The 60,948-nt window shown below is 44.0% G+C and overlaps 3 protein-coding genes across 8 annotated transcripts; all 3 read right to left on the bottom strand.

The window, feature by feature from the left end:
• Positions 1–527: 527 nt before the first annotated feature.
• LOC110485979 (ras-related protein Rab-3B-like) lies at positions 528–13,266 on the bottom strand. The gene is made up of 5 exons (XM_021557288.2): positions 11,936–13,266; positions 10,946–11,170; positions 2,735–2,853; positions 2,462–2,586; positions 528–1,058 (listed from the first exon to the last, which is right to left on the bottom strand). Exons 2-5 carry the CDS (start codon positions 11,168–11,170, stop codon positions 868–870), a joined length of 660 nt encoding a protein of 219 aa, XP_021412963.1. The 5' UTR covers positions 11,936–13,266; the 3' UTR covers positions 528–867.
• Positions 13,267–14,184: 918 nt separating this feature from the next.
• Positions 14,185–23,400, bottom strand: LOC110485648 (ATP synthase mitochondrial F1 complex assembly factor 1). 6 transcript variants are annotated; one of them, XM_021556786.2, is made up of 9 exons: positions 23,151–23,400; positions 19,825–19,933; positions 17,483–17,536; positions 17,270–17,344; positions 17,101–17,151; positions 16,966–17,013; positions 16,459–16,554; positions 15,296–15,403; positions 14,185–14,927 (listed from the first exon to the last, which is right to left on the bottom strand). In XM_021556786.2, the coding sequence occupies exons 1-9, from the start codon at positions 23,381–23,383 to the stop codon at positions 14,748–14,750; spliced, it is 954 nt and encodes a 317-aa protein (XP_021412461.1). In that variant the 5' UTR covers positions 23,384–23,400; the 3' UTR covers positions 14,185–14,747. The 6 variants fall into 6 exon arrangements, with proteins under 6 accessions (XP_021412461.1, XP_021412540.1, XP_021412763.1 ...); XM_021556865.2 differs by having other exon boundaries at positions 17,270–17,332; XM_021557088.2 differs by lacking the exon at positions 16,459–16,554.
• Positions 23,401–40,838: 17,438 nt separating this feature from the next.
• LOC110508285 (FRAS1-related extracellular matrix protein 1-like) lies at positions 40,839–45,289 on the bottom strand. Its single transcript, XM_021589094.2, has 3 exons — positions 45,231–45,289; positions 42,618–42,762; positions 40,839–41,742 (listed from the first exon to the last, which is right to left on the bottom strand). Exons 2-3 carry the CDS (start codon positions 42,758–42,760, stop codon positions 41,574–41,576), a joined length of 312 nt encoding a protein of 103 aa, XP_021444769.2. The 5' UTR covers positions 42,761–42,762; positions 45,231–45,289; the 3' UTR covers positions 40,839–41,573.
• Between the last annotated feature and the right edge of the window lie 15,659 nt (positions 45,290–60,948).

Raw genomic sequence — 60,948 nt, 5'->3', positions numbered from 1 at the left:
GGAGGTCAAGGCTACAGGGGGGAAACATATGTAAATAGTAGTAGTGGTAGTAGTAGTTATTGATGGTAGTAGTTTTTGGTGGTAGTGGTAGTAGTAGTGGTTATTGGTAGCTTGATAAATTACATTGTATAGTTGGCTACTTTTTTGGAAAGAGGTTTGTGGAACTTGTAATACCTTTACAGGGAGTTGGGAAAGAACAGTAGTGGAATGCTACCTGTCCCAGACCTGCTGTTTTCAACTCTCTTAGAGACAGCAGGAGTGGTAGAGATATTCGTAATGATCGGCTATGAAAAGCCAACTGACATTTACTCCTGAGGTGCTGACTTGCTGCACCCTCGACAACCACTGTGATTATTATTATTTGACCATGCTGGTCATTTATGAACATTTGAACATCTTGGCCATGTTCTGTTATAATCTCCACCCGGCACAGCCAGAAGAGGACTGGCCACCCCTCATAGCGTGGTTCCTCTCTAGGTTTCTTCCTAGGTTTTGGCCTTTCTAGGAGTTTTTCCTAGCCACCGTGCTTCTACACCTGTATTGCTTGCTGTTTGGGGTTTTAGGCTGGGTTTCTGTACAGCACTTTGAGATATCAGCTGATGTACAAAGGGCTATATAAATACATTTGATTTGATTTTGATTTGAATGGCAAGTATCGTAGTGGAGAACTGAGGGGCCAAATCAGTAGTACCTCACTCATACTATAGGGCCAACCCCAACTGCACGGTGCTGGCTAGGATAGTTTCTATTCAAATGGTATTTTCCAGTATGGTTCCAGCAACTATGGTAGAAGCGTAACCAGGCCAGCCAAGTATGGCTCGGCATGGCTTGGCTCGGCATGGCTTGGCTCAGCCCTATAAGTGTGAGTCAGGCACAGGTGCACTTCTGAGGTAACTGGGGGGGCTTGTCGGTGAGTCTGGTAGTCTTGACGCCGGGGACCATGGGCGGCTCCACGTCCACTCGCTCGGACATCTTGACGCAGATGATGTCGACCAGCCGCTCAAACACCTGGCGGACATTAATGTTCTCCTTGGCGCTGGCCTCGTAGTACTCGAACCCTGCACACAGACAGAAGGAGTACATACAGTATGGTGAGTACATAGCTCTGGTCCAGGGCGTTAGTGTGCGTTCCTCTAATAAGTTAGTAGTGGAATGCACACTAACACCTAGGACCAGAGCTAGGTGAGGACACGGGATACTAAATATTACACAGGTTATACCATGCTGTGTACCAAGTACGAACACGCTCCAGGATTCGATAAGATACCCTCAGTGGTCACACTTCAGCCAACCGTTCAACATTTGAGAGCAAGAGGCTAACACAAAGCTCCAGGAGTGACAGGTCGTCTCAGAAAGGTGACATCAGAGCAGAGAGCATGAAACAACTAGCACTGATTAGCTTGCCTCCACAACATGGGGCGCAAAGCACAGACATGACACGTTATGCCGCACAGCTATAGAAATGACGCACAGCTATAGAGATGACGCACAGCTATAGAGATGACGTGTGTAGACTCTTGACAAGACTAGAGTAATGCTAATAACACGTATAGAGAAGAACTGATGTGGATTTGCTTATACAGTGCCCTCCGTAACTACTGGGACAGTGAATAATGTTGGATGCATTTGCTGTATGTGTTGGTTGTGTTTCAGATTATTTTGTGCCTAGTAGAAATGAAATGTAAATAACTAACTTTCTCACTCATCATATTTCACAATTCATTCAGGACTATCCATTATCATGGAAGCATCCACATTAATGTAGATGTGTTTAGAAACATATTATATTCTTATTTACAATAAAAGTGACTCCAAGATGACACAATACATTATTGGGCACAAAATAATCTGAAACACAACCAAAACAAACAGCAAATGCACACAATGAGGTCATTGTGTGCTAGGAATATGGGACCAAATACTAAACTACTAAACTAAATACTAAAATACTTTACTACTTTAATACACATAAGTGATTTTGTCCCAATACTTTTGGTCCCCTACAATGGGGGGGGGGGGGGGGGGGTCTATGTAAAAAAAAAAAGTGTTGTAATTTCTAAAGGTTTCACGCGATATGAATAAAAATGCCCTCAAATGAAAACGGACAGTCTGCACTTTAACCTCATAGTCATTGTTTGATTTCAAATCCAAACCTTTCGAGTATAAAGCCAAAAGACAAATGGCTTCACTGTCCCAATAAGGGCACTGTATAGCCCCAGGGGATAAATCTTTCTTGTGTATTACCAATTTATTCTTCATTCATACTAAAATAGAGTAGAGTAGACGCCATTTTGTTCACCACCACAATTCCTCAGTGTGGTTTCAATTAAAATCTCACAAACATGGAATCTTGTCCTGGCCAGAAATACCATTGCAGGTCAGCACTGCTATAAGGCGAAATAACATGAATTTCAGCAGAAGGACAGTCTTGACAATATGGTAATCCAGGCAATTAACTCACCTAATTGGTCAGCCAAGTGCTTCCCCTTCTCTGTGGGCACCACCCTCTCCTCGCCCACATCACACTTGTTGCCCACCAGGATGACCTGAGCGTTATCCCACGAATAGGTTTTTATCTGGGTAGCCCTGAAACACACACACACACACACACACACACACACACACACACACACACACAATCAGTGTCTTCTCCAGTGGTGAGTAATGAAAGCAGCAAAGGAAGCCATTTGAGAGTATTGAGAGACAGCCCTGGTGTCTCAGTCAGCAGACCCACCAGTCCTGCACAGCGTTGAAGGACTCTTCATTGCAGATATCGTACATGAGGATGAAGCCCATAGCTCCTCTGTAGTAAGCGGTGGTGATAGTCCTATACCTCTCCTGCCCTGCTGTATCCTAGGAGAGACAAAGGCATATTAATATTGTTCAATGTTCATATAGCATCCTATGATAATAAAGAATCTTTCAGTGCTGTGTGAAAGAACCACTGTATTAGAGTAAAAAAAACATGTTAGAAAACTGCAATGGTACAGGACAATATTATACAAGTTGGCATTTATTGAGAAGACTCATGTACTGGAGGCAGCTCTGCAAAGATGGCTAGATAGCACAGCCACAAAGTCATCACGTCTGATTTTAAACCTAACCACACTGCTAACCCTAATGCCTAATCCTAAACTTAAATTAAGAATTTTGGTTTTCATACATTTTGACTTTGCATCTTGCCCATCTAGCAGAAACTCCAATGCAGTCAACCTTCCAATGACACAGGAACTGCCATCGACAGAATGGTTTGCTATGGGAGACAGATCTTTGTCAAAGGGACTGACTGTGACTGGGGGACATTAAGACATGTTAGCAGGAGTTGTGGGGTTAAAGGAGGCTTGGATGGAAAGTGACGCCAATACCCTTATCTGGAATCTTCCAAATCTAGGTTTATAACCACACAGGAGCTGTTGCCTGGGAAAATCCCAAGACACATACGCTACATCTGTGAAATGCCAGAATAACCACCGGGATTGTCAAACTCAAGCTTTTCTCACCTCAACTCATGGCACGTGATACGTGTGGAAGTTGCAATGTCACATTGGCAATCAGAACAGTAGCAGTTGCATGGCCAAGCTCTCGGCTTGCCACTTATCATTTAAGATCACAGTATACTTGGTCGCGCTGCTAACGGCGATCTGTAGTGATGGGCTGTGAACCCAAGGCAGGTAGTGTTTCTGGGGCCATCGTATGTATCAAGCATCTTAGCATTTAGATCAGCCCCACCTGGATATGTAATCTAATTAAAACCTGTTATGGCTAGACGTCCCGCTAGCGGCACACCTCGACCACATCCAGTGAAATTGCAGTGTGAAATTCAAATTACAGAAATATAAATATTTAACACTCATGAAAATACAAGTGTTATACATCAAAATAAAGCTTAACGTCTTGTTAATCCAGCCGCTGTGTCAGATTTCAAAAAGGCTTTACGGCGAAAGCACACCATGCGATTATCTGAGGACAGCGCCCCGCATACAAAAGCATGAAAAACATATTTCAACCAGGCAGGTGCGCCACGAAAGTCAGAAATAGCGATATAATAAATGCTGTTGGCACTCCAAAAGGTCCCAGAATCATCACAAATGGTCCTTTCGTTCGATAATGTCCTTCTCTATATCCCCAAAAACTCAGTTTAGTTGGCACGCTTCAGTCAATAATCCACCGGTTTCCCGCCATCAAAATGCATACAAAATGAATCCCAAACGTTACTAATAAACTTCTGCAAACAAGTCAAACAACGTTTATAATCAAACCGCAGGTACCCTAATACGTAAATAAACGATAAAGATGGAGAATCGTTATTGTCTTTACTGGAGAAAAACAACAAAGAACGTGCTCTCATCCACGCACATGAAAACACTACAGACAAAATGGGAGCCACCTTGAAAAACTACAAATTCTAGCTCATTTGTCCATAAACAAGCCTGAAACTCTTTCTGAAGACTGTTGAGTGGAACTGTCTAGTGGAAGACCTAGGAACTACAATCTGGGAGGATTTTGCCTCATAATAAAAATGACAGCCATAGGAAACAGTGGTAGGGTGAAAACATTTTTTGGGGGGGGATGGTTTGTCCTCTGGGTTTCGCCTGCCATATCAGTTCTGTTATACTCACAGACATACTTTTAACAGTTTTAGAAACTTTAGAGTGTTGTCTATCCATATCTAACAATTATATGCATATCATAGCTTCTGGGCGTGAGTAACAGGCAGTTTACTTTGGGCTGCTTTTCATCGGAACGTCAAAATACTGCCCCCTAGCCCAAAGAGGTTTTAACGGGAGCTAAAAGGCAGCATTTATCCTAAATAAGCAGTCCTACTCTGAAACGCTTGATACGGCCTCTGAGGTTTCTGATCACTTGACATCATCTGTGCCCCAGATTTTTTTTATTGTAAGGAAAGGACAGTGGGTGCCATCCATATCAATGACCTGTTCCCATATCTGTTAGTGCTGTATATAGTCAACTCCTATGGTCATACAAACAAAATACAGGGACCAGGCTACCACACCAACCTCTCCCTAATCGTAATAAGACTCTAAACCTAATCTGATAAAAGACTCAATGACTCACCCATCTATTGATACCAATGACGGATCCACTGATCTCTCCCCAGGTCTCCCCATCTGTGCTTGTCATGATTGCCATCAATGTGACTTTCAGAAGTGTCAATATCTTATCTGTCAGTCCTTATGGCAGCTCACTCTTCCTAATGTAACTGTTTAATCTTGATTGCAGAATGTAAAAATGGCTGTTTTTCCCCGTCTAAATATAGAAAGCAAATATTCCAGTAATGCTGATTTGTTGCTGCTTTGCTGCCTCTGTGTCCATTCGTTTGATTAATGCACATAAGCAAGCATATGTGTAGGACAAAGCCTAGCACTTTGTCCTGATCTAATTAATGGAGAATTCATATTCATAGACATAGGCTCCACCTTCGTGACAAAACACAATGGTTTAACACGAACAACGATGCATTGTGTTTTTACTAGGAATTATGTAATTCTCGTTCAGATCTGAAAATGGATGGCTTTGAGGTTTCATGGGTAGATATACTTCTTCCCAAATGTCGTACTATACTTGTTGGTGTATCAGCCTCCTAAGCAGAATGATTTCTAGGATGTCAATATAAATTAATATATTATGGGTGTTTGTAATTTTGTCTTGCCTTTTAATAATTATATGTGCTTGTTTTTACCAGAGGACCACTTTGGAGACAAGTTGTCACGGATTCCCCCAGTACTGCTGCTCATTCCGTTCACCAGCTCCGGAGGTCTACGTCACCGGCCTTCTAGGTGTCACTGAACTGGATTCATTACCACCAACCCCGACATACATACACACACACACACCCTCTGTTCCCCATTGTCCTTGTCGGTTATTGTTACTATACCCATTGGTCTTGTGAGTACCTGTGCTGTTGTATTGGCTTCCATGCTATGCGTTATTGTGCACTTGTTTACGGGTCAAATCAAATCAAATTGTATTAGTCACATGCACCAAATACAACAAGTGTAGACCGTACAGTCAAATGCTTACTCACGAGCCCCTAACCAACAATGCAGTTTAAAAAAATACAGATAAGAATAAGAGATAAAAGTAACAAGAAATTAAAGAGCAGCAGTGAAATAACAATAGCGAGACTATACAGGGGTGTACCGATACAGAGTCAATGTGCGAGGGCACTGGTTATTTGAGGTAGTAGGTACATGTAGGTAGACTTCTAAAAGTGACTATGCATAGATGACAACAGAGAGTAGCAGTTGTGTAAAGAGGGGGTGGGGGGGGGGGGGGGGGGGGCACTGCAAATAGTCTGGGTAGCCATTTGACTAGATGTTCAGGAGTCTTATGGCTTGGGGGTAGAAGCTGTTTAGAAGCCTCTTGGACCTAGACTTGGAGCTCCGGTACCGCTTGCCGTGCTGTAGCAGAGAGAACAGTCTATGACTAGGGTGGCTGGAGTCTGACAATTTTTAGGGCCTTCCTCTGACACTGCCTGGTACAGAGGTCCTGGATGGCAGGAAGCTTGGCCCCAGTGATGTACTGGGCTTTGCACACTACCCTCTGTAGCGCCTTGCGGTCGGAGGCCGAGCAGTTGCCATACCAGGCGGTGAGGATGCTCTCGATGGTGCAGCTGTAGAACCTTTTGAGGATCTGAGGACCCATGCCAAATCTTTTCAGTCTCCTGAGGGGGAATAGGTTTTGTCGTTTCCTCTTCAGGACTGTCTTGGTGTGCTTGGACCATATTAGTTTGTTGGTGATGTGGACACCAAGGATCTTGACGCTCTCAACCTGCTCCACTGCAGCCCCGTCGATGAGAATGGGGGCGTGCTCGGTTCTCTTTTTCCTGTAGTCCACAATCATCTCCTTTGTCTTGTGTGCCTGGCCATTAACATGGGTCTTACCCCGTGTATTGTTTAAAGGTTTACACATCGCTCTTTTGTTTGGGTGGAGAAATATCCATCCTGGCCCTGGGGGTCTAGTGTCCTGTGGAATGTCACTCTGGCCCTGGGGGTCTAGCGTCCTGTGGAATGTCACTCTGGCCCTGGGGGTCTAGCGTCCTGTGGAATGTCACTCTGGCCCTGGGGGTCTAGCGTCCTGTGGAATGTCACTCTGGCCCTGGGGGTCTAGCGTCCTGTGGAATGTCACTCTGGCCCTGGGGGTCTAGCGTCCTGTGGAATGTCACTCTGGCCCTGGCATAGTCCACACAAAGCCAATAATAAATGTTTCACTACGATTCTGCAGCTGAGTGGGGTGTGTCATGTCGGAACTCTGCGGGTCGGTGGACCCCTGGGGTCGGAGCGGGACGACCAAGTTAAATTATGTGCAGAACAGGGTTCAAATACATATGTATTTCAGTATCTGGTATTTGAAATGCTTTTCTGTGTATTTGACTAATATCAAATACACAGCCCAAAACAGGTGCTTTTGTTTGCGTATTTGAGTGTAAATGCCAGGTGGTCTGCCAAGTGGTATTTGACAGGATTTTCCGCTGCTTGTTTCAAGTACCATTGTCGGATGCTTGGGTTGAATGCATGGGAGTGCATTCAGAAAGTATTCAGACCACTTGACTTTTTCCACATTTTGTTACATTACAGCCTTACTCTAAAATGGATGAAAAAAAAACATCTCATTAAATCTACACACAATACCCCATAATGACAATGCAAAAACTGTTTTTTTATTTTTTTATTTGATCAAATTCATTAAAAAAATATAAAAATGAAATATCCCATATGAAATATGAAGAGTATATGAAATATACTCAGTACTTTACAGCCTCAAGTCTTCTTGGGTATGACTACAAGCTTGGCACACCTGTATTTTGCGAGTTTCTCCCATTTTTCTCTGCAGATCCTCTCAAGCTCTGTCAGGTTATTTGGGGAGCGTCGTTGCACAGCTATTTTCAGGTCTCTCCAGATATGTTAGATGGGTTCGGGCTCTGGCTGGGCCACTCAAGGACATTCAGAGACTTGTCCTGAAGCCGTCATCAAGGCAAAGGGCGTCTACTTTGAAGAGTCTCAAATATATTTTTGATTTGTTTAACACTGTTTTGGTTACTACATGATTCCATAAGTGTTATTTCATAGTTTTGATGTTTTCACTATTATTGTACAATGTAGAAAATAGTAAAAATTAAGAAAAACCCTGGAATGAGTAGGTATGTCCAAAATTTTTGCTGGTACCGTGATAGTGGTTGGACTATTTGGAATACTATTTGAACCCAGGACTGATTGTGTTCAAGTAAAGAACATTACATGATTATTATTATGAAATGAGTTATATAGAGGCAAGAGGTGTGAACGTTTAAAATAAATTGTGATTGTTAACGTTTAGAAGAAAAACAAAACTAACTGAAAAACGTTTCTTCATTTATTTAAAAAAAAATAACAGTGCCGTTATCACAAAGCTATCCCTAACAGGTCCCTTTCATCATCATGAATGTAAACATTTTAATTCAACAAATACCCAACGCAACAATGCTGTAACGTTATTTGCCATGGATATAAAGCGCTCCGCACGTCATTGTCGTTAACAGTTGGACAAATGGCAGAGTGAGACAGCAACGAAGTCCTGTTTGGCAACACTTTGAGAAGTTAAATGAAAAGGTGGTGAAATGCAAACTTTGCGAGGTGGAAGTAAGCTACAGTGGCAGTACAGGTGCAATGTTTAACCATCTGAAAGGGAGGCACCATGAGTCAAACCGTTGCTAGCAGCAGCGTATGCCCCGAACAGACGAAAGCAGTGCGATAAAGGGACGGAGTGAGAAAATCACAGCGCTGAATACAGAAATGATTGCAGTTGATATGCAGCCATTGTCGATGGTAGTGGATGTCGGCTTCAATGCCCTGATGGCATATCTACACGATGCCATGTCGGAAAACCGTGATGGCCCGGATGGACATATTGTACAATGATCGCTCTATATGATGTACAAAGCGAAAGCTCTCACACACCCCATATGTGGCGTTAAACACAGATTAATTTCGCGCAATTTCTATGGTTCCCGTTCTTTCGTATTAGCATCTTTTACTTTCAGTTTTGTACATCAGCTTCAAATATTTTTGGTTATGTACAATATATTTCACAGCGGTTTATATGGTACATTGATTCTATACACTCTTGAGTACTTGTTTCGTCACATAAATTATGTGAACTATTACAATTTTAGCTACCATGAAATCGTGGAGTGATTTCTGCATATTTCACCTTTAAACATTTCTTTTTTAAGCAGTTTAAACTTTAAAGGCCCAATTGCAGCCGTTTTTATCTCAATATCAAATCATTTTTGGATAAGAATGAAGTACCTTACTGTGATTTTTGACCATTTAATTGAAAACAATAAACAAAAATAGCTTCTTAGCAAAAGCAATTTCTCAAGCAAGAATTTTGCTAGTGTACCCGGTGTGAAATGGCTAGCTAGAAAGAATTAGGTGGTCTTTTCAAACAGCTCCTACACTAAAAGGGCATCATCATCATTTTCACAGTGTTGTTTTAACCTCATAGTTTGGAAATATATTTAAAAAACACGTTTTTGACTGCACTGAGCCTTTAAGAATTGTTTTACAATGAAGGCTGTGCTGTTGCTGTGTGTATATGTACAGTACCAGTCAAAAGTTTGGACACACCTACTCATTCAAGGGTTTTTCTTTATTTGTACTATTTTCTACATTGTAGAATAATAGTGAAGACATAAAAACGATTAAATAACACATATGGAATCATGTAGTAACCAAAAAAGTGTTAAACAAAGCTTTGCACACTCTTGGCATTCTCTCAACCAACTTTGATCATTTGCCTGCCTGGAGTGCCAGATGGGCGGGGCTTGCATTTTTTTTTTTTACTATTCTATTGGTCCAACCAGGCATGCTCAATCCCGCACAGATGAACTATTTGAAATGATTTGAACCCAGATCTGCATTCTACACCACTGGTTCTAGAGAAGCACTGGGTAAATAGGCTAGGCGGCAACCCTAACTGTGCTTAGAGTTTGCTGTAGTGGAGCTTGCTGTCTGCTCTCACGGAGCCAGTGATGGCATTGCTGTATGTTTTTGCAAGATTGTCGCTGCTGCTGCCAACATCAATCGCGCCGCAGCTGTTTTGAGTGTGACCACACCACATTCTATTTTTACACCTCCAGCCTGGCATTGAAGACGGGCTCAATCTGCACTGATTACCACTCTCGGTTTATCACAAATTGCAATTTACTCTAGCAGTTGAGTCTGCATAGCTCCTCCCCCACCCCCCCCTGTATACCCTCTGTGGGTTCTTACCCCTTACCCCTCACTCAATTACCTCACAGAATCTCGCTGTTGGGGAGTAATGTGAAGAGCTGCTGCCATGACAACAATCATTACTCAATGATGCAAGCTCACCAGAAGCTTCTGTCTCCCTAGGCCTGCAGGAGAAATACTGTGTGTGTGTGTGTGTGTATGTGTAATTTATCTACAATACAGTCATGACATCGTCCTGGCTGTAGTTACAAGGATTGGGTGCAATTGTGAATGTGGAGCTCAAGCCAGAAACAAATACTAAATGGATCAACAAAGCATAACCCAGAAGAGACTGAACATCATAATCATTATGCACATAATAACATGATTATCTATCCTGTATTTAGCCTACTTGTGCGTAATTATTATAATCCTTATGCACAGTGCACTCAAGCCCTGTATCTTGAGCAGTGGACTTTTAGCATGTATGACTAACTGTAGAATGACCATATAGGCCTAATTGAATGAAATATGATCCTCATCTTATGTTCGGTCTGATCAAGCTCAGACGGACTGAAAACAGGTGACAAAAACGTCAGCTGCATCACATGGCACATTTATGGTGACATAGATATAGAATAGAACACAATAGAAACATAATAGCTTCAAAATCGACAAGGTGATAATAGATTCAGTTTGAATTGACTGGAGAAAACTGTCTTACAACTCACCCATATCTGGAGCTTAACCCGCTTGTCATTCCTGTAGACAGTCTTGACTTTGAAGTCGATGCCCACTGTGCTGACGAAAGAGTTGCTGAACGAGTCGTCTGCGTAGCGGAACAGAAAGCTAGTTTTTCCCACGCTGCTGTTTCCAATGATGAGGAGCTTGAACATGTAGTCAAAGTTCTGGTCGGAGCCATCTCTCTGCCCAAAGCGCTGGTCTGCCTTCGCCATCTGTGGAGCATTCATCATGTGAGCAGCAGGCAGACGGGTGGATGAGTCAATAAAAGGTAGAAGGAGGAAGTGGAGGACGCTATCAAGTGTTTCAGTCATTTGCAAGAAACCATGGTTACTGGACAAGTATAGTAGGGCTATAACGTGATGTTGTGGAATGTCGAATCCATTATCAACACATTTGAGTTATACGTTGAACATATTCTAGATCAGATTCTCAGCAATGTCATGACACTTGGAGAAACGCATGTGGCCTATTAGCCTATAATATATCATTAATAAAAAAGGGATTTTTAATACACAATGGTGTTAACTGGATATATTAGCCTAGTTGAATTTATTTCAGTCATGTGCTAGTTTATTTTTAATGTGTTTTGTCGGCTATGTAGGCTAAATGGTTTGTCAGTGCAAATATTCTGCATTAAAACAGGTTTAAGCCTAGGTGTGCTCCATTATTCAAAACAGAAGAATAAAGCTCTAACTCAAAGTGCAACGTTTATAAGATAACATCTTCATTCAGATAAGCCAGAGACATCCATGTCTGTATACAGCAGGCTTGTGAAACCATCAATGGACGAATTGATGCCATCGTTATGCTTGAGGCACAGGTGTAGCTACTGTGCAAATATATCATTTGACACAAGGGAAATTGTCTTAGGCCACATTATGGTACTGCTGTCAGAGACAACGACCGATACAGTTACTTCTGTAATTATAAATGTATAGGGATAACAGGTAAAATGCCAATACATAATGTTTTATTACCTCTATAAATCTTCTGTGGGTGGTTCTGTTTTCTCGCAGTTCTTTTTTTCGTTGGCTCGCCTACTGAACTGAGCTGTAGGCTATGCACCTGACGAAGTCAATTCGTTGGCGAAGCGACCTCTTGATTATCGATATGAATCGGCTTCTGACTTAATCTGTAAAGAGATTTGATAACCTATAAGGTGATGGGAGTCGAATTGCGAGTGTTGGGTGAAAAAATGTCAGTAGCGAAATAATGAATTTTTATCATGCGTTCCTATACTGCTCTACGCGGCCATAAACATTGTCGACAGACATCCTGCAATTTACAAAGGTGCTGAAAAGAAAAAGGTCTTAAAAACATGAACTCCGCTGTGAATGAATGTACCAAATTTCCAGACAGACACACCTCTGTAGGAACAGTAGCCTATCAGATCCCCTGACGGCATTAGAGGAATTTACACGGGTGAGACATGACTCATTCATGAAATACCAATAAAAATGTAGTTATACATTTATTTATAGCCAGTGATACCAGAGGGAGGTCGAAAGCACCGCGTCATGTTTACATTGATTGAGCAAAGTACACATGCAACCGGAAAAGCATCTATGCATTGTTCATAACCGTACAAACCAGGGTAGCTATTTTGCATGTTATGAACGTTCCTTTTGAATTTATTGTAACAATATATCAGGACACTAAATAAATGGGTGCAACAGGTGAATGATACTGTATGTGGCCAGTCATACCGCTCAAGTTGCAACTATGTAAAATAAATGAACACAGAAATTGTCTAACCATTCTTTCAGTATTACACAGTTACTCTACAATATAAACTCAGGGAAAAAAAGCGTCCCTTTTTCAGGACACTCTCTTTCAAAGATAATTAGTTAAAATCCAAATAACTTCACAGATCATTGTAAAGGGTTTAAACACCGTTTCCCATGCTAGTCCAATGAACCACAAACAATTAATGAACATGCAGCTGTGGAACAGTTGTTAAGACACTAACAACTTACAGACGGTGGGCAATTAAGGTCACAGTCATGAAAACGTAGGACACTAAAGAGGCCTATCTACTGACTCTGAAAAACACCAAAAGAAAGATGCTCGGCATCCCAGCTCATCTGCTTGAACATGCCTTAGGCATGCTGCAAGGAGGCATGAGAACTGCAGATGTGGCCAGGGAAATAAATTGCAACGACGGGGGACGCCTAAAACAGCACGACAGGGAGACAGGATGGACAGCTGCCTGCCCTCGCAGTGGCAGACCACGTGTAACAACACCTGCACAGGATCGGTACATCCGAACATCACACCTGCGGGACAGGTACAGGATGGCAACAACTGCCCAAGTTACACTAGGAACGCACAATCCCTCCATCAGTGCGCAGACTGTCCGCAATAGGCTGAGAGAGGCTGGACTCTCTCAGCCTATTGTACGGCAGGTCCTCACCAGACATCACCGGCAAAAACATTGCCTATGGGCACAAACCCACCGCCACTGGACCAGGCAGGACTGGCAAAAAAAAAAAGTGCTCTTCACTGACGAGTTGCGGTTTCATCTCACCAGAGGTGATGGTCGGATTCGCATTTATCGTCGAAGGAATGAGCATTACACCGAGACCTTTACTCTGGAGCGGGATCGATTTGGAGGGTCTGTCATGGTCTGGGGCGGTGTGTCACAGCATCATCGGACTGAGCTTGTGGTCATTGCAGGCAATCTCAACGCTGTGCATTACAGGGAAGACATCCTCCTCCCTCATGTGGTACCCTTCCTGCAGGCTCATCCTGACATGACCCTCCAGCATGACAATGCCACCAGACATACTGCTTGTTCTGTGCGCGATTTCCTGCAAGACAGGAATGTCAGTGTTCTGCCATGGCCAGTGAAGAGCCCGGATCTCCATCCAATTGAGCACATCTGGGACGTGTTGGATCGGCGGGTGAGGACTAGGGCCATTAACCCCAGAAATGTCCGGGAACTTGCAGGTGCCTTGGTGGAATAGTGGGGTAACATCTCATAGCAAGAACTGGCAAATCTGGTACAGTCCATGAGGAGGAGATGCACTGCTGTACTTAATGCAGCTGGTGGCCACACCAGATACAGACTGTTACTTTTGATTTTGACCCCCCCTTATGTTCAGGGACACATTATTCAATTTCTGTTAGTCACATGTCTGTAGAACTTGTTCAGTTTGTCTCAGTTGTTGAATCTTATGTTAATACAAATATTTACACATGTTAAGTTTGCTGAAAATAAACGCAGTTGACAGTGAGAGGACGTTTATTTTTTTGCTGAGTTTACTTATATGTACAAATATACTTATGTACGAAACCTCATTGTACACTCCATTGTTTTGAAAACCAAATTCCTGCAGTTATCCTATCTAAAAATAACAAGAATATTTGGAAGGGGAACACCATACATGAAATGGCACTCTATTCTGTGTATAGAGCACTACCTTCCACAAGGGGTCATAGTGCATTACATTTGGCCAGAGGCCTATGTACAGTATAGAGTGCCTTATGGGTTGTAGGCTGGGTTCTGACAGGAATACGAGACTACTGTCAAGTACAACAGTAAGATGGACAGGGGAGAGGTGAAAAATAACATTTAAGGCTTTGATAAGATTAAATAACATTGATTCATTACATCGTCTATGCCCGGGAATTTAGCATACATTTTGACTGATGCATCTGGTCAACCAGGTGATTAGTGCCAAGCAAAAGACGTCATTCTCGCAAACGCAAGATTGGCGCCAAATGAATGACCATGTGCCAATCCCTTGGTAAATTGGAGCAAAATTTCACCGTCTGACAACTCTTGATCTAGTTTCCAGAGGTGAGAGCAGGATTGACGCCACTCTGTTCCAACTCAGCAATCACTGCCATGTGTTTAAAGTCAGCTGGTTTGTGGTTGAAGGTCTCCACCAATCTAAAAATCTCCTGCCGCTGGGTTCCGTAGAACAGCTGCACCTGATTGGCCAAGCACTGAGCCAGATGTACTGTCTGCAAAACAGGAGTATTAGGTTAAAAGCCTTCCCCTACTTGGAAAAAACCAAATAAAACAAGCTATAAATTAGAAAAAGTTCTCTGCTAATTACAATGCAAAAAATACCAGAGGTGAATGACATTGCTGTAATCTACAGAACACCTACTTGACTAATTACCATTTCACATTGCACAGTTGTTGATATAATTGATTAAAATGTGCCGTGTGTATACAGTAGTGATTAGCCTGTATGAGTAAAGCTTATGTTGAATGTGGAGTATAACTGGGCTGCTGCCTTCTAACATTGACCTCAACATCATTATTTTTTTATGGATTTTTAAAGTGGTATTGCATCATGTACAATGGCTTATTAGAAACAGCTTACCATGAACTTAGGGTCCATCTCGGCAGTCATGAGCACTACACCCTTGTCTTTCTGCAGGTCAGAATAGTGGTAGAGGATCAACTGACTGGGGGCGTGCTCTCCCATGGTCTGTGGAGGGGGTCAGGGAAACAGAGTCGATATAGTATAGAATCTACACCACAGATAATACAAATTATCTAGGACTATAATCGTATTTCTATACATCATATACTGAACAAAAATATAAAACGCAACATGTAAAGTGTTGGTCTCATGTTTCATGAGCTAAAATAAAACGATCACAGACATTTTCCACACGCACAAAAAGCTTATTTCTCTCAAATGTTGTGCACAAATTTGTTTACATCCCTGTTAGTGAGCATTTCTCCTTTGCCAAGATAATCCATCCACCTGACAGGTGTGGCATATCAAGAAGCTGGCTAAACAGCATGATCATTAGACAAGTCAAAAAAGGCCACTCTAAAATGTGCAGTTCTGTCATACAAAACAATGCCATAGATGTCTCAAGTTGAGGGATGTGAAATTGGCATGTTGCTGCAGGAATGTCCACCAGGGCTGTTGCCAGAGAATTGAATGTTGATTTCTCTACCATAAGCGGCTTCCAACGTCATTTTAGAGAATTTGGCAGTACGTCCAACCGGCCTCACAACCACACACCACGTGTAACTAAGCCAGCTCAGGACCTCCACATCCGGCTTCGTCACCTGCGGGATCATCTGAGACCAGCCACCTAGACAGTTGATGAAACTATGTAGTATTTCTGTCTGTAATAAAGCCCTGTTGTGGGGAAAAATTAATTCTGATTGGCTGAAATCTATAGATTGGGCCTAATTTATTTATTTCAATTTACTGATTTCCTTATATATGAAATTGTTGCATGTTGTTTTTGTATTTTTGTTCAGTGTTGAAACCCATGGTGTTGCTTGGGTGAGCTAGGAAGAGGGGCTCCCGAGTGGTGCAGCGGTCTAAGGCACTGCATGTCCGGCCGTGATCGGGAGTCCCATAGGGCGGCGCACATTTGGCCCAGCATCGTCCGGGTTTGGCCGGTGTAGGCCGTCGTTGTAAATAAGAATTTGTTCTTAACTGACTTGCCTAGTTAAATAAAGGTTCAATTAAATAAAACATTAAAAGAGGAGCTATAAGATAAATTATATAGGAGTTACCTGGACATTGATCAGGGACGTGAAATGCAGTTCGTGGTCCGACCACTGCCCCAGGAAAAATTCATAGCCCTCCTTTTGGGGTAACGCATACAGGAACTGGATGTCGGGGAGTAACACATTGTTATATCGGTGAGTGATACCTTTAAATGTTTTTGTATTCAACTATCAGATAGATTAAAACCATTCAACATGTGTTCCAATAGTGGACTCATGAGTATAACATTTCACAAAAAAATAAATAATGAAATGCTGGGTATTAAATCATCTCAATTCACTGTTGTGGTCAACATGTTATGGAAGCGCTGAATATTAAAGCTTCTCTTTCTTTACTTGTACAATACTGCCATCCAGTGTCCTTTGATGCATGATACTCCTCAAACAACCACATTTGCTCTGTCACCATGCCACACAATGTGTGCAATGTCACTGTAAACACACTGCTTTATCATCAACCTTTGAACAAACTACAGTACAGTTCTACTAGGCACAAAGCTTATACATGCTTATCACAGGGTTGCACTTAGCTCTGTTGAAAATCACTTCAAAAACGTGGGCCTAAAATAGAGCAAGAATTATGTAATTGTAATTATGCATTTGTTAAACTGCTGTCAAAAGTGTTATCCGACAAAATGGCAAACTTACTGGTATGATGGCGCTTATGGTGTCTTTTGTGGCATAATACTGCCTCCAAAGCTGAAAACAAAATGAAAGTTACATAAATGGGTTTTATTCCTCGTATGAAAACATGAAAAATAACGTTCTTCACATAGATATGCTAGGTTTGAATTACTCTAAACATTTAAACACGTACCTCTGCAATTTCTTCTCCTGACTTATCCTGGATCAAGTCCAAGTTCAGGATAGATCCTAGGGTCTGTGCAAGAAACTTTAAATGGTATTATCCAGGTGGACAGGGTGATTTACCCTCATACAAATCCATGGGCTTTAAAACCTAGTGTAAAGCACTACACAAACTTCAACCGAATTATGCAAATTGTATTAATACACTGATTTGACTTCTCACCTTGTCTTTGGTGAATCTGCCTGAACCATCAGCCTGGTTGTCACGCTTCTCTAACTGCAAATAAGATAAGATTTGTTGCATATAAATGGATGTCAATCAAACATATTGGCACAAAGGCTGTCAGAGCATCTAGGGGTTGGCAAAAACATTGTTTCAGTGTAAAGAATTGTACAACCGTGGGACACACTCCTAAGCAGCAGAGGGTAATCCATTACACCCAACAGAAGGTGTTACATAGGCAAGTCAGTTGAGAACAAGTTCTTCTTTACAATGACGGCCTACCCCGGCAAAACCCGGACCACGCTGGGACAATTGTGCGTCGCCCTATGGGACTACCAATCACGGCCGGATGTAATACAGCCTGGAATCGAACCAGGGACTGTAGTGACACCTCTTGCACTGTGATGTAGTGCCTTAGACCACTAGGGTCAATATACAGAGTATTCAGAAAGTATTCATACCCCTTGACCTTTCCACATTTTGTTATGTTAGAAATTGGGATTAAAATTGATTTAATTCTCTTCTTTTTTTAAATGTTTTAATTTTTTTTTTACAATCTACACAAAATATTTGAATATCAAAGTGGAAGAAAAATTATATTTACTAATACATCTAGATTAGATAAGTATTCAACCCCCTGAGTTAATACATGTTAGAATCAACGTTGGCAGCGATTTACAGCTGCGAGTCTTTTTGAGTAAGCCTCTACGAGCTTTGCACACCTGCATTGTACAATATTTGCTCATTATAATTTTAAAACTCATTTACATTTAAGTAATTTAGCGGAAACTCGTATCCAGAGCGTATGCCAGACATCCATTTTCAAGTCTTGCCATAAATGTTCAAGCCAATTTAAGCCAAAACTAATTAGGCCACTCAGAAACATTCAATGTTATCATAGTAAGTAACTCCAGTGTATGTTTGGCCCTGTGTTTTAGGTTATTGTGCTGCTGAAAGGTGCATTTTTCCCCAGTGTCTGTTGGAAAGCAGACAACCAGATTTACCTCTAGGATTTTGTCTGTGCTCAGCTCTATTCCGTTTCTTTTTATCCTAAACAACTCCCTAGTCCTTGCTGATGACAAGCATTCCCGTAACATGATGCTGCCATCACCATGCTTGGAAATATTAAGATTGGTACTCAGTGATGTGTTGGATTTTCCACAAACATAATGTTTTGTATTCTGGGCAAAAAGTACATTACTTTGGTGCATTATTGCAAACAGGATTCATGTTTTGGAATATGTGTATTCTGTACAGGCTTCCTTCTTTTCACTTTGTCCATTAGGTTAGTATTGTGGAGTAACTACACTGTTGTTGATACATCCTCAGTCACCATTGGCCTCATGGTGAAATTACTGAGCAGTTTTTTTCCTCTTCGGCAACTGAGTTCAGAAGGAAGCCTGTATCTTTGTAGTGATTGGGTGTTTTGCTACACCAGCCAAAGCGTTATTAATAACATCACCATGCTCAAAGGGATATTCAATGTCTGCTTAATTTTTTGTACCATTCTACCAATAGGTTCCCTTCTCTGTGAGGCATTGATAAACCTCATTGGTCTTTGTGGTTGAAATTCACTACTCGACCGAGGGACCTTACAGACAATTGTATGTCGGGTATAGAGATGGGGTAATCGTTCAAAAACCATGTTAACCACTATTATTGCACTCAGAGTGAGTCCATGCAACTTATTGATTCAAGACTTTTCAGCAAATTTCTAAAAACAAAATTCCACATTGTAAGGTATTGTGTGTTGATCAGTGGCACAAAACCTCAATGAATATCCATTTTAAATTCAGGCTGAAGTGTGGAAAAAGTCAAGGGGTGTGAACACTTTCTTTAGACACTGTAGCTTAATACGTCGGCCGGTGATAGCTAGCTAATGCTAACCCTAGCTAGGTACCCTCTGATTACATTGCTGTGTCCGGTCCTTTCACAACCCCTCCAATTACATTGGGACTTTCTCTACTGTTTATCTGGGTGGTTGGTCCAAATAACGCTAGGAATGATTATTAAACTTCTCAAAACGCTGGTATTGGGTTCAGATTCCTATAACCTGAAGCATAACCACACAATCTAAATACACGCCATTAACACATACCAGCCCAGCTCGTGCTTACATGGTTGTGCGCATGAGTCAGGTGAAATCACGAACCCAGAATATTTAAAAAAAAGTTTCCTAGCATCATAAGGACAAACCACCCAGACAACCAGCTTATAGAGGGCCTGCGAGGTCAATTTCCAAAATCAAAACACTGGGTTCTATTAGATTGTAGACTTGCTTGCCATCACCCATCTGGTCCAAGGGACTAAGGTCAATATAACCTCCAATCTTAGTAACCTACCTCCTGCTCCATGAGGTTGACGAACTCTGATTGTTTAGAGTGTCCGAGTGGCTCCCGTTTAATTTCATTTCGCTTCTCGAGCCGAGCATTGAACTCCTGCGGTTTGGCACTGAAAAAAATAAAATAAAGGCTGGTTAGGAAATCCCTAAGTTCAAAACTAAGCTACAGTTCAGCCTAGATATGAAAGACAAAATGGTAAAAAGAACAGTGTATTTTGTAGCAGGAAACATCTCAGAGGAGAGTGACTGTCATGACTTCTGTTAGGCCTTTAATTATCCAGACCAGGACAAAAGACTTACAAGCTCTACAATATCAAGGTTAGCTCTGGCTAGTAGTTATTAGTACTGTCACTCAATCCTTGTCCTGGTATGTGCAGGCTTTTGTTCCTGCCCAGTACTTAAAAAAACAGTGAATTCTCTTGATTAAGTTAGTTGAATCAGGAGGGTAAGTACCGAGTAGTAGAAAGTTCAGATTAGAAGTATTCTTGGGTCTCAGAAATGAGACCCGCAGAATCCCCACCCAACCTAGAAATAATTTAAAAAATATATATATATAAAATATACTACCAGATCCGACCCAAACATGTCATAGATTAGAGAGACCGGGTCGGGTCTGTATTGGATCCAAATGGGGAGGCAGGTAGCCTAGTGGTTAGAGAGTTGGACTAGTAACCGGAAGGTTGCAAGATCGAATCCCTGAGCTGACAAGGTAAAAATCTGTTGTTCTGCCCCTGAACAAGATGGGCAAAAGAACACACTGGACAGAGGAAGATTGGAAAAAAGTGTTATGGACAGACAAATATAAGTTGGAGGTGTTCGGATCACAAAGAAGAACATTGGTGAGACGCAGAAGAAAAGAAAAGATGCTGGAGGAGTGGTTCAGGCCAACAGCTCCGCCCCCCCCGCAGCTACTCGCCCAAGCCTCTCCAGGTTCTCCTTTACCCAAATCCAGATAGCAGATGTTCTGAAAGAGCTGCAAAACCTGGACCCGTACAAATCAGCTGGGCTTGACAATCTGGACCCTCTATTTCTGAAACTATCCGCCTCCATTGTCGCAACCCCTATTACCAGCCTGTTCAACCTCTCTTTCATATCGTCTGAGATCCCCAAGGATTGGAAAGCTGCCGCAGTCACCTCCCTCTTCAAAGGGGGAGACACCCTGGACCCAAACTGTTACAGACCTATATCCATCCTGCCCTGCCTATCTAAGGTCTTCGAAAGCCAAGTCAACAAACAGGTCACTGACCATCTCGAATACCACCTTCTCCGCTGTGCAATCTGGTTTCCGAGCCGGTCACGGGTGCACCTCAGCCACGCTCAAGGTACTAAACAATATCATAACCGCCATCGATAAAAGACAGTACTGTGCAGCCGTCTTCATCGACCTTGCCAAGTCTTTCGACTCTGTCAATCACCATATTCTTATCGGCAGACTCAGTAGCCTCGGTTTATCGGATGACTGCCTTGCCTGGTTCACCAATTACTTTGCAGACAGAGTTCAGTGTGTCAAATCGGAGGGCATGCTGTCCGGTCCTCTGGCAGTCTCTATGGGGGTGCCACAGGGTTCAATCCTCGGGCCGACTCTTTTCTCTGTATATATCAATGATGTTGCTCTTGCTGCGGGCGATTCCCTGATCCACCTCTACGCAGACGACACCATTCTATATACTTCCGGCCCGTCCTTGGACACTGTGCTATCTAACCTCCAAACGAGCTTCAATGCCATACAACACTCCTTCCGTGGCCTCCAACTGCTCTTAAACGCTAGTAAAACCAAATGCATGCTTTTCAACCGTTCGCTGCCTGCACCCGCACGCCTGACCAGCATCACCACCCTGGATGGTTCCGACCTTGAATATGTGGACATCTATAAGTACCTAGGTGTCTGGCTAGACTGTAAACTCTCCTTCCAGACTCATATCAAACATCTCCAATCGAAAATCAAATCAAGAATCGTCTTTCTATTCCGCAACAAAGCCTTCTTCACTCACGCCGCCAAACTTAACCCTAGTAAAACTGACTATCCTACCGATCCTCGACTTCGGCGATGTCATCTACAAAATTGCTTCCAACACTCTACTCAGCAAACTGGATGCAGTTTATCACAGTGCCATCCGTTTTGTCACTAAAGCACCTTATACCACCCACCACTGCGACTTGTATGCTCTAGTCGGCTGGCCCTCGCTACATATTCGTCACCAGACCCACTGGCTCCAGGTCATCTACAAGTCCATGCTAGGTAAAGCTCCGCCTTATCTCAGTTCACTGGTCACGATGGCAACACCCATCCGTAGCACGCGCTCCAGCAGGTGTATCTCACTGATCATCCCTAAAGCCAACACCTCATTCGGCCGCCTTTCGTTCCAGTTCTCTGCTGCCTGTGACTGGAACGAATTGCAAAAATCGCTGAAGTTGGAGACTTTTATCTCCCTCACCATCTTCAAACATCTGCTATCTGAGCAGTTAACCTCGCTGCAGCTGTACATAGTCTATCGGTAAATAGCCCACCCATTTTTACCTACCTCATCCCCATACTGTTTTTATTTATTTACTTTTCTGCTCTTTTGCACACCAATATCTCTACCTGTACATGACCATCTGATCATGTATCACTCCAGTGTTATTAATCTGCAAAATTGTAACTATTCGCCTACCCCCTCATGCCTTTTGCACACAATGTATATAGACTCCCCTTTTTTTTCTTTTTCTACTGTGTTATTGACTTGTTAATTGTTTACTCCATGTGTAACTTTGTGTTGTCTGTTCACACTGCTATGCTTTATCTTGGCCAGGTCGCAGTTGCAAATGAGAACTTATTCTCAACTAGCCTACCTGGTTAAATAAAGGTGAAATAAAAAATACAAAATAAAAATTCTGTTCCAAAACGTTGTCGGTTGCAAAACGCCAACAAACCGTTTACTCCAAACGGACAAAGTTTTGGAAAAGTAGTTATTTGACAAAATCAGGTAGGTTCCTCCCCGTTACGTTTGGTTGTCAAACGGTAAACTTGTTTCGAAGACGTAATGAATACAACCTTGAGACCAGGGGTGTATTCACTAGGAACCAAACGAAACTAACCTGAATTTGTCCAATAACTCGTTTTCGTAGGAAAAAGTTCTGGACTAATGATTACACCCCTGCTAGCTAACGGTTGGCAAGATTTGGCTAGCTGACTACACATGGGACATTAATTTGACAAACAGTGACAGTTGCGCACCAAGATTAGCTAGCACCCAGTGTTATTGCCATGTAATGTGGGTAAGTTAGCAAGCGAACGTTAAATTAATATTTGCTAGCGTGTGACTTTTTTTTCGCTTATAACGTTACCTCCTTAGCTTTCTGATCTTTTCCTGATATTTATTATAATATGGATTGTCCTCCAGTTCCGGCTCTTTCTCCTTCTTCACAGAAAATGCTCTAAACTGCGACGGCACCAGGCCAGGGATGAGCGGTCGGATTCCAGTTGCCCTGACCGCTAGCATCCCACGGTACAAACAAGACATTTGCACCATGGCGGCCGCCATCTTTCCCCCTTCGCTGTCGTCGCACATAAATGACATGACGTAAGGAAACAATGTCAACATACAATTCGTTCCGAGGACATGTAATGTGTCGGTTACAATTATGAGAAAGGCCTATATAATAATTTAAATTCAATCCACAAATGTCCCAAAATCACTACAGAAGGAACAGTCTTCTATAAAATGTGCATTAATTTCCAAATTAGTTTGGAATGCATCAAAACAAGCTTGGAATGCAACAGCAATGGCACAGACAAGAGTATATGAGAATTCTCCAATTCATCTGCGCGTGTAACCCAAGTAAAAGTAATACATGAGACAAATATACAGAGCAAAGTTTTGTCCTATATTTATATTTTATTTGTATTACTTTTTCAAATCCCAGCCAGAATCCTCGCAGGAGGCCTTTTGCCTTTTGGTAGTCCGTCATTGTAAATAAGAATGTGTTCGTAACTGACTTGCCTGGTTAAATAAAGGTTAAATAAATAAATAAAATACAACTTCAAGGTAATAACTGTAAATACGAACAAAACAAGCTCAACCTTTTCAAGCACTGAAATCTAATTTGTAGTTTTTAATTTCACAATCCCCACCTACCACAAAATGGCACATTTACTGCACATTGCCTATCTTTTTTTCTGAGAGGTATCCCAGCTAGCACACAACGTTCTGAGAACCATATGTTTCTTCGAGCTTGGTGAGAGCGTGGTTGTCCTATGGTGATTTTGCATACAACCTTCCCACAACTTTCTGGGAATGGTGCAGAATAGTTGTTTGGCTTGTGAACATTCTCAGCACATTTAAGGAACTTGACAAAAAAAATGAATAGTTTCTTGGTATTTTGTAAAATTTCAAGATGGCTACATTTAATGTATGTTGTAGGAATGTTTAACAACTGGTTTGACATAGGAAATGTTCTCATAGTTCATCGAACGTTAAGATTTGTATTTCATTTAATTTTAAATTTATTTAACTAGGCAAGTCAGGTTGGTAAGAAATAACATTCTTATGAGGGAAATACATTACTTCAGCATCAATTGTTATTGGTCACATTCGCATATTTAACAGATGAAATAGTTTTTAATGTTTTGTACAGTCAGTGTATGTCGGTTGTGTTCTGTAGTCAGGTAGTGAGAGTGGCCTCTTCTGGTGAGATTGTGTAAGTGCACTATGTTCAATGAACAGTGACAGTAGGCTACAGTTATGTATTGTGGTTATTAACATTGGTCCTGGACACCCACATGGTGTGCAGGCTTTTTGTTCCTGCCCAGCACTAACACACATAATTCAACCAATGAATGTATCGGTGATTAGATTAACCAAGTATGTTAGTGATGTGCTAGAACAAAAGCCTGCATGGCCTGTGGTTCTCCAGAATCAGTGTTAGTGACCACAGTAAATATAGAGGCATGTGCACTTCTACCAAAACGCCACAAGAGGGCACTCTGATTATGTCTCATGAGAGGAGAACCGTTGGTCGTTTGTATGTTAACTTCTAGAGTAGAATTATCAAAGATGCATATTTTAAAATATATTTATTATGTTGTATTACATTCTGGTACATTATTTTAGGAAAATATCAGACTCAATAAATTATGTTTGGCCCAAATATAGTCTTCTCTGATTTCACACAACGCAATAGAGCGACCAATAAGAGCTTAAACATATTTAAAGGATTAAAGTGATTTGTACTGCTTGTTGTCATTCACTGAGTGTACCTGTACTATACCTTCTGAGGTCTGCAATAGATATTATTCATGGTGCGACAGTACCTTATGCAGAATACAGTCTTAAGGGGTTGAGCATAGGGTTGAGCATTGAGAGGAGCTGCGTTGTTTGGCTCACGGTAGCAGAGCATAACTCTAGCCAAGTGTCAGAGAGGGGAGTTCCACTAGGCCGAGGCCAGGGAACTCTGGCTGGGCTGCTTCACCTGCATGCACGCCCCACACATGCACAAACACACACAAGCACAAACACTTATACACCCACCCACCCACCCACACTCTCAGAGGCCCAGGGTGTGCCGGCCAGCAGGTTTTCCGCCTGGCTGACCGCTCTAGAATATGTGAGTGCATGGCTGGCCACAGGAGAGGTGAGGGACGAGGTACACAGTGTCACAGCAGCAGCCCATCCACCTGGCCACAACAGCCTGACAGGTTAACATGCAATACTGTAGGGAGGCCTGGGTTATAACGCTCTCTCTCTGTCTCTCTTTGTCTCTCTCTGTGTCTGTCTCTCTCTCTCTCTCTCTGTGTGTCTGTCTGTCTCTCTTTGTCTCTGTCTGTCTGTCTGTCTGTCTGTCTGTCTGTCTGTCTGTCTGTCTGTCTGTCTGTCTGTCTGTCTGTCTGTCTGTCTGTCTCTCTCTCTCTCTCTGTGTCTGTCTCTCTGTCTCTGTCTCTCTCTGTGTCTCTCTCTCTCTCTGTGTCTGTCTTTCTCTCTCTCTCTCTCTGTGACTACAATTACAAAGATGTCTCATGTTAAAATGATTACTTATGAATTATAGGTTATTATTTGTAGAAATAATTGTTAGAATTTTTTTTTTACTGTTTGCGAAGAGTGGGTTAGAGAGCTGAGATTAGAGGGGTGAAAGTGGCAGCCATTGTTTTGTACATTAGATACTTTTTTGTGTCACATGAAAATTAAGGATATACCCTAATGTTCCCTCAGTCTATTTGGTTCTTGACGCTACAGAAAAAAAGGCTTCAGGGTTGTGGTCAATTCCATTTAAATTCAGTCAATTCAGGACGTAAACTGAAATTCAAATGTTCCTTAATGCTTCTTAATGAGGATGTACTCTATGTATTCTCTATTAGTACCATCTGATGGCAGCCGACTGACCCTGTAAATCTGGTCCAGACTGCCCTGGCATTGCTGGTAAGCCAGTTCCAGGTTGTTATCAGTCTAGGTGAAACAGGGTACCGTTAGTGCTGCTCCCCTTGAGGAGCAGTTTGCCGTACTAGGAGGACTAGGTGATTAATTAGGCTTTGGATGGTGTAGCAAAACACCCAGTCACTACAAAGACACCCTTCCTTCTGAACTCAGTTGCCGGAGAGGGAAAAAACTGCTCAGTGATTTCACCATGAGGTCAATGGTGACTGTAAAACAGTTACAGAGTTTAATGGATGTGATAGAAAACTGAGGATGTATCAACAACAGTGTAGTTACTCCATAATACTAACCTAATGGACAAAGTGAAAAGTAGGAAGCCTGTACAGAATACACATATTCCAAAACATGAATCCTGTTTGCAATATGGAACCTAAGTAATACCAAAGACAGTACAGTATGAAGATTTGCTAAACCTGCTTCCCCAAAAGAAATCCCTGATCACACTTGTAGGCGATGTCATGGCGACGTTGGCTAGTTAAGCTCATGTGTTGAAACAGTCATCGGGTCTAACGGTCGTCTAGCGTCGAACTGCTCTCCCTTGATATAAAGTTATTTTTGACAAAAATGAAAACGTGTAAGTTTGTCCTTTCACAAGGTTGGAGTAATAACATGTTCAAATACTAAAGACATTGGCTTGAATACAGGCTGTGCCTTTTATATTTCAAGAAAATGTAACAACTAAGGAAGAATTGTTCACTTCTCTCATTGACTTCTCAAACCCCGGCCTGGTCTGTTTGGTCTGTTTCACAAGCGTTCCAGGAAGTCTTGCGAGGTTGTGCCTCTGGGTTTAGAAAGTCTCTGGTAATACTGCATAAAGTGTGGCAAAGAAATCAACTTTTTGTCCATAATACAAGCATTATGTTTGGGGCAAATCCAACACAATACATCACTGAGTACCATATTTTCAAGCATGGTGGTGGCTGCATCATGTAATGGGTATGTTTGTCATCAGCAAGGGCAGGCATCTCCAACATGTCGATCATGAGCTACCAGTATCTCGCTGCCCACCTATGAGTAGCTCACCAAACAAGTTTCACATGTTCCACCGCAAACTGTCAAACAAATATCACAAGTATGAAACACCACAAGATCCCAGTCTTTATCTAACCAATGCAACATTGACATTATCCCACCCCTGGTTAGCCACTATTGACCTCAAGCCAAACCTGACACAGTATCTGCCAATTCATTTCCAGCAATATTACCTCTTTCTGTCTGTGGTGCGGGCATATGTCTCACTCTGTGTGCTGCCAGTTGATGTGGGTTGACAGAAATACTTTCTTCAAACCATTCTCATTTAAATGTTAAATACAAAGTAGGCTTACCTGGCAGAAGTATGTCAGGAGTAAGTATATTATTTGTATAAATTTGTTATTTGCAAACTTTGCCATGAAATGAGCACCAACAGTACTGAACCATTGCTAGACGGCACATAGAAGGCACACTAGATGTGCAATTAAAGGGGAATTACACTCAAATGTTTCGTTTTCTTTCAGACCTAAACAAACATTGTCTTCTGATGTGATTGAAGCATTGACATCAACTCAGAATATCACATTTTATCACAAATTTGGGAAATCATTTTGAGGGGGAAATCACAGATTTTATAGGGACCTCCTTAGTTGTTTATGAACCATTATTTGACCAGGTATATTGACAGAGAACAATGCACTACTTTCTCTTGTACACTAAGGACCCGGGGAAGAGTTGCAGGGGAAATAAAATAATGTGCCTATTTGAAACCTAGAAAAAATGTGTAACTCACGACATGTTTCATTTTAAAGTAGCTCTCATGCTAGAAACAGTTGGAAACCCTAGGCCTAGGGTTTTGTTTATAAGCACAAATAAAATCCTAGAGGGAAAACCTGGTTCAGTCTGCTTTCCAACAGACACTGCGAGACTAATTTACCTTTCAGCAGGACAATAACCTAAAACACAAGCCAAATCTACACTGGAGTTGCTTACCAAGATGACATTGACTGTTCTGGAGTGTCCTAGTTCCAGTTTTGACTTAAATCGACTTGAAAATGTATGGCAAGACTTTAAAATGGCTGTCTAGCAATGACCAACAATCAAATTGACAGAGCTTGAAGAATTAAACAAATAATAACGGGCAAAGCTCTTAGACTTACCCAGAAACACTCACAGCTGTAATCACTCTTGGACTTACCCAGAAACACTCACAGCTGTAATCACTCTTAGACTTACCCAGAAACACTCACAGCTGTAATCACTCTTAGACTTACCCAGAAACACTCACAGTTGTAATCACTCTTAGAGACTTACCCAGAAAGACTCACAGTTGTAATCGCTGCCAAAGGTGCTTCTACAAAGTATTGACTCAGGGGTGTGAATACTTATGTAAATAAAATATTTCTGCATTTAATTTTCAATACATTTACTAACATTTCTAAAAGCAGGTTTAATTGTATCATTATGGGTTATTGTGTGTAGATGGGTGAAGAACAACATCTATTTAATCCATTTTGAATTCAGGCTGTAACAACAAAATGTTAAATAATTCAAGGGGTATGAATAGTTTCTGAAGGTAGGTGGGCATAGAAAGCACAGATCACGTTTGTTGTAAAAACAAGTTATGGTTGGTTGGATTGTACATTGAGGTGAACTGGTGGTTTGGCTGTGTGATATGGTGGTGGTGTGTCCATTAAAACACAGGAGACAGAGGTACAGTTAAAAGGGCTAATGCCGACTCGTGGACATCTTGTATAACAGAAGAAGATGGATGGAGAAAGTGTACGAATCAAAGCATCAGCAGTCAGGCCGTTTTTGCCACTGGCAACACTGTCTGTGTGATAGAAAGACATAGCATTGAAAAATAACTTCCAAAATTAATCATTTCTCTAAATGATCGAAAACCCCTCCAAATAATTTACATTACTCTACCATGAGAACTAGCTATTATTCCGATTCCAATTTAAAAAGCAATAAATCACTCTGAAGATTCCCTTTCCCACTTGCAAGCTGGGTAAGTTTTGGTGCGTGTTCACAGTTTTGCCCATGGCCCACCACATGTTACAGTGACAATGTACTGGAGCTGAAATGGGGACAGTGGAGTGTGTTTGGACAGATTTTAGTCCTCGTTCAACCCGCTGCCAAGCCAATCTGCCTCACACACACAGCCCTGCAGCTGACAACTGCCCTAGGCTTCACCAGCCATGACAATCAACACACTGGCCACCACACACACAGGTCCCCTCTCTCAGCCAAACCGGTGCAACATCTGCCATCTCCATCATCCCATATTTGCTGGGTAATTGTGCCCAGGGATGCCTGTCTGTCTGTACACTCCTCTCTGGCCGGCATGGCAACCGATGCCATCCGCTTTTATTATTCCCCTAATAATGTCCATTCATCATCCGCTGTCATGGCGACCAGGAGCCAGGAGAGTGGGCATAGAAAACACCTTCTGCCTGGGGGCCTGTGCCAAGCCCCTGCTCTGACACACAGGTGTGGCCTCATCCGCTGCCACCATTCACCCTCCAACAGAAATATACAGTAACACACCAATATAGCATGGATGAAGCTGGTCAGATGCCTTCATGTGTGTTGGATAAGACTGGGGTTAACCAGAAACCAGAAGAAATAGGCCTAGTGAAATAGATGGATGATCTAAAAATGTTATCAGTTTGTATTTGAGTGATGTGTAGCGGGTGGATAAAATGACTGATTGCTCTTTTGGGTCAGTGCGTCAGTTAAGAGATGCCATCACTACTGCCCCTGCTGGTCGGCTATCACCTCCCGCTCTGACAGAGAGCATAGGCAGTGGGTGTGTTCCCCCTCTCCTCTCCTCTTGTCACCGGCTGGCTTGGCTGCAGAAGGGCTGCTGGCTCCCAGCTGACCCCGAGGTGGAATACAGCCAGGCTGCTCTCTCTCTCTCTCTGTGTGTGTGTGTGTGTGTGTGTGTGTGTGTGTGTGTGTGTGTGTGTGTGTGTGTGTGTGTGTGTGTGCACCAGGCCTTTGGGTGACAGAGAGGAGAGGAGAGGAGAGGAGTTGAGAGGAGAGGAGAGGAGAGGAGAGGAGAGGAGAGGAAAGGAAAGGAAAGGAAAGGAGAGGAGAGGAGAGGAGAGGAGAGGAGAGGAGAGGAGAGGAGAGGAGAGGAGAGGAGAGGAGAGGAGAGGAGAGGAGAGGAGAGGAGAGGAGAGGAGAGGAGAGGAGAGGAAAGGAAAGGAAAGGAAAGGAGAGGAGAGGAGAGGAGACGAGAGGAGAGGAGAGGAAAGGAAAGGAAAGGAAAGGAAAGGAAAGGAAAGGAAAGGTGAGGAAAGGAAAGGAAAGGAGGGGAGGGTAGAGGAGAGGAGAGGACAGGTCAGTCATATGCCCCGCCATCTCTCTCTCTCCACCCAAGCTTAAGCTCATTAACATACTGTAGCAAAGACCGCTCCCTCATCTCTTGAAACTTGACTTTTATATATATATACTGTATATATGTTTTGCATTTGATGAGCTTTGCTGAACTTCTTTTTATGCTCAAGTACTCCGTCCAAATGTACGGGTGATGGGCCATGTGATGAAAAAAAACTACCTTTTTTATACAGTCAAAATCAACTGACATTTCATGGTGTTTATCTTCAGAAGGAGATGTATTTGTAACATTTGTGACATAATTGTGTCTGGTTTTAGAGAAAAATGTAAAGATCCAATTAAATCTGACTGAATAAGAATGCTTTGAATTCAATCATTCAAATCTGACTTGAATGAGTCTTGCTGGACAGTGTACTGTTGTCATGGTTGTAACACACTCTCTGGGCTGTGTACTGTTGTCATGGTTGTAACACACTCTCTGGGCTGTGTACTGTTGTCATGGTTGTAACACACTCTCTGGGCTGTGTACTGTTGTCCTGGTTGTAACACACTCTCTGGGCTGTGTACTGTTGTCCTGGTTGTAACACACTCTCTGGGCTGTGTACTGTTGTCATGGTTGTAACACACTCTCTGGGCTGTGTACTGTTGTCATGGTTGTAACACACTCTCTGGGCTGTGTACTGTTGTCATGGTTGTAACACACTCTCGGGGCTGTGTACTGTTGTCATGGTTGTAACACACTCTCTGGGCTGTGTACTGATGTCATTGTTGTAACACACTCTCTGGGCTGTGTACTGTTGTCATGGTTGTAACACACTCCCTGGGCTGTGTACTGTTGTCATGGTTGTAACACACTCTCTGGGCTGTGTACTGTTGTCATGGTTGTAACACACTCTCTGGGCTGTGTACTGTTGTCATGGTTGTAACACACTCTCTGGGCTGTGTACTGATGTCATTGTTGTAACACACTCTCTGGGCTGTGTACTGATGTCATGGTTGTAACACACTCTCTGGGCTGTGTACTGTTGTCATGGTTGTAACACACTCTCTGGGCTGTGTACTGTTGTCATGGTTGTAACACACTCTCTGGGCTGTGTACTGTTGTCATGGTTGTAACACACTTTCTGGGCTGTGTACTGTTGTCATGGTTGTAACACACTCTCTGGGCTGTGTACTGATGTCATTGTTGTAACACACTCTCTGGGCTGTGTACTGATGTCATGGTTGTAACACACTCTCTGGGCTGTGTACTGTTGTCATGGTTGTAACACACTCTCTGGGCTGTGTACTGATGTCATGGTTGTAACACACTCTCTGGGCTGTGTACTGTTGTCATGGTTGTAACACACTCTCTGGGTTGTGTACTGTTGTCATGGTTGTAACACACTCTCTGGGCTGTGTACTGTTGTCATGGTTGTAACACACTCTCTGGGTTGTGTACTGTTGTCATGGTTGTAACACACTCTCTGGGCTGTGTACTGTTGTCATGGTTGTAACACACTCTCTGGGCTGTGTACTGTTGTCATGGTTGTAACACACTCTCTGGGCTGTGTACTGTTGTCATGGTTGTAACACACTCTCTGGGCTGTGTACTGATGTCATGGTTGTAACACACTCTCTGGGCTGTGTACTGATGTCATGGTTGTAACACACTCTCTGGGCTGTGTACTGATGTCATGGTTGTAACACACTCTCTGGGCTGTGTACTGTTGTCATGGTTGTAACACACTCTCTGGGCTGTGTACTGTTGTCATGGTTGTAACACACTCTCTGGGCTGTGTACTGTTGTCATGGTTGTAACACACTCACTGGGCTGTGTACTGTTGTCCTGGTTGTAACACACTCTCTGGGCTGTGTACTGTTGTCATGGTTGTAACACACTCTCTGGGCTGTGTACTGTTGTCATGGTTGTAACACACTCTCTGGGCTGTGTACTGTTGTCATGGTTGTAACACACTCTCTGGGCTGTGTACTGTTGTCATGGTTGTAACACACTCTCTGGGCTGTGTACTGTTGTCATGGTTGTAACACACTCTCTGGGCTGTGTACTGTTGTCATGGTTGTAACACACTCTCTGGGCTGTGTACTGATGTCATTGTTGTAACACACTCTCTGGGCTGTGTACTGATGTCATGGTTGTAACACACTCTCTGGGCTGTGTACTGTTGTCATGGTTGTAACACACACTCTGGGCTGTGTACTGTTGTCATGGTTGTAACACACTCTCTGGGCTGTGTACTGTTGTCATGGTTGTAACACACTTTCTGGGCTGTGTACTGTTGTCATGGTTGTAACACACTCTCTGGGCTGTGTACTGATGTCATGGTTGTAACACACTCTCTGGGCTGTGTACTGATGTCATGGTTGAAACACACTCTCTGGGCTGTGTACTGTTGTCATGGTTGTAACACACTCTCTGGGCTGTGTACTGATGTCATGGTTGTAACACACTCTCTGGGCTGTGTACTGTTGTCATGGTTGTAACACACTCTCTGGGTTGTGTACTGTTGTCATGGTTGTAACACACTCTCTGGGCTGTGTACTGTTGTCATGGTTGTAACACACTCTCTGGGTTGTGTACTGTTGTCATGGTTGTAACACACTCTCTGGGCTGTGTACTGTTGTCATGGTTGTAACACACTCTCTGGGCTGTGTACTGTTGTCATGGTTGTAACACACTCTCTGGGTTGTGTACTGTTGTCATGGTTGTAACACACTCTCTGGGCTGTGTACTGTTGTCATGGTTGTAACACACTCTCTGGGCTGTGTACTGTTGTCATGGTTGTAACACACTCTCTGGGCTGTGTACTGATGTCATGGTTGTAACACACTCTCTGGGCTGTGTACTGATGTCATGGTTGTAACACACTCTCTGGGCTGTGTACTGATGTCATGGTTGTAACACACTCTCTGGGCTGTGTACTGTTGTCATGGTTGTAACACACTCTCTGGGCTGTGTACTGTTGTCATGGTTGTAACACACTCACTGGGCTGTGTACTGTTGTCCTGGTTGTAACACACTCTCTGGGCTGTGTACTGTTGTCATGGTTGTAACACACTCTCTGGGCTGTGTACTGTTGTCATGGTTGTAACACACTCTCTGGGCTGTGTACTGTTGTCATAGTTGTAACACACTCTCTGGGCTGTGTACTGTTGTCATGGTTGTAACACACTCTCTGGGCTGTGTACTGTTGTCATGGTTGTAACACACTCTCTGGGCTGTGTACTGTTGTCATGGTTGTAACACACTCTCTGGGCTGTGTACTGTTGTCATGGTTGTAACACACTCTCTGGGCTGTGTACTGTTGTCATGGTTGTAACACACTCTCTGGGCTGTGTACTGTTGTCATTGTTGTAACACACTCTCTGGGCTGTGTACTGTTGTCATGGTTGTAACACACTCTCTGGGCTGTGTACTGTTGTCATGGTTGTAACACACTCTCTGGGCTGTGTACTGTTGTCATGGTTGTAACACACTCTCTGGGCTGTGTACTGTTGTCATGGTTGTAACACACTCTCTGGGCTGTGTACTGATGTCATGGTTGTAACACACTCTCTGGGCTGTGTACTGTTGTCATGGTTGTAACACACTCTCTGGGCTGTGTACTGATGTCATGGTTGTAACACACTCTCTGGGCTGTGTACTGATGTCATGGTTGTAACACACTCTCTGGGCTGTGTACTGATGTCATGGTTGTAACACACTCTCTGGGCTGTGTACTGTTGTCATGGTTGTAACACACTCTCTGGGCTGTGTACTGTTGTCATGGTTGTAACACACTCACTGGGCTGTGTACTGTTGTCCTGGTTGTAACACACTCTCTGGGCTGTGTACTGTTGTCATGGTTGTAACACACTCTCTGGGCTGTGTACTGTTGTCATGGTTGTAACACACTCTCTGGGCTGTGTACTGTTGTCATAGTTGTAACACACTCTCTGGGCTGTGTACTGTTGTCATGGTTGTAACACACTCTCTGGGCTGTGTACTGTTGTCATGGTTGTAACACACTCTCTGGGCTGTGTACTGTTGTCATGGTTGTAACACACTCTCTGGGCTGTGTACTGTTGTCATGGTTGTAACACACTCTCTGGGCTGTGTACTGTTGTCATGGTTGTAACACACTCTCTGGGCTGTGTACTGTTGTCATTGTTGTAACACACTCTCTGGGCTGTGTACTGTTGTCATGGTTGTAACACACTCTCTGGGCTGTGTACTGTTGTCATGGTTGTAACACACTCTCTGGGCTGTGTACTGTTGTCATGGTTGTAACACACTCTCTGGGCTGTGTACTGTTGTCATGGTTGTAACACACTCTCTGGGCTGTGTACTGTTGTCATGGTTGTAACACACTCTCTGGGCTGCCACGTCCAGCTGGGAGAAGGTGAGGAGCCGTGTCCCTTTGAAGTTGGACCGTGTGGATGTGTCCTTCGGTGGCCAGTAGAATGTCTGTGGTCAGTCTGAGCCTCTCTTCCTCCAAGGTCACTGGCCTGGTGACCAGCATGATGTCACAAAGGACAGACGCCAATTATAAGAGATATAACTTGATCATAATGCATTATAGCTGTAGGCTGTGTTACCTGTGTTACCTATAGCTGCAGGCTGTACGTGTTACCTGCTTTTTATTATATTTAACTGTCTGTTTTACTGTAAAGTGTGTGTATAGCAATTTTCAATGGACTTTAAATAAAGTTTGATTTGCATCGAAAGGTTAGCTCAATATGAACTGTAGGAAAAGTGTGGAGAATTTGTAGGTCAAAGTGTAGGCTAATGTGCTAAATCTGAAACAAAAAGGTAAAAATGTAAGCAAAAAAAACTATAAAAACTGGAAAAAAATAGAACAATGAAACCGCGGAGGGAACCAAAACCCTCAACATCTGTTCCCTCACTTTATTTCAATTATTCATGTTCTGAGGTGGCTCTTCCTGCGGTGCATTTCTCACCTCTACTCCTCCAGGATTGGAGGCCACTGAGCCAAAAGGACCAAGCGCACCCCTTGCTGCCCTTCCTCTCTTTGCCCTCCCTGCCTCACATGCCATGCTCACCCAACTGACAAAGCTGGCCTGGCTATAGGGAATGCCACCTACTCAATTATACATGGCTGAGACGCAGTGGCTGGAGAAAGTTGGTTTGCGTGGTGCGTTGAGGCACAAAATGGCTGCCATGCCGTGCGTCACCCTCACACTGGTGGGTTAATGAGGTATTATGTATTGGTGTACTGGGTACATTGGGTAGTGACTGTGTTATGGTGAGTGAATGAGGACCCAAAAGCGAACTAACTTAAACAGAGCTTCTTTAATAACCAAACATAGGTAGGCTCAGATAGACCGGCAGATTCCGACAGGACAGGACAAGGTTACAGCAAACATGACGATAGTCTGGCTCAGGCATGAAACACAACAAACAAGAATCCGACAAGGACAGGAACAGAAACAGAGAGAGATATAGGGACCTAATCAGAGGGAAAAAGGGAACAGGTGGGAAACGGGGTGAATGGGTAGTCAGAGGAGACAAGGAACAGCTGGGGGAAAGCGGGGGAGAAAAGGTAACCTAACAACGACCAGCAGAGGGAGACAGGGTGAAGGGAAAGGACAGAGACAAGACACAACATGACAGTACATGACAGTACCCCCCCACTCACCGAGCGCCTCCTGGCGCACTCGAGGAGGAAACCTGGCGGCAACGGAGGAAATCCTCGATCAGCGCACGGTCCAGCACGTCCCGAGAGGGAACCCAACTCCTCTCCTCAGGACCGTACCCCTCCCAATCTACGAGGTACTGGTGACCACGGCCCCGAGGACGCATGTCCAAAATTCTACGGACCCTGTAGATGGGTGCGCCCTCGACAAGGATGGGGGGGGGGGGGGGGAAGACGAGCAGGGGCGCGAAGGACGGGCTTGATGCAGGAGACATGGAAGACCGGGTGGACGCGACGAAGGTATCGCGGAAGAAGAAGTCGAACTGCGACAGGATTAATGACCCGAGAAATACGGAACGGACCAATGAACCGCGGGGTCAACTTGCGAGAAGCCGTCTTAAGGGGAAGGTTCTGAGTGGAGAGCCAAACTCTCTGACCGCGACAATATCTAGGACTCTTAGTTCTACGCTTATTAGCAGCCCTCACAGTCTGCGTCCTATAACGGCAAAGTGCAGACCTGACCCTCTTCCAGGTGCGCTCGCAACGTTGGACAAAAGCCTGAGCGGAGGGGACGCTGGACTCGGCGAACTGAGATGAGAACAGCGGAGGCTGGTACCCGAGGCTACTCTGAAAAGGAGATAGCCCGGTCGCAGACGAAGGAAGCGAGTTTTGGGCGTATTCTGCCCAGGGGAGCTGTTCTGACCAAGACGCAGGGTTACGAAAAGAAAGACTGCGTAAGATGCGACCAATAGTCTGATTGGCCCGTTCTGCTTGACCGTTAGACTGGGGGTGAAAGCCGGAAGAGAGACTGACGGAAGCCCCAATCAAACGGCAAAACTCCCTCCAAAATTGAGACGTGAATTGCGGACCTCTGTCCGAAACGACGTCTGACGGAAGGCCATGAATTCTGAAAACATTCTCGATGATGATTTGTGCCGTCTCTTTAGCAGAAGGAAGCTTAGCAAGGGGAATGAAATGAGCCGCCTTAGAGAACCTATCGACAACCGTAAGAATAACAGTCTTCCCCGCTGACGAAGGCAGTCCGGTGACAAAATCTAAGGCGATGTGAGACCACGGTCGAGAGGGAATAGGAAGCGGCCTGAGACGGCCGGCAGGAGGAGAGTTACCGGACTTAGTCTGCGCGCAGACCGAACAAGCAGCCACGAAACGACGCGTGTCATGCTCCCGGGTGGGCCACCAAAAACGCTGGCGAATGGAAGCAAGCGTACCCCGAACGCCAGGGTGGCCGGCTAACTTGGCAGAGTGAGCCCACTGAAGAACGGCCAGACGAGTAGGAACGGGAACGAAAAGAAGGTTCCTAGGACAAGCGCGCGGCGACGGAGTGTGAGTGAGCGCTTGTTTTACCTGCCTCTCAATTCCCCAGACAGTCAACCCGACAACACGCCCCTCAGGGAGAATCCCCTCGGGGTCAGTGGAGGCTACTGAAGAACTGAAGAGACGAGACAAAGCATCAGGCTTGGTGTTCTTAGAGCCCGGACGATAAGAAATCACGAACTCGAAACGAGCGAAAAACAGCGCCCAACGCGCCTGACGCGCATTAAGTCGTTTGGCAGAACGGATGTACTCAAGGTTCCTATGGTCAGTCCAAACGACAAACGGAACGGTCGCCCCCTCCAACCACTGTCGCCATTCGCCTAGGGCTAACCGGATGGCGAGCAGTTCGCGGTTACCCACATCATAGTTACGTTCCGACGGCGACAGGCGATGAGAAAAATACGCGCATGGGTGGACCTTGTCGTCAGAGAGGGAGCGCTGAGAAAGGATGGCTCCCACGTCCACCTCTGACGCGTCAACCTCGACAACGAACTGTCTAGAGACGTCAGGTGTAACAAGGATAGGAGCGGATGTAAAACGATTCTTGAGGAGATCAAAAGCTCCCTGGGCGGAAACGGACCACTTAAAGCACGTCTTGACAGAAGTAAGGGCTGTGAGAGGAGCTGCCACCTGACCGAAATTACGGATGAAACGACGATAGAAGTTCGCGAAGCCTAGAAAGCGCTGCAGCTCGACGCGTGACTTAGGGACGGGCCAATCAATGACAGCTTGGACCTTAGCGGGATCCATCTTAATGCCTTCAGCGGAAATAACAGAACCGAGAAATGTGACGGAGGAGGCATGAAAAGTGCACTTCTCAGCCTTCACAAAAAGACAATTCTCTAAAAGGCGCTGGAGGACACGTCGAACGTGCTGAACATGAATCTGGAGTGACGGTGAAAAAATCAGGATATCGTCAAGGTAAACGAAAACAAAGATGTTCAGCATGTCTCTCAGGACATCATTGACTAATGCCTGAAAGACAGCTGGAGCGTTAGCGAGGCCGAAAGGAAGAACCCGGTATTCAAAGTGCCCTAACGGAGTGTTAAACGCCGTCTTCCACTCGTCCCCCTCCCTGATGCGCACGAGATGGTAAGCGTTACGAAGGTCCAACTTAGTGAAAAACCTGGCTCCCTGCAGGATCTCGAAGGCTGAAGACATAAGAGGAAGCGGATAACGATTCTTCACTGTTATGTCATTCAGCCCTCGATAATCTATGCAGGGGCGCAGAGACCCGTCCTTCTTCTTGACAAAAAAAACCCCCGCTCCGGCGGGAGAGGAGGAGGGGACTATGGTACCGGCGTCAAGAGCTACAGACAAATAATCTTCGAGAGCCTTACGTTCGGGAGCCGACAGAGAGTATAGTCTACCCCGGGGGGGGGTGGTTCCCGGAAGGAGATCAATACTACAATCATACGACCGGTGTGGAGGAAGAGAGGTGGCCCTGGACCGACTGAACACCGTGCGCAGATCGTGATATTCCTCCGGCACCCCTGTCAAATCACCAGGCTCCTCCTGTGAAGAAGAGACAGAGGAAACAGGAGGGATAGCAGACATTAAACATTTCACATGACAAGAGACGTTCCAGGAGAGGATAGAATTACTAGACCAATTAATGGAAGGATTATGACAAACTAGCCAGGGATGGCCCAAAACAACAGGTGTAAAAGGTGAACGAAAAATTAAAAAAGAAATGGTTTCACTATGATTACCAGAAACAGTGAGGGTTAAAGGTAGCGTCTCACGCTGAATCCTGGGGAGAGGACTACCATCCAGGGCGAACAAGGCCGTGGGCTCCTTTAACTGTCTGAGAGGAATGTCATGTTCCCGAGCCCAGGTCTCGTCCATAAAACAGCCCTCCGCCCCAGAGTCTATTAAGGCACTGCAGGAAGCTGACGAACCGGTCCAGCGTAGATGGACCGACAAGGTAGTGCAGGATCTTGAAGGAGAGACAGGAGTAGTAGCGCTCACCAGTAGCCCTCCGCTTACTGACGAGCTCTGGCCTTTTACTGGACATGAAGTGACAAAATGACCAGCGGAACCGCAATAGAGACAGAGGCGGTTGGTGATTCTCCGTTCCCTCTCCTTAGTCGAGATGCGGATACCTCCCAGCTGCATGGGCTCAGCACCCGAGCCGGCAGAGGAAGATGGTAGTGATGCGGAGAGGGAGGCGACGGAGAGCGCGAGCTCCTTTCCACGAGCTCGGTGACGAAGATCAACCCGTCGCTCAATGCGAATAGCGAGTTCAATCAAGGAATCCACGCTGGAAGGAACCTCCCGGGAGAGAATCTCATCCTTTACCTCTGCGCGGAAACCCTCCAGAAGACGAGCGAGCAAGGCCGGCTCGTTCCAGCCACTGGAGACAGCAAGAGTGCGAAACTCAACAGAGTAGTCTGTTATGGATCGATTGCCTTGACATAGGGAAGACAGGGCCCTGGAAGCCTCCTCCCCAAAAACAGATCGATCAAAAACCCGTATCATCTCCTCCTTAAAGTCCTGATACTGGTTAGTACACTCAGCCCTTGCCTCCCAGATTGCCGTGCCCCACTCACGAGCCCGTCCAATAAGGAGAGATATGACGTAGGCGACACGAGCAGTGCTCCTGGAGTAAGTGTTGGGCTGGAGAGAAAACACAATATCACACTGGGTGAGGAACGAGCGGCATTCAGTGGGCTCCCCAGAGTAACACGGCGGGTTATTGATTCTGGGCTCCGGAGATTCGAAAGCCCTGGAAGTGGCCGGTGGATCGAGGCGGAGATGGTGAACCTGTTCTGTGAGGTTGGAGACTTGGGTGGCCAGGGTCTCAACGGCATGTCGAGCAGCAGACACTTCCTGCTCGTGTCTGCCTAGCATCGCTCCCTGGATCCCGACGGCTGAGTGGAGAGGATCCGAAGTCGCTGGGTCCATTCTTGGTCGGATTCTTCTGTTATGGTGAGTGAATGAGGACCCAAAAGCGAACTAACTTAAACAGAGCTTCTTTAATAACCAAACATAGGTAGGCTCAGATAGACCGGCAGATTCCGACAGGACAGGACAAGGTTACAGCAAACATGACGATAGTCTGGCTCAGGCATGAAACACAACAAACAAGAATCCGACAAGGACAGGAACAGAAACAGAGAGAGATATAGGGACCTAATCAGAGGGAAAAAGGGAACAGGTGGGAAACGGGGTGAATGGGTAGTCAGAGGAGACAAGGAACAGCTGGGGGAAAGCGGGGGAGAAAAGGTAACCTAACAACGACCAGCAGAGGGAGACAGGGTGAAGGGAAAGGACAGAGACAAGACACAACATGACAGTACATGACAGACTGAATATGCATTCCTTTATTTACCTTTTCTTTCGCTGGTAACTGCAAGTAATAACTACTGTATGTTGATTGGCGTTGTGATTGCTAAAGTACCTGCAGATAGATACACACACACACACTAAAATGTTGCTTTGACAGGTGGACAGGAGTAGCACAGGTGGGTGACATACCCATCTAGCACATTTGGTTCCTTGGAAGTTGTGGGAACTTTTTTTGTAGGAACTTATGTTTTTGGCTTCACATTGGTTGTGAGAACGAAGACATATGTTTCCTGACCGGTAAAACAGAAAGTTTTGCCTGTTCTGGGAACGTTTCATATTTAGGTTTGTTTTACTCTGGTTCCCTGAATTCCTTCTTTCTTTTCTTTTTTTTTTTACATTCCCCGAATATTGCCAAGAACTGACATAAGAGAACCATACGTTCTGACAACATTGCTTAAGTCACAACATTTTTGAGAACGTTGCCAGAATGTAGTAAAAATATAACATTAAATAGAACCACATGGGAACTTGTGTGTAATGTTCCCACAGAAGAACGTTGTTTCTTAAAGTTCTCTGAACAATTTGAGAACATGACTTTAATTAAAACCATGAGGAAAGTTGTGGGAAGGTTGTATGCAAAATAACCATAGGACAACCACGCTCTCACCAAGCTCTAAGAAACATATATGGTTCTCAGAACGTTGTGTGCTAGCTGGGTGTATCTGGGGACAACATGTTAAATAAGTTGATTCTCAGTGTCATTTGAAGAAGGTGCCGTGCTTTGCATCTTGAGCTGCAGTTTCCCAAACCTGGGCCCAGCGTTGAGGATATAGTAGATCTGACTGGGACGAGTGTCCAGGTCTTCGCCTCCACACCACACTGGAGATCACCTTCCTGTCCATCCAGTCCACCTCTACACCTGCATTCCTGACAGAGGATACAAGAGATGGTCAGGACCATAGAGACACAGAAATAAACATACTAGGGACTAAGAGAGAGAAAGAGAGAGGGAGACATTATTAGAGAGAGTACAATCACCAGCAAAGACACTGAGGGCCACAGAGACATTGGGTACCAGTTCCAACTCACATACAGCTCCCTTCAAGCAGTACCGACTAGCACCAGTCAACTGAGGGGCCCCAGCCCAGAGATACAGTAGGGCAAACACTGGGGGCCACAGAGAGACACATGCAGAAAGGACCACAGAGGCCTAGCATGCACTTAACCTAGCCTAGCACGCTCAGAAGAGTCCTCATCCTGAACACACGTAAACAAACACCAGATCCCTTCCTTCCCCCTGCTGCCTGGCATGGAATAACAGGCAGGCGAGCAGGAGAGATTTGTCAGAGCCATCCACCAGGGCCCCGCAAACAAGGAAGCGGGAGTCTGCCAAAAAGCCACATTACTTCTGCCTATGTGGCCTTGATGGACTGCAACCAGTGCCAACGCACTGACTCAAAAACCCCTCCTGATCTAAGGAGGAAAAACAGGAGGACAGAGGAGGACCTAGTCAAGGATGTAACTTGATTCCCAGTCACTCATTCGAGGAGGACAGATTTATCTCCTCTCCCCCTGTCCACACTCACTTATCCCGACCCTGCACTCCATTCCTCCCCCACCCTCCCCCTGTCCACACTCACGTATCCCGACCCTGCACCCGCCACATGTGCTGTATGGGTTGTATCTGTTGACCCCATTCCTCCCCCACCCTCCCCCCGTTCTGTCCCCTTTCTGTCCTGATCCCCCCATCCTCTCCTTCTTGGCTCAGACTGTTCCTCCCAGAGAGTCCTTCCTATCCTTACTTCAGCAGCCGGGGTTTTTCATCATTGACTGGTAGGACGATGATCTTCGCTGTCCCCTGGACTGTGTGGCAGCCATCTGTCAGCTGCATGGTGAATGAGTCCTTCAGGTTTTCCATGTCATCCTGCATGTACATGATCCTCATTCCTGCAGATAGGGGCCAAGAGGGGAGGAGTCAGGGAGAGCGGTGGGAGAGGGTGAATGGGAGGACAGTTTGGTGGGATTTCGGTGGCAGCGTGCCAATACATTAGCAAGGTGAGATTATCTGTACCTCCGTTTGAGTCACATTGAAGTAATTTCTACAATTAAAAAAAAATAAACGCAGCAAAAAAAGAAACACCATTTTTTCAGGACCCTGTCTTTCAAAGATAATTTGTTGAAATCCAAATAACTTCACAGATCTTAATTGTAAAGTGTTTAAACACTGTTTCCCATGCTTGTTCAATGAACCATAAACAATGTATGAAGATGCACCTGTGGAACAGTCGTTAAGACACTAACAGCTTACAGACGGTAGGCAATTAAGGTCACAGTTATGAAAACTTAGGACACTAAAGAGGCCTTTCTACTGACACTGAAAAACATCAAAGAAAGATGCCCGGGGTCCCTGCTCATCTGCATGAACGTGCCTTAGGCATGCTGCAAGGAGGCATGAGGACTGCAGGTGTGGCCAGGGCAATAAATTACAATGTCCGTACTGTGAGACGCCTAAGACAGCGATACAGGGAGACAGGACGGACAGCCTATCGTCCTTGCAGTGGCAGACCATGTGTAACAACACCTGCACAGGATCGGTACAGCCAAACATCACAACTGCGAGACAGGTACAGGATGGCAACCACAACTGCCCGAGTTACACCAGGAATGCACAATCCCCCCATTAGTGCTCAGACGATCTGCAATAGGCTGAGAGAGGCTGGACTGAGGGCTTGTAGGCCTGTTGTAAGGCAGGTTCTCACCAGATAGACATCACTGGCAGCAACGTCCCCTATGGGCACAAACCCACCATCGCTGGACCAGACAGGATTGGCAAAAAAAGTGCTCTTCACTGACGAGTCACGGTTTTGTCTCACCAGGAGTGATAGTTTGTTTCGCGCTTATAGGTCGAAGGAATGAGTGTTACACTGAGGCCAGTACTCTGGAGTGGGATTGATTTGGAGGGGAAGGGTTCTTCATGATCTGGGGGCGATGTGTCACAGCATCATCAGACTGAGCTTGTGGTCATTGCAGGCAATCTCAACGCTGTGCGTTACAGGGGAGACATCCTCCTCCCTCATGTGGTACCCTTCCCTCAGGCTCATCCTGACATGACCCTCCAGCACGACAATGCCACCAGCCATACTGCTCATTCTGTGTGTGATTTCCTGAAAGACAGGAATGTCAGTGTTCTGCCATGGCCAGCGAAGAGCCCGGATCTCAATTCCATTGAGCACGTCTTGGACCTGTTGGATCGGAAGGTGAGGGCTAGGGCCATTCCTCCCAGAAATGTCCGGGAACTTGCAGGTGCCTTGGTGGAAGAGTGGGGTAACATCTTACAGCAAGAACTGGCAAATCTGGAGGTCCATGAGGAGGAGATCCACTGCAGTACTTAATGCAGCTGGTGGCCACACCAGATACTGTCTGTTACTTTTGATTTTGACCCCGCCCCTTTTGTTCAGGGACACATTATTCCATTTTCTGTTAGTCACATGTCTGTGGAACTTGCTCAGTTTGGCTCAGTTGTTGAATGTTCATACAAATATTTACACGTTAAATTTGCTGAAAATAAACCCAGTTGACAGTGAGAGGACATTTCTTTTTTTGCTGAGTTTATGTGGTGGAAATGAGAAACTGGCTTTTTAAGAACTAATATTTTATTGCAAAGAGAGAGAGAGAGAGAGAGAGAGAGAGAGAGAGAGAGAGAGAGAGAGAGAGAGAGAGAGAGAGAGAGAGAGAGAGAGAGAGAGAGAGAGAGAGAGAGAGAGAGAGAGAGAGAGAGAAAACACAGTTGGAAGGACTTGGTGCAGGGGAAGCAACAGCAGCAGCACCACAGGCGCTTGGCAACCTCTCTCTCTAACATCTGTTCAGCAGGGGCCTGACCTCAATGACAACACAACGCACAACCCTCTGGAAGGAAGGCACAGGCCAGGCTGGGGGAAGGGGCAGGCTGGCCTTGTAGTGGGACGCAACGCCTGTACCCCATGAATAACAACCCAACAACCTTAAACCCACAGACTAACAAAAGACACAAGTCAACATACGGCACTAAATCAAATGAAGACATGGTGAATCATGAAGGCTACTGCTGCCCTTAGTTGGGCAAAATTATTGAGGAAAAACCGGCCTTAGTGGGCTCAGATTTGCACATAAAAGTGTAAATCTCTCAAGGACAAGGTGACTTTACTCAATGTATTTACCCCCAAAAATGAAATGCTACTTAGCTGCTAATGTGACTATAATAAAGAACTAAAAATGGCATGATGATCTGGACGAGACTGCCGAATTAAGGCAAATGGAAGAATCTCTGGATTAACTATCTAATGTTAGCTAAAGATAGTAATGAATAAATTGGCTATATTTCTTTAAACGGAAAATACTTTGAATTGTCTTTTGCAAGTTATAAATTGACACAATACCTGTTAGCAAAGGTGTCAGCTAGAGATGACGTGTGTGGGTCTGCTTCCAACTCACACCCTCAAACACGTAGATCCCCTGAACACAGCTCACTTTCCAGCTCACTTTCCAACTCACACCCTCAAACACCTAGATCCCCTGAACACAGCTCACTTTCCAGCCCACTTTCCAGCTCACACTCTCAAACACCTAGATCCCCTGAACGCAGATCACTCGCCAGATCCCAATCACCTGAATTCTGATCACCTGTTCACACACCTGTATGTCATTATATCACACTATTTAGTTCAGTTCTTTGCACCCCATCACTGTGAGGTATTGTTTGTTTTGTGACACGTCTTTCATAGCGCAGTTGTTCCCTTGTGATTTAATCCTCCCGTGTATGATAGTTTTTGCCTGCCTCACTACTGATGCCTTTTTGCCTGTTATCTACCTATTGCCTGATCTACCAGACTACATTACGAGCCTTTTCCCTGCCTGTACTGTTGCCCTTTTGGACCTCCTGTGTATGACCTTCTGCCTGCCCCTGGACCCAGCTACCTACCTCCTCCTGTGGTCCTTTACCAATAAACACCTGCTGTGTCCTGCACTTGAAACCAGCTCTCGGTCTCCACTCGTGTTCATTACAACGTGTAGGAGCTAGCAGGGAGTTGTAGTCTTGCATGATGTCTAATTTGATGCTAATTAGCATTTTAAAATCTGACAGTAAATAAAACCGAATATATTGATAAAAGTCACCTTGTCCGAGAGAGATTTACATGGTTATTAAAACGTCATGCCAGGGTGAGTCTACACGAAACACAGCCCTTATTATAAGTGTTTCTAAAATTCCCTATGGGGAAAAATGAATGGTGGAAAAATGATTGGAACCATTTCCCTGTTTGACTGCTAGGTTTTATGGGTATTATGACACCTCCAATGTGGGGCTCCATTAGTCCTCATCTCAAAATATTTTGCTTATTGTTATATATCAACTACTGGTCCTTCGAGCCGGATTAAGATTTTTTTTTTCAACAGATGTTTAACAGTTATAATAACTTGTGCCAGTAGATATCAGCAAGCTAACCAACCATGACTAATAATAAATGTCATTTAGCAGAGACATTTATACAAGCAACTTACAGTAATGCGTGCACACATTTTACGTATGAGTGGTCCCTGCAATCAAACCCCTGGCATTACAAGCACCATGCTCTACCAACTGAGCTACAAAGGACTACACTAATGTTGAACTGACAACTTTGAACCAGTGGGGAACCAGATTTACAGTTGAAGTCGGAAGTTTACACACACTGAGGTTGGAGTCATTAAAACTCATTTTTCAACCACCCAACAAATTATAAATTGCCAAACTATAGTTTTGGCAAGTCGGTTAGGACATCTACTTTGTGCATGACACAAGTCATTTTTCCAACTATTGTTTACAGACATTATTTCACCTTATCACAATTCCAGTGGGTCAGAAGTGTACATACATTAAGTTGACTGTGCCTTTAAACAGCTTGGAAAATTCCAGAAAATAATGTCATGGCTTCAGAAGCTTCTGATAGGCTAATTGACATAATTTGAGTCAATTGGAGGTGTACCTGTGGATGTATTTCAAGGCCTACCTTCAAACTCAGTGCTTCTTTCATTGACATCATGGGAGAATCAAAAGAAATCAGCCAAGACCTCAGAAAAATAATTGTAGACGTCCACAAGTCTGGTTCATCCTTGGGAGCAATTTCCAAACGCCTGAAGGTACCACGTGCATCTGTACAAACAATAGTACGCAAGTATAAACACCATGGGACCACGCAGCCGTCATACTGCTCAGGATGTTGACCCGTTCTGTCTCCTAGAGCTGAACGTACTTTGGTGTGAAAAGTGCAAATCAATCCCAGAACAACACTGTGTGAAGATGCTGGAGGAAACAGGTACAAAAGTGTCTATATCCACAGTAAAACAAGTCATATATCGACATAACCTGAAAGGCCGTTCAGCAAGGAAGAAGCCAATACTCCAAAACCGCCATAAAAAAGCCAGACTAGTTTGCAACTGCACATGGGGACAAAGATCGTACTTTTTGGAGAAATGTCCTCTGGTCTGATGAAACAAAAATAGAACTATAATGACCATCGTTATGTTTGGAGGAAAAAGGGGGATGCTTGCAAGCCGAGGAACACCATCCCAACCATGAAACACGGGTGTGGCAGCATCATGTTGTGGGGATGCTTTACTGCAGGAGGGACTGGTGCACTTCACAAAATAGATGGCTTCATGAGAAAGTAAAATTATGTGGATATATTGAAGCAACATCTCAAGACATCAGTCAGGAAGTTAAAGCCGGGTCGCAAATGGGTCTTTCAAATGGACAATGACCCCAAGCATACTTCCAAAGTTGTGGCAAAATGGCTTGAGAACAACAAAATCAAGGTATTGGAATGGCCATCACAAAGGTCTGACCTGAATCCTATAGAAAATGTGTGAGCAGAACTGAAAAAGCATGTGCGAGGAAGAAGGCCTACAAACCTAACTCAGTTACACTAGCTCTGTCAGGAGGATTGGGCCAAACTACACCCAACTTACTGTGGGAAGCTTGTGGAAGGCTACCTGAAATGTTTGACCCAAATGAAACAATTTAAAGGCAATGCTACCAAATACTAATTGAGTGTATGTAAACTTCTGACCCACTGGGAATGTGATGAAATAAATAAAAGCTGAAATAAATCACTACTATTATTCTGACATTTCACATTCTTAAAATAAAGTGTTGATCCTAACTGACCTAAGACAGGGAATTTGTACTCGGATTAAATGTCAGGAATTGTGAAAAACTGAGTTTAAATGTATTTGGCTAAGGCGTATGTAAACTTCAACTGTAAATCTATAAAATGTATATATGTTTTGTTATTGAATTATAAGAAAAAATCTATTAATCTCTTCAGTTTGTGTTTGAAAGAGATGGGTTAATACTGAATACAAAACATTATCCAATCAGGATTTTCTCTGGTGGTGTCTGGGTAGAAAAATCTAGATCAGCCAGCCATTTGCAAGGCCTTCAGAAGCTGGACAGAAGGCCTCTGCCATTCAACTGTATTAGAGGAGAAGTTTGGAGTGACAGTGAAATTAACCAATCATATTAAGACTGGCAATGGGTGAGACTTTACGTTTTTTTAAGTGACGTGTCTAGGCATGCCACCACTTAGAGCATAATGAACTCATCATACAGAGTAGTGGGCTGATAAACAAAAAACATTAGGTAGAGGCAATACACTAATAGGTTGTAGTTTGCCATAAAAACATGAAGAGGAAAAAGAAGAAGAACGCAAGAGAAAATATTCAGTGTTACAAGCAGTAGTTTTCCCAGGCTAATGCTAGTATACAATACAATACAACTTCATCAATCCCCAAGGGGTGACAGGGTTCTTCAGACACTAACAGTATACAAAATAAATCAACTTAAGGCATCCGTTTAGGGTGAATAGTGCAATTTAAGAAACTTAAAAGTTCATGTTTTTCAGTTCTATCTCTAGACTAGTCCCTAGGTCTTCCTTAATTATCCTGTTAACCAGGTGGAACACAAACGAGCCCCTGCACCTATTGGTAAAGCACTTGAGACAGCGCAGGGGTGTCCAAGGGGGAGCAGTTGGAACTGTGGGTTGAGGACATGGGTGCTGTCCCCAGGATGTCATAGGCCTTCCTCCTGGCCTGCTGCTCAAAGAATGAAGCCAGACAATAGCTTGGTGGTGGTTCCTGTTCTTGACAGAGAGGGATGTGAACCAGCATACGAAGGAAAAACACAGAACTCTCTCGATGAAAGAACTGTAACATTTTTCTTTCTTAATCTTATTTTTCTCCTCTTCTTCAGCTAGCTTAGCAGCCCTCTCTGAAAAAGGCATCATATAGAAAAACCATCCATCCATCCATCCAACTGTAAATGTATGCCAATCTTCCTCTTTCCCTCTATCGTCTCTCACATTCTCTCTCTCTCTCTCTCTCTCGCTCTCTCTCTCTCTCTCTCTGTCTCTGTCCTGTCCTGTCCTGTCCTGTCCTGTCCTCCCTCTCTCTCTGTCCTGTCCTCCCTCCCTCTCTCTGTCCTGTCCTCCTTCTCTCTGTCCTGTCCTGTCCTCCCTCTCTCTGTCCTGTCCTCCCTCTCTCTGTCCTGTCCTCCCTCTCTCTGTCCTGTCCTGTCCTCCCTCTCTCTGTCCTGTCCTCCCTCTCTCTGTCCTGTCCTCCCTCTCTCTGTCCTGTCCTGTCCTCCCTCTCTCTGTCCTGTCCTCCCTATCTCGGCTCTTGGCCAGTCCGCTGCCACCTGGGTACTGATAAAGCCATCATGCCTGTGCACGCTGGCATCTGTTCCCATTTACAGCACTGATAAACAATGAATGGAGAATGGGCACTGGTGGGATGGAGGCTTGGATCAGGATCCACACTGATCGAAGGGTGGAATGTGGTGTGTGTGTGTAGTTGATGACCAACAGTCTGGGATATAGGTGATAAAACCAGCGTCCCCCAAACAAGAAAAGAGGCAAAGCTGGATTCCTCTTGTTTCGCTCTGCTAATGCTCTTACACATGTCTCCTGTCTTTATTCAATGCAAATTAATTTGACGACTACATTTCCTCCGCAAACTAATCCAGATTTTGTAGGCCTTCCATACAGTGGTGAAGACTGAGAAATACCCGCCTTTATTCGTCACTATAGGATTAGCGAATTAGCAGATCATGGTAGATATGGGCTCCGGCGGGCAGGGATGGATAATCTTGGCAGCAAGCTGGGTAGAATGGAGGCCTAACGTGTGTTCTTTTGTGAGCGAGAGATGTTCCTTTCTGTCTTTTGTTTGCTGAGGCCTTCATTGTCCGGAGGCTCTCGTGGTGAATCTGTGTCTGCTCGGTGCACACAGATCGGTCGCTAACGTTAGCTTCCCTCCCCGACATAGCATGGCAGAGGAGTAATCCCCACCAGCCGTGTGTGTGGCCTCTGCATGCAATAACACACCACAACACCATGCAATAACACACCACAACACCATGCAATAACACACCCCACCACCACGCAGGAACACACCAAAACACAACACCACGCAGAAACACACCACAACACCACGCAGGAACACACCACAACACCACGCAGAAGCACACCACACTACAACACCATGCAGAAACACACCACAACACCACGCAGGAACCCACCACACCACAACACCACGCAGAAACACACCACAACACCACGCGAGAAGACACCACACCACCACGCAGGAACACACCACAATATCACGCAGGAACACACCACAACACCACGCAGAAACACACCACACCACCACGCAGAAACACACCACAACACCATGCAGCAACACACCACACCACAACACCACGCAGAAACACACCACAACACCACGCAGGAACACACCACAACACCACGCAGAAACACACCACACTACAACACCACACAGAAACACGCCACAACACCACGCAGGAACACACCACACCACAACAACATGCAGAAACACACCACAACACCACGCAGCAACACACCACACCACAACACCACGCAGAAACACACCACAACACCACGCAGGAACACACCACAATACCACGCAGAAACACACCACACTACAACACCACACAGAAACACACCACAACACCACGCAGGAACACACCACACCACAACACTATCAAATCAAATGTATTTATAAAACCTTCTTACATCAGCTGATATCACAAAGTGCTGTACAGAAACCCGGCCTAAAACCACAAACAGCAAGCAATGCAGGTGTAGAAGCACGTGGCAAGGAAAAACTCCCTAGAAAGGCCAAAACCTAGGAAGAAACCTAGAGAGGAACCAGGCTATGAGGGGTGGCCAGCCCTCTTCTGGCTGTGCCGGTGGAGATTATAGTGAGGAATGCTGTATATGGCCTGGGAGGCCTGTAAACAGTAGCTATAAAAAGTGATTGAGTAGGCTGCATAGATTTCATGACTAGAAGCACAAAAGACAAAAATGTCATTTTCTTTTTGTAAATTGAAATTTGCTATCATTCAAATTCATTGAAATTAAACGAAACAAATATTAAATGAATCAATGAATTAAATGCAGTGTTTATATCAGTGTTAGCAGGAAATTAAGTTCAGAGTTTTCATTGGCTATTGTCCATATTGTATATTATCGAATTGACACAATTTGTAATGAATGTAACTCTAGTTTACATTTTTCGAGCCAGATTGGGTCACTATAGCATGTTGGATGTACTCTGTTGTACAACTGCAATCTTGTTATTGTCATTAGTTATAAAATACCATCCATATTTGGCTGAGAACTGATGTATTCCATTTGAATATTTGACGTGTTAAGTCAAGCACCCTAAAGTGAACATCCCTCACCCCAGCCAAATTCACGTCATGTTTACATTCATTAAAAAGAATTTCCCACAAATAAGCAGTTTTTTTTTTATGTCGGAACGCATACCATCATTTGGAAACAACAAGATTATCTTTTGCCTAAAGGCACCCCATGCCAGCTCAGGCTTTCCCTGTTGCGGAAATAACAGGGAGGCAAAGATGGTGTCCTTCCCAGGCTACCATGCTGCAGCGGTTACCCAACACCACGATAGCCCACTCCTGCTTGCCAGGGAGACAGAAGGGCAAGGTCACCAGACAGATTGAGTGATGAATGGTCGTGCGCAAAACCTCATTAGCAACATCTTTACTGCAGGGGAAATGGCTACAAGTCCAATGGAGAAAAAAAACTTGGTAATTGGCACCCAAAGGTGGCAGTGGGCAGCAGGCCCCAAAAAACAAAAAAACAGGTTCCTAAGTCGGGACGACAGTCAGTATGGTGTATGGAGGGAAAGGCAGGCAGCTTTCCATTTGGCTGAAGGCATGGACCAACTGGGAGGTAACACTCCCCCGTGTTGACGGCCCCAAGTCGGAGGTCAAGGGTGAGCAAGTCCTCCAGAGACACTGTGTGTCGGTGGGCCAGAACTCTCACTGAACTGAATAGAGCCAAGCAGAACATGAGCGAACAGGTTCTGATAAGGGAGAAAAGGGGCCAAAACTTTTGGTTCAGATTTTTTTTTGTCTGTCTATTACAGCGGGGGGAGGGGTTGTCTATCGGTATGAAAACGACCCTCCCACCCCACCCCAAAATAACAGCAATTAAACTGACAGCGGGGTGTGTGTGGGAGCAGGTGATGGGTTGGGTTGTTTGAGCAGGTGCTGCTGTTGATCGGATGGCCCTACAGGAGGGAAAGGGGATGGAGTAAATAGCAAATGGGAACTGAAGTTAGCCCAAACTAGGAAACTACAGAACTGAAACAAACCACCTCAGCCTCTCTATATGAGGCTAGTCTTCTACACATCCCAGATTGAGTTATCGTAGTGGCACTGTCCCTAATGAGGGGTGCAAAACAAAACCACCACTGTAACCTCAAGAAAACCACACAAAGCATTACACTTCCTTTTACTGTGCAAAGTCGCCGTGAAAGGTGTCGTCCCCAGCCTTGTCTGTCGTCTTCAAACCGTTATCAGCGCTGATTCTCTCTCTCTCTCTCTCTAAAAAAACAGGTCTGCGCTTGGGACAGCACATCTGCTCTTTGTGCATAGTGGCATGAATTGGCATAAGTCTCCCCAATCTGCTTCACTCAGGGCCTGTGCAAACAAAAGCCTGTCTCCCCGTGCGCTGGAGAGGAAGGACAGACGCCGTCACACCATAGACAGCTTTGTGCGCGAGAGCCCCTGGCGAAAGTGGCAACGGACCATTTTACACCTGATTAGGAAACACATGCAGGCCGTCTCACATATGCTTCCCAAGCCGCGCGGCCGTCCCCGACGGATGGCAAACACACGGAGGCAAAAGGGCGGAAAAGGGCAGGCGTTCACGGATTCTTCAGCACTCCAGATAACAGCACAGAATTCCAAGGAAGGTTTTTTAAAAATCCTCCCTATTTTCCTGAATGTTCTGTGATAGGAAAGCGAATCAATGGTTCCACAAATGTTTTGAATATCCTTTAATTTACTTCCGTTAGTGATATGCAGTACCAGTCAAAAGTGTGGACACACTTACTCATTCAAGGGTTGTTCTTTATTTGTAATGTTTTCTACATTGTAGAAGTGAAGACATCAAAACTATAAAATAACACATGGAATCATGTAGTAACCAACAAAGTGTTAAACAAATGAAAATATATTTTATGGTTTAGATTCTTCAAAGTAGCCACCCTTTGCCTTGATGACAGCTTTGCACACTCTTGGCCTTTTCTCAACCAGCTTCATGAGGTATTCACCTGGGATGCATTTCAATGAACCTTGTTAAAAGTTGATTTGTGGAATTTCTTGTGTTTCTTGTGTAAATAGTTGTGTTGTGACAAGGTAGGAGTGGTATACAGAAGATAGCCCTATTTGGTAAAAGACCAAGTCTATATTATGGTAAGAACAGATCTAATAAGCAAAGAGAAAGGACAGTCTATCATTACTTTAAGACATGAAGGTCAGTCAATCGGGAGATTCCTCTCGCTATGCAAAGTCGCTATGAAAGGTGACCTCAACAGCCTTGTCTGTCGTCTTCAAACCCCTTGGCCCATTATCAGCACTGGAGAGGGGGGACTCAGGTGCTGGTATTTCAGAGCCGAGCTGAGGAACTCATGGCAGGTGGCTTTAAGGAAACGCACCTCCTTGGTGCCATGGAGACAGGGCTTGTTTCTCGGACAGTCTGAACCAGGGTAGGGAGGCAAATGTCTCAATAGCAGTCATTGGCAGTTTCTCTGAGGCTCGTCAAATGTACTGATCAACTACAGAGAGGTGATGGAGAGTTGTGGCAGACCTGGAATTCAAACTCACATTCAAAACCGCACCACCCTCAATAGGTTCAGGACTGGCCATGGCCCATGCCTCACCATCCTCCACCGATGAGGCAGAAAGCCTGCATCAATGGGGCATTAAAGTGTCTATGGGGTGGAGAAAACCATGAATCACATTCTTGAAGTCTGTCCAATCTACAAACTCAGCGGAGGCCTACTCACCCTAAACACAGCAGGACCGGAAGCAATCGCTTGGCTAATGAACTTTGCATTCGCTATATAAATAAAATCATGAAGCACCATAAATTTCATTGACCTATAAAAGCCCAGACTTTTATGGGTCCAGGCCAGGGTGACAGTCCTTCACTAACCCGTCTCGCTCCATCTGCATTTGCAACATTTAAAGGACCACCTCATTCAACTGATCACCAAGCCCTGATGTGTTAGTCCTGGGCAGAACAACAACTATTTTCTGGACTTGCTTTGATGATTCATTTCAGCTTAGGAAGTATACTATGCCTATGATAAATAATTATATTATTTTAAATGTTTTATATTATAAAATACAATTAGGACACCCTCAGTCTCAGCAGGAGTTGTCTCAATAGTTTGAATATGAATGCACAGTACCTGTAGACTCTCAACATGTAGACTCTCAACATGACTGTGTTCTCGTCCAGCAGAGGACTGCCATTATGGACCTACTTCACCTCATCGTGCAGGAACTGACAATCAAACACCTACAACGTAATCAGACACAACACTGTCAATGTTATACAGTAAAACTTTACACCATCAACATTATACCATCAACGGTACACCCTCAACATTATACCATCAACGTTACACCATCAACATTATACCATCAACATTACACCATCAACATTACACCATCAACATTTGTACATCAACGGTACACCATCAACATTATACCATCAACATTTCACTATCAACATTATACCATCAACATTGCACCATCAACATTATACCATCAACGGTACACCATCAACATTATACCATCAACATTACACCATCAACATTACACCATCAACGTTACACCATCAACGTTACTCCATCAGCGGTACACCATCAACATTATACCATCAACGGTACACCATTAACATTACACCATCAACATTATACCACCAACATTAAACCATCAACATTACACCATCAACATTATACCATCAACGGTACACCATTAACATTACACCATCAACATTATACCACCAACATTACACCATCAACGTTATACCATCAACATTACACCATCAACATTACACCATCAACGGTACACCATCAACATTACACCACCAACATTATACCATTAACATTATACCATCAACATTACACCATCAACATTACAGCATCAACGGTACACCATCAACATTATACCATCAACATTATACCATCAAAATTACACCATCAACATTATACCATCAACGGTACACCATCAACGTTACACCATCAACATTATACCATCAACATTATACCATTAACATTACACCATCAACATTACACCATCAACATTATACCATCAACATTACACCATCAAAATTACACCATCAACATTATACCATCAACGGTACACCATCAACATTACACCATCAACATTACACCATCAACATTACACCATCAACATTTGTACATCAACGGTACACCATCAACATTATACCATCAACATTTCACTATCAACATTATACCATCAACATTGCACCATCAACATTATACCATCAACGGTACACCATCAACATTATACCATCAACATTACACCATCAACGTTACACCATCAACGTTACTCCATCAGCGGTACACCATCAACATTACACCACCAACATTATACCATTAACATTATACCATCAACATTACACCATCAACATTACACCATCAACATTATACCATTAACATTATACCATCAACATTACACCACCAACATTATACCATTAACATTATACCATCAACATTACACCATCAACATTACAGCATCAACGGTACACCATCAACATTATACCATCAACATTATACCATCAAAATTACACCATCAACATTATACCATCAACGGTACACCATCAACGTTACACCATCAACATTATACCATCAACATTATACCATTAACATTACACCATCAACATTATACCATCAATGTTACTCCATCAACATTATACCATCAACATTACACCAACAACATTATACCATCAACATTACACCATCAACATTATACCATCAACGTTACACCACCAACGGTACACCATCAACATTACACCATCAACATTATACCATCAATGTTACTCCATCAACATTACACCATCAACATTATACCACCAACATTACACCATCAACATTATACCATCAACATTACACCATTAACATTACACCATCAACATTATACCATCAATGTTACTCCATCAACATTACATCATTAACATTACACCATCAACATTACACCATCGCACACTACATTGTTACACTACACATAACCAAACTGCAACACAATCAGACACAACTCTGTTACACTACACGTGACCAGACAGTGCAATGATACAAAACACTTACACTCATAATCATACAGTAGAACACACTGTTACAATACACATTCCAACATACTGTGTTGAATGTACACTGTTATAGCACATGAAATCAAATCAAATGTTATTTCTCACATCCGCCAAATACAACAGATGTAGACCTTACAGTGAAATGCTTTTACGAGCCCTTAACCAACAATGCAGAGTTTTTAAAAAAGTAAGTAAGAAAAATGTGCTAAATAAACTTCAGGAAAAATAGTAACACAGTAAAATAATGGCCACTTTGCTTTTGCTTTGTTTACATTTATCATAATTGAAAAGACAGACTATTGTCACGCCCTGGCCATAGAGAGGCTTTTATTCTCTATTTTGGTTAGGCCAGGGTGTGATTAGGGTGGGCGTTCTATGTTCTGACTCAAAGTGGAGGATAGCTTGACTTCATCATTACTTGTATTTATGAGAGGTATTGACATGTTGGACGCACAGAGCTGTCTGTCTGAACTACTGGCACACAGCTCAGACACCCGTGCATACCCCACAAGACGTCTCTTCACAGTCCCCAAGAACAGACTATGGGAGGCCCACAGTACTACAGAGCCATGACCACAAGTAGTAAAATTAGATTTAAAAAACAAACACCTTATGGGACTGTGAAGCAACACAAACATAGACACATGCACACACACAATAACATACGCACTATACACACACATACACATGGATTTAGTACTGTAGATATGTGGTAGTGGTGGAGTAGGGGCGAGGGCACACACTGTGTTGTGAAATCTGTGAATGTATTGTAACGATGTTTTACTGTATAAACTGCCTAAATCTTGCTGGACCCCAGGAAGAGTAGCTGCTACCTTGGCAGCAGCTAATGGGGATCCATAATAAATACAAATAAATCACAATACTACACACACACACACACACACACACACACACACACACTGGATGAGCAGTTTAAGTGGTCAGTGATTAGTCAAGCAGTATTGGGGGCAGCACGCAGACTGGGCTGGCGGCACAGACCTGTCAGTCGCCGTTAAGTCGTCATTGTGTCCAATCAAGGGTGTGTTGAGGCATGTTTAACTAGAGGCTGACATAAAACACGACCACTTGTTCTGTGCCTTGATTGAGCTACTGGCTCAAAGCCTGGTCCAATCAGGTTCAAGACTAGCTCAGAGTATAACCTTTTCTGTAGGTGTTTCACATAGTTGTCCATTGATCTCAATTGTTCTCTTATGTGAGGGTTTTCTTAGTTGAAGTAGATAGGCTGAATAATAGTGCAATGTTAATGACCTTATCCCAAGGGGACTATTTTATGATGATACCCCAATTAAAAAGTTATCCATTTCTTTGGAAGTATTTGCTTGAAGATAAGAGACGACATGAAGTACATAGAAATATTGATGTTCATTGTCCACAGTTTTAGTTCAGTGCTAGAAAGTTTGTTGCCTAGTTTGTGGTTATTTTATTATACACTATAGATACATTATATACATACTATATATACATGCTATATATATATGCAATAGACATACACTATACAGTGCCTTGCGAAAGTATTCGCCCCCCTTGAACTTTGCGACCTTTTGCCACATTTCAGGCTTCAAACATAAAGATATAAAACTGTATTTTTTTGTGAAGAATCAACAACAAGTGGGACACAATCATGAAGTGGAACGACATTTATTGGATATTTCAAACTTTTTTAACAAATCAAAAACTGAAAAATTGGGCGTGCAAAATTATTCAGCCCCTTTACTTTCAGTGCAGCAAACTCTCTCCAGAAGTTCAGTGAGGATCTCTGAATGATCCAATGTTAATCTAAATGACTAATGATAAATACAATCCACCTGTGTGTAATCAAGTCTCTGTATAAATGCACCTGCACTGTGATAGTCTCAGAGGTCCGTTAAAAGCGCAGAGAGCATCATGAAGAACAAGGAACACACCAGGCAGGTCCGAGATACTGTTGTGAAGAAGTTTAAAGCCGGATTTGGATACAAAAAGATTTCCCAAGCTTTAAACATCCCAAGGAGCACTGTGCAAGCGATAATATTGAAATGGAAGGAGTATCAGACCACTGCAAATCTACCAAGACCTGGCCGTCCCTCTAAACTTTCAGCTCATACAAGGAGAAGACTGATCAGAGATGCAGCCAAGAGGCCCATGATCACTCTGGATGAACTGCAGAGATCTACAGCTGAGGTGGGAGACTCTGTCCATTGCACAAATCTGGCCTTTATGGAAGAGTGGCAAGAAGAAAGTAATTTCTTAAAGATATCCATAAAAAGTGTTGTTTAAAGTTTGCCACAAGCCACCTGGGAGACACACCAAACATGTGGAAGAAGGTGCTCTGGTCAGATGAAACCAAAATTGAACTTTTTGGCAACAATGCAAAACGTTATGTTTGGCGTGAAAGCAACAGAGCTCATCACCCTGAACACACCATCACCACTGTCAAACATGGTGGTGGCAGCATCATGGTTTGGGCCTGCTTTTCTTCAGCCGGGACAGGGAAGATGGTTAAAATTGATGGGAAGATGGATGGAGCCAAATACAAGCCCATTCTGGAAGAAAACCTGATGGAGTCTGCAAAAGACCTGAGACTGGGATAGAGATTTGTCTTCCAACAAGACAATGATCCAAAACATAAAGCAAAATCTACAATGGAATGGTTCAAAAATAAACATATCCAGGTGTTAGAATGGCCAAGTCAAAGTCCAGACCTGAATCCAATCGAGAATCTATGGAAAGAACTGAAAACTGCTGTTCACAAATGCTCTCCATCCAACCTCACTGAGCTCGAGCTGTTTTGCAAGGAGGAATGGGAAACAATTTCAGTCTCTCGATGTGCAAAACTGATAGAGACATACCCCAAGCGACTTACAGCTGTAATCGCAGAACAAGGTGGCGCTACAAAGTATTAACTTAAGGGGGCTGAATAATTTTGCACGCCCAATTTTTGATTTGTTAAAAAAGTTTGAAATATCCAATAAATGTCGTTCCACTTCATGATTGTGTCCCACTTGTTGTTGATTCTTCACAAAAAAATAGTTTTATATCTTTATGTTTGAAGCCTGAAATGTGGCAAAAGGTCGCAAAGTTCAAGGGGGCTGAATACTTTCGCAAGGCACTGTATATACAAAATTATGTGGCTGAAATAGCTGAATACACTAATTTGAAGGTGTGTTCACATACTTTTGTATATATACTATGTGTATTTGACATTGTTGCGGAGGGTAGGCATTGCCAGAAATGATGCTATAGCTGGTTTTGATTGCATTTGAATCAAGTGTCCAGTCACTTGATGAATTCTGACTGGTACCCTTTGAGTTGTGATTTTGGGAGTGGAGTGGCACAACATTGGCCCTATGCCCACTTGTCCCTCCAGGGGCCTGTCATAGCTCGGGCCACCACTTCTCCTCCACTTGAAGTTAATTTTGCTTCGCTATTGACCCATGATGAAATTATGTGTTTGTGCCCCGATAAAGCTAGTTTATAGGGGCACGAAGTTTGGTAGAAAATATTTTCCATGCTCTAACTCTAACAAATGTTCAGGGAATCATATGTTTTCCTGGGTGTGGACAATGAAAAAAGGCAGAGCGGTACTGCAGCGACGAGGCTCTTTCTCGCTTGGCGAGAGATTCATTCTAACAGTCCCATTGGCTGGGAAGCTGCAGATCTATCAACATCACTTTAAAACAAAGACACTGGAGTTTCATAATTAACAGGTATAAAACTGACATCCTCCAACGAAAGTGAAGACATTAGTTTTGCAATGCGGTTTAACTCCACAGCTTAATTAGACCTGATTCTTCAGAGATTGGCAGCCGACGAGCCTGATGGCCAAGACTGAGCTGCATGGCACAGGACCACGGGTGGCACAGGACCACGGGTGGCACAGGACCACGGGTGGAGTAGGACCATGGGTGGTACATGGTCATGGGTGGTACAGGACCGTGGGTGGCACAGGACCGTGGGTGGCACAGGACCGTGGGTGGTACAGGACTGTGGGTGGCACAGGACCATGGGTGGCACAGGACCATGGGTGGCACAGGACCATGGGTGGCACAGGGCCATGGGTGGAGTAAGACTATGGGTGGCACAGGAAGAACCTTCTATCCATGGGCGGGGTCTATCTTCCTTCATCAGCTCCCTCCACTCACACGGTTAACAAAAATCTAAGTTCCTGTATTGGGAAGCGGTGATCAAGTTGTAGAGTTGGAATAAAAAGAATAGACAATACACTCAGTATGTCGGATTGAACTCCATTTGTCGAGGGCATTGAGAACATTTGTCAGATGATAAGGGCCATGGCGGTCAATTGTTGTTTCTATATTGTTAATCGCTCAGTTTTCAATGTCTGTAGTTAGCGAGGTCAATGCTGGTCACCAGTGGAAGTTAATCAGCATAATAA

Source organism: Oncorhynchus mykiss, chromosome 1 (genome assembly GCF_013265735.2).
Source record: "Oncorhynchus mykiss isolate Arlee chromosome 1, USDA_OmykA_1.1, whole genome shotgun sequence".
NCBI lineage: Eukaryota > Metazoa > Chordata > Actinopteri > Salmoniformes > Salmonidae > Oncorhynchus > Oncorhynchus mykiss.
This window is presented reverse-complemented; position numbering and strand designations above follow the sequence as displayed.

What these genes read in the sequence shown, in the direction of transcription:
- LOC110485979 (XM_021557288.2), bottom strand. Translation starts at nt 11,170, where the DNA reads ATGGCGAAGGCAGACCAGCGCTTTGGGCAGAGAGATGGCTCCGACCAG. An exon ending in GGGTTAAGCTCCAGATATGG is followed by an intron (nt 2,854 to 10,945) that starts GTGAGTTGTAAG and finishes TGTCTCTCCTAG; the next exon opens with GATACAGCAGGGCAGGAGAG. An exon ending in GCACTTGGCTGACCAATTAG is followed by an intron (nt 1,059 to 2,461) that starts GTGAGTTAATTG and finishes GTCTGTGTGCAG; the next exon opens with GGTTCGAGTACTACGAGGCC.
- LOC110485648 (XM_021556786.2), bottom strand. Translation starts at nt 23,383, where the DNA reads ATGTCATTTATGTGCGACGACAGCGAAGGGGGAAAGATGGCGGCCGCC. An exon ending in AAGATCAGAAAGCTAAGGAG is followed by an intron (nt 19,934 to 23,150) that starts GTAACGTTATAA and finishes TATTTTTTTCAG; the next exon opens with TGCCAAACCGCAGGAGTTCA. An exon ending in CAGGAGAAGAAATTGCAGAG is followed by an intron (nt 17,152 to 17,269) that starts GTACGTGTTTAA and finishes TTTTGTTTTCAG; the next exon opens with CTTTGGAGGCAGTATTATGC.
- LOC110508285 (XM_021589094.2), bottom strand. Translation starts at nt 42,760, where the DNA reads ATGAGGATCATGTACATGCAGGATGACATGGAAAACCTGAAGGACTCA. An exon ending in GAAAAACCCCGGCTGCTGAA is followed by an intron (nt 41,743 to 42,617) that starts GTAAGGATAGGA and finishes ATCCTCTGTCAG; the next exon opens with GAATGCAGGTGTAGAGGTGG.